This window comes from Anabrus simplex, chromosome X (genome assembly GCF_040414725.1).
Source record: "Anabrus simplex isolate iqAnaSimp1 chromosome X, ASM4041472v1, whole genome shotgun sequence".
NCBI classification, from domain to species: Eukaryota; Metazoa; Arthropoda; class Insecta; order Orthoptera; family Tettigoniidae; genus Anabrus; species Anabrus simplex.
Window position 1 is genome coordinate 117,889,406 of NC_090279.1, and position 72,089 is coordinate 117,961,494.

Below are 72,089 nucleotides of genomic sequence, written 5' to 3' on the forward strand. Positions count from 1 at the left end.
TAATAGCATGTCGGAGGCCATGTAGATTGAGTCGATGGTCACGACGGGGGAGCGGGCTACGGGGGCCCCCCGTAAAAAAAAAAAAAAAAACTTTCCGGGTGTAAGGAGCAGCTGACTGTCGTAGCGAGAGGTCGTACGTGCCTGTCGCTCCACTTTGTCTCTCCTTGCCAGGCGCTCAGTACTTTCAAGTGCTAACCAGGCAGCTGTACTTATTAGTACGACTTCGAAAGAGCTTTTGTCTGAGCTGAGCACTTCTCAGTGCTCGCTTATTCTTATTCTCTTTCAGGAGGACCAGGATGAAGAAGACGGACGTGTGGCGATCGCCGGACTACTGCTGGGCAGCGGAGGACAACGAGTCGCCTGCACCCGAGCCGGAGCCGCAGCAGGGGGAGCCGGATATCGAGGTGGAGACGGAGCCGTACAGGGACGGGTGCGACCCCCCTGATGGCTTTTTCTTCTCCGAAGGCCACACCGATCCGGAGTACGAGGCGCTGCTCGTATACTACAGGCCGGGGCGCCCTGTAACTTCTGAACGGGGCCTCGTCCTGGACAGAATGCGGCGCCCTCGCCGAGGAGGCAGGATCATCTCGACAACCATGGCCGTCGAGAGCTTCCTACCAGGAGGCCTCATTATCAGGCATCACGACCAGGAGCGGATGCGCGACGCAGAGAAGGAGCTTTCTACTCTGTTCCAGGTCATCCGTCTACCAAGGAGGGACGGCGTGCCAGGGAAGAACACCGGCGCAGTCAGGGCCGCGACGGAGACCAGGGAGACGCCGAGGAGGCTAAGGAATAGGGCGGTTAACACCGACCTAGTCCTGGCCACCCACCCGGCGACCAGCGACGCCATCACGGAGGTGGGGCATGACGCCCCCTGGCGTCTCGACTGTGCAACTTCTGTGGAGGAGGACGCCCCCTGGCGTTCTGAGGCTGCTGTCCAGGTCCAGCCTGCCAGCAATTCTGTCGAGCTGCAGACCTCGATGTGCGCCCCACAGGGCAGGGAACGCACTCAGGCGTTAGCACCGACGGACGCCGCCGCCGCCGCCAGCCAGGAGAATGAAGAAGACGGCGACGCAGCGGAGCCATCAGCTACCCTGGGGTCACCAGGCCGGGAGGAGGGCCACCAGGACGAGGCCTCTTCCCCCGCCGAGAAGCAACCCCCGGGACCGACCGACGCCGCCGCTGCCGCCAGCCAGGCGAAAGAAGAAGATGGCGACGCAGCGGAGCCACCAGCTACCCTGGGGTCACCAGGCCGGGAGGAGGGCCACCAGGACGAGGCCTCTTCCCCCGCCGAGAAGCAACCCCCGGGAAGAAGAAGAAGACGACGCGGCACCAGGAAGCAGAAGGCGTCGCTGGCTCACCAGGAGAGGACCGCCAAGCCGCAACCCAGGACTGCTCCCAGGACAGCAGTCAACCGAGGAGCCAATCAGGAGAGGACCTCAGCGGGTAGCGGCAGTCAGGTGAGAGTAAAACGTCCCCCTCAGCAGCTCTTGCAGTGTTTCCGCTGCCTGAGGTGAGGCCACCGTCAGGTCAGCTGTGGGCTCGAGGTGAGGTGCAACCGTTGTGGTGGTGATCACCACTACACGGCCTGCGCAGCACTTAGAGACGCGCCGGTGTGCGCCAACTGCTCGGGGGGCCACCCGGCCTCCCATCGCAGTTGCCCTGTCTACCGGGCCATGGCGCGGGCAGAGAGGAAGGAGGCCCGGCGCCATGACCCACCCCCTTCCAGGAGGTCCCCGCCTCGGCGGGCTTGGCCTCACTCTCCGGGATCGGAGACTGGGTACGAGGTACCCCAAGGAGGTGGAGTCGTGCGACAGGCCCTAGTGGTACTTGACGCAGGGCTCCGCAGCCGGCAAGGATCGTGCTAGTCACAGCAGTGCCCAGACGGACTGATCCCCAGACGATGGAATGGCAAGGAATTGGTTTATGTTTTGTGCATGTTACCTCTTCCTAACTAACACAACTTCTGGTCTTTTCCCAGCCCACATCCTTGCATGTGCTATCAAAAGATGTCAGGTTTTACATGTAGGCTCTTTCTTCTTTCTGCCTATGTGGTTTTTCCCTGACCCTTCAATACCAAACTTCAACACCATATACCTAATACAATATCGCCTGGTAGCGTGTCTGACATGGAAACAGGCAGATACTCCTTGTATCACTTCCCACTCTTCCCTGCTATCTCTTTCTTCTTCTTAGAAATAATAGCATGTCGGAGGCCATGTAGATTGAGTCGTTGGTCACGCGGGGGGAGCGGGCTTCGGGGGCCCCCCCGAAAAAATGAAAAACAACAACTTTCTGGGTGTAAACAGACGGGAATACAAAAATTCGACGTCTGTTGCTTCGCAGCAGAAAAAGAATATGACAGCAGGTCCATAAGTCGTAACGTATGTGCACAGCCTGAAGGAGAGATCAACTGACTGAACTTTAGGATACAATTTTTCGTTTACCGGTACTAATGGAAATAAAATCGTAGGCAGTTTTTTTATATATTCATACATTAACATTATACACAGTTATGCCTTTCAGCGTTTAATCTGCAAGCTTCTGTGAACTTTCTAAACGTCGCCACAATCCTCTTTTTGCAACTAGTGCTGTAGCCTCATTTAGTTCTCTACCTTTTATCTTTAAATCGCCTCGGTCTCCCTCTACTCATCTTATTCTCCATAACAGACACCATTATTCTCCTAGGCAACCTATCGTCACACATGACCCCACCACCGAAGCCGGGTTATGCGTACAGCTTCAACCATCGAGTTCATTCCTAACTTAGCCTTTAACTCCTCGTTCAAAGATTCCACCTGCCATAGTTCCCACCTGTTTAAAAAAGCAATCATTTCTCGCTACTTTCATGTCTGTTACGGTACTTCTAACTTATGAATAAGATATTCTGAGTCTACCCAGCTTTCGCTCCCATAAAGCAAAATTGGTCTGAAACACAACGATGTAAAGATAGTTTCATCTGGAACCTGACGTCTTTCTTACAGAACACTTGAACGCAACTGCGAGCTCACTGCATTAGCTTTACCACACATTGATTCAGTCTCACTTACTATATTACCATCCTGGGAGTACACACAACCTAAATACTTAAAACTGTCGACCTTTTCCAGCTTTGTATCACCAATCTGACATTCAATTCTGTTGACTATATTACCTACTGACATGAATGTAGACTTCGAGAGGCTAATTTATTATACAATACTCATTACACCAATTTTCAAGTTCCAAGATATTAGACTGCGGGCTTTCGGCACAATCCGCCATTAAGACGAAGTCGTCAGCAGAGGCCAGACTGCTTACTACATTTCCCTGCCACTTTCTACCTTTCAGCTGATGATCTATGGAAACTACGAACAGCATAGGTGTCTGACCCCTGTAAGTACCCTGAACCAAGAACTCATTCTACCATCAATTCTCCCTGCAGCAAAATTGTCAATATAAATGTCTTTGACTGTTTTTAATAATCGACCCCTAACTCCATAGTCCCCCAGTATGGCGAACATCTTTTCCCTCTGTACCCTGCCATATGCTTTCTCTAGGTCTGTAACCACACTAGTTTTCATCCAACTTCCTCTCAACCGCTGATCGCACCCTCCCTTCAAAGATGCCAGTGAATAGTTTGCCTAGTATAGTAATCAGTGAGATACCTCGATAGTTGTTACAATCCTTGCCGTTCCCTTGCTTATAGACAGGTGCAACCTGCTTTTGTCCAACCTGAAGGTACCTACCTTACCAACACTCCAAGCTACTCCATGAAGCCATTTCATCCCTGCCTTCCCACTATACTTCACCATTTCAGGTGAAATGTCATCTATTTCTGCTGCGTTATGACAATGGAGCTTATATACCACTTCCCTTTCCACTTCCTCAAGCGTAATTTCACCAAAATCATTATGTTCATCCCCATGAGCTTGGTTGTTCGCCACACCACCAGGAAGATTTCTTTTTACGTTGAGAAGATTTTCAAAATATTCCCTCCACCTGTCAAGTGATTCCCTGGGATCTATAATGAGTTCACCTGAATTACCCAAAACATTCTTCATATCCCTTTTCCTTCCAACCTAAGATTCTTTCTTACTGTCCAGAAAGATGTCCCTGCTGCTTGACATAGCCTTTCCAAATTTGTTACCGACGTCTTCCCACGACTTCTTTTTGGATTCAACAACTATTTGTTTCGGTGTGTTTCTTTCATCTACGTAAAATGCACTGTCTGCATCATGCTTTGTTTGGTTCCATTTCTCATAAGCCTCCTTTTTAGGTTTACAAGCTGCTCTCACTTCATCATTTCACCGAGATGTTAGATTTGTCCACCTTTACACACAGCCGTTCATAGGCACTCTTTTGCTGCTTCTATATCCTCAACGTGCTTAGTCTCCACTGTTCGAAAATTCTCACTAAGCTTAATCATATCCATGGTCTCCGAAGACCTTAAAAAGTTGTTAGTGGGACGTAATGCAAATAACATTATTATTAATCATATCCATGCACTTCTGTCTAATTTCCTCGTCCTGGATGTTTGCTATCCTTATTCAATCTAAGGCAGATTTTAGTTTCTCCATCCGAGGCCTAGAAATACTATACTTAGTTCACTACAGATCAAATAGTGGTATATATCATCAAAAATCCCCGAAAACTCGTATATTCCTAACAGATTTCCTGAATTGGAGGTAGGTTAAGAAATAGTCTATTGTGGATCTTGTAGATACCCCTAGCCTCCATTGTGTAGTGCTGAGTAGCTTTACGCTTGAAGAATGTATTCGTAACTTCTAAACACATACTAGCACAGACGTCCAGCAAACGCTTCCCAATCCCATTAGCTTCCCTGTGTTCCCCACACTTACCAATCATCCTTTCGTATCCTTCAGTTCTATTTCCATCTCTCGCATTGAAATTGTCTATTAGCACTATCCTATCCTTGCTGTTGACCCTGACTACGATGTTACTCAATGCTTCATAAAACTTGTCAACTTCATCCACATCTGCGCCCTCACATGGTAAATACACTGAGACAACTCTCGTCCTAATTCCTCCAACTGCCCAATCCACCCATATCATTCACACATTTACGTGCCTAACTGAAACTATGTTGCGTACAAAGGTATTCCTGATGAACATCTCTTGCCCCAAACTATGCTTTTTCCTTTTAAACAGCCGTCCAGTACACTTTATGATCTCTTCCTCGTTATCCAACCTTACACTATTATCACTTACTCCTAGTATATCGAGATGCATCCTCTTTGCTACTCAGCCAGTTCTACTTTATTTCTTCCATAAGCCCCATTAATAATGATAGCTCCCCATCGAATTCCATTCTGTTCGCCAAGTTATTTAAAATGAGACCCTCGTCTGTCAAATGAGAGTGGGACTCCAATACTCCCATAGGTCCGAGGCTTACTTAAAACGTTCTGAGCTCGGTAAATTCATGAAGCAGGATGCTACCCTACTTACACATAGTCCAAGTGAGGATCTCTCCTCTGATGGACTAGGGACCACCGGTGGATGATTAGTCCTAGCCGCTAGGGCACAAGATGTGCCAATACTAAGAATATGTCTGAGATCCCATTTCCGTTCTATAGCAACCGGTATCCCGACCTTTAGGACGACCTACTAGGCCACTCAGCCGTTTCCCAGGGTTCACGAACTAGGACGTGACTACAGTAACCTACACCTTGAACCATCGCTTTGTATTATTATTGTACCGGGATGTACACCTCCACGCCGCTAATTCAAACCTTGCGCCAGTTGAAACTCCTCTGCTGGAGGAAGTCTGAACTTTTTCTAATGTGTTAATTTTCAAGTTTCTCAGAAGATGTCACTACTTGGAAATTTATTAGTTTCTGATCTGGGTCGTTGTCGACGTATTTTTATTTTGCCTGTAGTAAGAAGTGTGAACATTCTCTTCCAGAGGACACTACTGAAGAACTACAATGGTGCACCCTAGTGCGAAGTGAAAGAACTGGTTTTTGGAGAAAGTTTTATTTCAAAAGTTTGTTCCTTGTTAAATTTCTTTCTGTCAAGGTTTAAGTTGGCGATATTAACCCCTTCTTTCCCCTTGTTCTGAATTTAGCCAATCCCGAATTTCTTTAGTTAATTTATGACCAATCTGGTGTGTCTTCCCCAAAGGGGATATCTTGCTTAACCCTAGCCAATATAGTTTTGTGGGAGGGTGTCCTCATTCCTGAAACGCCTCGAACTTTCTGCGAGAGTATATAAACGGCTGATTTTCGGGTCTCCGGGCCACTCCAGTAACATCTTTTGGTGTGTAAAGTACATAGCAGGGGGCGGGAAGCGCCTCTTTCTTCGGGCAACAGTTCAACAACAAGGTAATGGCCGTTTAATAACTTCTTTTCTTGCTAGCTCAGCAGTTTAACTCTCGGGGCAGGTCCGAAGCCTTTCGCCATGTAACTTTCCTCTAAAATGTAAAGACACTTAGTTTCTATTCCATCGTTTTAAACTTAAAACTGGGATAGAGAGTGCTTAACCCTCTCGAGCTCCCAATCATATTGCATTGAGGTGAACTTACTTTCACAACCGTTTCTTCCTTAAAGTGATGTAAATTTGTCTTCTCATATAAGTCACCTCTTTAGTATGGGATTAGCCCTTGCATTAACGGCCTAGTGCCAAGTAGGTTTTGAACAAAATGTATTAGGAGTGCAGATCGCCTCCTCTCAAATTGGTATTTTAGAGGCCATGTAATAAACTTTTCTCACTCAATAGGCCTCAGTAGGTTGGGTATTTTACCCCTGTGTTTATGTCCTTAGAGGACAACTTGAAGGTGGAGTTTGGTGTGGCCTTTTTAGGCTTGAACGTTGAAAGCGGTTTGCTCTTTTTGAAATTTGGTTCTGCGTGCCTCGAGGAGGCTTTACTGTGTAATTTGGAGCAAGTGCTCCTGGGCATGAATGGGGTTTTCTGCCCCTCTGTTGAAACTTGTTTTGGGGTAAAGTTGGGCTAGTTGCCCAAGAATTGCGATTTCGGGGCTCGAAGCCCAAATCCTGTAAATACTGCAATTGTACTTTTGTTGCCTTGCTACTCTGTACCTGCCATGCTTGTTATTTCTTGATTTTGAAAAGAAAATATAACCTTGTTAAATTTTATCTTAACTTTAATTTCGTATTTTGAGGCCCGTTCACCCCCGCACCTTCTTTCACCTCTGCTGTTCCACAGATACCCCGGAACAATTATTATTATTATTATTATTATTATTATTATTATTATTATTATTATTATTATTATTATTATTCCGGAAATATCGTGGATCACAGAGGTGTAAGAATGTGCTGCGCGGAACAGGTGGACAGGGAATTGACAAGAGCATAATTTAGTTTACTAAATTTTGAAAATACACTGACTGACAATGACAATGCAACACCAAGGAGGAGTGGTTCGAAAGGGATGAAAGTTGGGGAAAAAACAGAGACGGAACGGATGAATAATTGATGTTTATTTCAAACCGATATGCAGGTTACACAATGCGCACGGCATCGACTCTGTAGGATTTAGGACCACCGCGAGCGGCGATGCACGCAGAAACACGTCGAGGTACAGAGTCAATAAGAGTGCGGATGGTGTCCTGAGGGATGGTTCTCCATTCTCTGTCAACCATTTGCCACAGTTGGTCGTCCGTACGAGGCTGGGGCAGAGTTTGCAAACGGCGTCCAATGAGATCCCACACGTGTTCGATTGGTGAGAGATCCGGAGAGTACGCTGGCCACGGAAGCATCTGTACACCTCGTAGAGCCTGTTGGGAGATGCGAGCAGTGTGTGGGCGGGCATTATCCTGCTGAAACAGAGCATTGGGCAGCCCCTGAAGGTACGGGAGTGCCACCGGCCGCAGCACATGCTGTCCGTAGCGGTGGGCATTTAACGTGCCTTGAATACGCACTAGAGGTGACATGGAATCATACGCAATAGCGCCCCAAACCATGATGCCGCGTTGTCTAGCGGTAGGGCGCTCCACAGTTACTGCCGGATTTGACCTTTCTCCACCCCGACGCCACACTCGTCTGCGGTGACTATCACTGACAGAACAGAAGCGTGACTCATCGGAGAACACGACGTTCTGCCATTCCCTCATCCAAGTCGCTCTAGCACGGCACCATGCCAGGCGTGCACGTCTATGCTGTGGACTCAATGGTAGTCTTCTGAGCGGACGCCGGGAGTGCAGGCCTCCTTCAACCAATCGACGGGAAATTGTTCTGGTCGATATTGGAACAGCCAGGGTGTCTTGCACATGCTGAAGAATGGCGGTTGACGTGGCGTGCGGGCTGCCACCGCTTGGTGGCGGATGCGCCGATCCTCGCGTGCTGACGTCACTCGGGCTGCGCCTGGACCCCTCGCACGTGCCACATGTCCCTGCGCCAACCATCTTCGCCACAGGCACTGCACCGTGGACACATCCCTATGGGTATCGGCTGCGATTTGACGAAGCGACCAACCTGCCCTTCTCAGCCCGATCACCATACCCCTCGTAAAGTCGTCTGTCTGCTGGAAATGCCTCCGTTGACGGCGGCCTGGCATTCTTAGCTATACACGTGTCCTGTGGCACACGACAACACGTTCTACAATGACTGTCGGCTGAGAAATCACGGTACGAAGTTAGCCATTCGCCAACGCCGTGTCCCATTTATCGTTCGCTACGTGCGCAGAACAGCGGCGCATTTCACATCATGAGCATACCTCAGTGACGTCAGTCTACCCTGCAATTGGCATAAAGTTCTGACCACTCCTTCTTGGTGTTGCATTTGCTCTGTCAGTCAGTGTATATTCCTTCCTTCTTGTTTCTCTTATTTAAAATTTGGTAAATACTAGATCTGAACAAACAATAACAATATAATAGTGAACTCGTTAGCCCCAACAACAACTACATAAAGTCCAAAATCGGGTACAAAAGTAGAGAGAATTATCAGCATGATAATAGAGGGATGAGTATTATAGTTCTCAAACAGGTACACGTTTTTATAAGAGTAGGTTTCCTCCACTAACTTCCATAGCCTAAGAGTCTGAGCTCCAAAACGTAATACAGTCCAGCCTCTCAGATGCATACATTTCTTATAGCGCACAAGGTTATACATTGACAATCCACAAGTGAGATATTTAGAGCCTCTTTTGCTCAATTAATTTAATTTTTTGTTCCAGAAACATAAACAGGGGCAATGAGTGCCCATACTAAATTGCCAAAATGTCAAAAGAGAAAGGTTGATAATGATCGGCAAAAAAAAAAAAAAAAATTCAGGAAGCGATAAACCTGCACTCCTTCTAGAAAACTCCAAACACTAAGTGGGCTTATGGTCCATAGATACAGAGGCTAAGCCTATTCTGCGCCGGGGCGACTAAATGATAAGCATTACATACCAAAAAGTGTTACTAATTTTAAAGGTTAAGAAACTTTAGCCACCCCATACCGAGCTGAATGGGAGTCAACAGAGGGTAATCAAATCAAATCAAATCAAATCAAATCAAATCAAATCAAATCAAATCAAATCAAATCAAATCAAATCAAATCAAATCAAATCAAATCAAATCAAATCAAATCAAATCAAATCAAATCAAATCAAATCAAATCAAATCGAATCGAATCGAATCGAATCGAATCGAATCGAATCGAATCGAATCGAATCGAATCAAATCAAATCAAATCAAATCATATCAAATCAAATCAAATCAAATCAAATCAAATCAAATCAAATCAAATCAAATCAAATCAAATCAAATCAAATCAAATCAAATCAAAATCTCTTTATTTGCAAATGAGGTGTCTACCTCGGTGGCAAATGGTACACTAAAATACAGTATTGTCAAGCACTATTAAATTAACAAGAGAAGAACATTTTCCTATAATACAATATTATACAATTTATGCTAACAATTTCTTCTTCTATTAAACACACAGCTCATCCTTAATAAATTTATACTGTTTACAAATTTCTACTTATAATATCTCCTGTACTACTTACAAATATAGTCAACTGATATACAGTATGTGGAATTACTTCAAATAATACTATACAACTGGTATAAGATTAAAATTTACATTGCATTTATTTACTTTTTTTAAAACCTAAGTAGCATAACGACCTGCTGCGTCTTAACCAGAGCCCCTTTTGCCACCACTTTTCAGAGTTCTTGTCCCATTACATTACATATTTCCCAGTAGGGAATAAAACAGAGCACTTAGATTGGCGAAAAATTTTACATTTAAACCACCGGGTTTAGAAATGTACATGAAATAAAAGAGCTTTGAAACCTTCCCCGGAGCTATCACATGTTAAGGAAATTCTGCCATTACCTTGTGTTGCTGGGCCATGCGACCCCTGCCACTTTAGTATACGCCGCACACAATAAACTGGAGCCATGGCAATGACAACACGGCCTTGAAGCGCAGAGCTTTTATAGTATCTCGAAGGGAATTTCCTGAATTCGTTACAGACAGGCTTGATGTTAGTACACACCATAAATTTTATTTGGCTAGAGAAAATATTCACAAAATTTCCAATTGGTTGATAGATGCAGGGACTGAGGGTGTGGTGATTGGGCATAAGTGTTGATAACCTTGACACACGAACAAAACAATGTTCAAAACTAAGATTAGCTACCTCCGAAAATTAGCTCTCCCTTAGGAATTAATTGTCCTTAATCCCGCCAGAGGGTGCAATTGAGCCGATGTTAGAGACATCTAATGGTTGAAAATCCAAGTGTCTTGCATAACATTATTTCAATTTCAATTACATAGATGGCCTTACAGAAGGCACGCAGTTTAACTGGACGGAGAAGTGCACCCCTAGTACAGACTGCCACCCCCTAAGCTTTCACCACGGTATGAACAGCTTTGAAATCTTGAATCTTGCCGTACATAATGTTTGAGAAAATATATATATAGGTTGTAGTATCATTTGATAAAGAGTCCTTTCTTGTTTATCCTTTGAAGTAAAGTAGTTTAGATAGTGTTTGAGAAGTAGTACACGTTCGGGCTCTTGCGCCCATACTCGATTGCAAGAGCGACCGCCGCTGACGATGTCTGGATGAGGTCACACCCAAGGTACCCTCAGATACCATCCTCCCGTGTATTGTGGGGAGCAACCAAGGCGATGGACACAAAGTACCAAATAACATTGTGCGGGCCAAGGATAGAGTGCGCGGTTGGAGTCCTTCTTCCAAGCCACTCCCAAGGATGATAGTCAAACAGGAGGCAGTTTAGACGAAGTCTCGGCCGAGACGAAGCGGCCCATATCCCGCCGGCATCTCTTGCATGTTGTCACGACGTAGCCTCAGGTGAAAGTAGGGCACTGTAACATTGAACTTCGGGGCAACGGTAACTGACTCACAAACGTGTTACAAGTGGTGCTGGTAAGTTTGACACGAAGTGGCCTTAGGGCACGGTGACATTGAACTTTGGGGCAACAGTAACGGACTCACAGACAGTGTTACATATGGCGCAGGTAAGGTTGACACGACGTCATCTGAGGTGAAAGTAGGGCACTGTAACATTCAATTTTGGGGCAACAGTAACTGACTCACAGACAGTGTTACATATGGCGCAGGTAAGGTTGACACGACGTCATCTGAAGTGAAAATAGGGCACTGTAACATTCAATTTTGGGGCAACAGTCACTGACTCACGGACATTGTTACATGTATTGCAGATAAGGTTGACACGATGTGGCCTCAGGTGAAAGTAGGGCACTGTAACATTCAATTTTGGGGCAACAGTAACGGACTCACAGAGAGTGTTACATATGGCGCAGGTAAGGTCGACACGACGTCATCTGAAGTGAAAATAGGGCACTGTAACATTCAATTTTGGGGCAACAGTCACTGACTCACAGACATTGTTACATGTGTTGCAGGTAAGTTTGACACGATGTGGCCTCAGGTGAAAGTAGGGCACTGTAACACTGAACATTGGGGCAAAATTAAGGGACCCACAAACAGTGTTACATGCGGCGCAGGTAAGGTTGACTCGACGTGGCCTCAGGGCACTGTAACATTGAACATTGGGGCAACAGTAACTACTCACAGACAGTGTTACAAGTGGCACAAGTAAGGAGGGAGAGTGCACGGAGTTTCTGACACGCGTTTGGAGGCAGGGTCCTTAATGGCAGAATAGTAATGAAATCATTGAAAGGAAGGTTTTCAAAAAAAATTTAAGATAACTTAGGATAAAACTTCAATTCATGCAAAATTTCACAACTCACAGGGGCATAAGGCCTCATTATTCTAACTTGGTTATGTAAATTATAATTTAATAAGATGCTAAAGATAGAGATATAATTAAATCAGCAACATCATCACTTGGTGGCATATAATGAAAAAGCCTAGGCCTTCACACAGGACTTATTTGACACAGGTGGACCCTTAAAATCCTTTCGTTTCTCGGGTTACTCACCAAGAGGATGACCAGGAGTAAGGAAATCAAATATAATGCAAGGTCCATGAAATATGGATGCAAGATTGACCGCGGGAACAGAACTTTTAACCATAAACTGATCTCCAGTTTTTTTAAATTGGTGTGTCTTTTTCCATGGTCATACCCCATTCTTACTCTCTGATGAGAGGATTTAAGGTTATTTGTAGCTTTTCTCCATAAATCCCAGATATTCTCTGGATCTATTGTCTCTGGCAAAAGCTCATTGATCGACTACAAATTTGACAGAGGAATATTTGGTTCAAACTTAAGAGAAATTGGAAAAAAACTTGTCGGATTCATGAATGGCCGAGTTAAAGGCTAATGATAACCAGTGTACGAAAGGGTCCCAACGAGAATGATCTTCGTGGTGGAAAGCAATGAGGGCAGATCGAGCATTATGATTAACCCGCTCAGCTAGAGATGGTTGTGGGTGACACGCAGACGTCGTGACATGCGAGAAAGTGAGATTCGAACAGAACTTACGAAATAAATTAGAGGGGAACCCCTTAGCGTTATCAGAAGGAATATATTGACAGAGTCCAAGAGGTGGAAAAAAAAAAGTGTTGAAACAAAAATAGCTGACTGAGCTGTGGCAATCCTAGCCGGAAACAGCCATGAGAAACGTGTAAAACCATCTACACACACAGGAATTAATTTATTCCCATTCCCATTAGATAGAGGGAAGGGCCCGACGTAATCAATGTACAATCGCCAATCAAACGAGACTTACATGTTATAACCAGTTCCCTAATCTCGCCGTCCATACTCTTCCAGATAAACATTTCCCTTATCTTTTCTCTAGTTTTGAAGATGCCTAGATGTCCCCCTAATGCGGTTTCATGGTAAAACATGAAAATTATGGGCACTAGAACAGGTGGAAACACAGTTTTAATTTCTGATCGTTCCCCGAAGGGCAACACAGAACCACATTCACCAAAACATAAGTGAAAACATGTTTCCCAGAAGAAAGGTTTTCCATAACAGGAGCCAGCACCGGATCATCACGTTGGTATATCGCTTTATCATGAAATAACAAAGGGGCATCAGTTAGAATAACACTTACAGTAGGAGGTGTGGAAATAGATGTCTCAACGGGCTTTCCTTCCTGTCAACAACATCAGAATCGCCGGAAAACATTCGGCTTAATCCATCCGCGACCACATTTTCAGATCAGCGAATGTCTCGTACGTCAAACTGAAACGCTCAAATCCGAATCGCCCAACGGCGATTTTCCCGGTACGTCGGGGCCTTGGCAGAACCCAGCTCAGAGCCTGATTGTCGGTCTATAATTGAATTTAACTTGCTCAAGGTAAGGACGGAGATTTTCTAAGGGAAATAGGACGGCCAGTCCTTCCAATTCTTATGTAGAGTACTTGGCGTCAAGACGTGAGAAGGTTCTACACGCATAGGCGATTGGCCGCCTTCCTAGTTCAGATTCCTGTAGAAGAATCTTAGTGACCGCGCATGAAGAGGCGTCTGTGTGTACAATTAACTTCTTGGAGAAATCTGGCATAGCCAATACCTGGGCGTTACACAGAGCCAATCACAGTTCCTCTAACGCTGCTTACTGCAACGGCTCCCATTCAAACTTGATAGCTCTCCTGCGCCCTATTACCGAAGTTGGGGATGATTTTCTCAAAAATATCTAGCAACCCCTTTAACATCCTTAGAAGGCCTGAATTTACGGATTGCGTGCTTTCTGGAATTATCGACTGAAACTCCATCTGGTGACACAATATGTCCCAAGTAGGACAGAGATTGTTTAGCAAAAGGTACCTTTTACAACTTGACCGTCAGTCCAGCTTTACGAAGGCGTTTCAGAGCTTCCTTCAGATGAGCTGAGTGTCCTTCGAAGGTCTCAGAAAAAATAACTGCATGATCTAGATAATGGTACAGTTATTCAAATTTAATATCGCAGAAGACCCTATCTAGCAGCCTAGTAAGAACCGCCGTGCCCGTGGGGAGCACGAAAGGCACACGGTTGTATTCATTGAGATTCCAGTCGGGAGCGAAAGCAGTCAGATGTTTTAATTCTTCCACCAGACGTATCTGATTATAAGTTTGGTTGAGAAACAAGGAAAACATGAATGCAATGGGGTACTGATTGTAGAACAATCTTACGATTTTACTTCATGTAATCAATTACTGGCCTGAAGCCACCTTGAGGTTTCGACACCAGGTCGATAATTTCGTTTAGGGCCTTCATTTTTAGCGGAGATAACCTGTAGGGAGGAAATCTTATGGGGATCGAATCCGTAACCTCAATCTTGTACTCACTTAAGTCAGTTACACCTAGATTTTCCGAAAACACGTCGTGAAATGACTGACATAATTTACGGATGAAACTAGTTTGTTCCTCAGGTAGATGCCTAAGGTCAAATGACATCTCACTCTGGGGAGGCGAAATAATAGGAGATGCTACAGAATAATATTTCAAAAGAGGGTGGTGCCATATATTGTAATTACTTCTAAACTTGAATGTGCAACATTTGCTTTGAAAATCGAGCACGATAGAGGAATCTGACAGGAAATCTGCTAATATCACAGGGCATGGCAAATTTTTAGCAACAAATAACTTAGATTTACACGTAAATTTGGAAACATGAATTTCTAGGGGAGAAGCGTTAGCGGAAACACATTTTACAGAAGAAGAAACATATTCAGGTAATTTAAACGGTACTGCAGCTTGGAATACCATTCTACCGAAATGATGGACACAATACTTCCTGAATATGAAAGGGCCGTGACCAGTTCGTTATCTGAATTTTAAGGAAGGGCATGAATCTGGAGTACCGGAAGAAATTTTGAGACATACTTTAAGACCTTTGAAGATGGTTTCTTTCTTGATTATGTGTCATAGTACTCTCGGGTACTGAGCCTTCAGATGCAGATAGGGGTGAAGACGCAGCCAGACATCCTAGTTACAGTAATCACCACTGGATACACTAAAAGGTAAATGACGCCGGCCGATTTTCTTTTCTTAAGGCTTATCACTGCTGCCCACATGACTAGTTACATATTAATATTACCAGACATAAGAATAACATACCAACCTCAATGTAAGCATCGACAATGGACTTCTCTTACAGCAGTAGATGATAACATTTAAGATAAAATAAATCAAGATATCCATAATTGATCCGGTTCCACGCTCAATGAGGAATTAAGGAAGAAACCACACTTTCTCATTTTTACTCAAATTAATGTTAAATATTTCTGCCTTTATTTTGATATACGCCTTTCTACAACCACATTCTTGAAAAGAGGGGTGTTTTAAACGATGCAATTTGTTTAATAAGTCTTCTCAGTGTGATTTTTGAAAGCTCCAGAAATTACTTATTGCCTTTCCTTTCTTTTGCTCGAAATTCAATCAATCAAACAAACAATCAATCAATCAATCAATCAATCAATCAATCAATCAATCAATCAATCAATCAATCAATCAATCAATCAATCAATCAATCAATCAATCAATCAATCAATCAATCTTCCTCCCTCCTTATCAGGATAGCGACGAAGTGTTGTGACTGCACGTATGGAATGTGGTATCGGATTGGACGGGAATTTGAGTACGTTAAAGTAAATGGTTTAAATTCCCTTGCATTACATTCAATAGCTTAGGCACTTAAATGGCACTCATGCAATACACAAAAATGGAATGACAGGTAACTTGTCCTCTTACAGGGTCCACCTGCAGACAGAGCGACAACTCAAACAGCTTGGATCCGACTTATTACTTCCTGAGCCACTGAAAACAAACATTGTCGTACATCACTCCTGTGTGACACACGTCAGGTTCCGTATGTTCCCAGATGAAATCGAAAGGGTTCGGATCCGGGTTTCTCGCCGACCACCCAACGGGCCTTCAACGCCCATTCCACCTCTGCAGATAGGTGGCGCTGGTGCTGGTGTTGTGGGAAACTGCGGGTAGGACACACCAACATTCCTGTCACACTTTGGGAACTGTTCCCCTCCCACACAGCCGTCTTACGGAGACCTCGTTTCTGAACAAGATACAATCTCTCTCAATACTTGTTCAACAGGCTGCAGTGTCCTGCCATAGGATGTCCGTCAGCAAGTTCTGTTGCACGAAGAGAGCGCCTACAATGAGCATGCACACCACCATTCAGAGCAGCTGTCATCCCTCCACTGAGCCCATCGTGTAGGGCACTTGGCAGCGTTGCCACATGTTCTGAGGTGATTGCCGTAATATTTCTGTACTAATCTACGACTAAATACTTCGAGGAACAGTCATGCGTCTCGTGTTCCGAGCTATTAACGAGTTGGATATCCGCCAACACTTGAGAATAATTTATACTCCTGCGTGGCGGTACAAGCTACAGGGATGTATGAACATCTGCCATCCATTCTGAATGGTTATAAGCGAAAAAAATGCATTTATATTTCAGAGGAGGTGCCTCTAGATTACCCCACATTTATACCTTAGGCCCGGAAAGCTATTCAATAGAGTCCGCTTCGAAACATTGTGCCGACGCAATAAACACATCAACGTTCCCCTGTTGCGAAGCAGTGAGATTACTTCATGTCTCGTGAACAGGAACGCACACACATCAGCTACATCGATACTCCGGAACAGGAAAGCATTGAAACAATGACGGTGCTATGCTTATCGCCTCGCCTCACTCCGCGTGACATTGCCCTGAAGAATTCGCTCCTCATATTGAGAATCGCGAGTCAAGTTATTAACATAACAATGTACTCCAAAATGTAAGGTCTTTCACACGAAAAAGGGACATTATCGTTCTCAAAGCAGGGTCATATTATAACAGAAAGTTGCTTCCGTTTTTCAAGTGCAAACGTTTCTAAAATTATGCTTCAAAATTTCAATTTGAAGTAAATTTTTAAACTTGAATATGTCAAGTCTGTTACTGTACACATAATACCGATCATGGGCTCTTCTGAGATTTAATCACTCATTTTATAATTATTCCAGTTAGTACACTTACATAGACTACTAGGTACCGCAAGGTTTTTAAACTGGCTTAGGTATACGTAGAACACCTATTTTAAATTGCTTTTAAATTTCGTTAATCAAATTAGTTACTGTCTTAGCGTGCATTTAACGGCAAAATTGATTCTTTTAGTACCACTGTATAAGCGCGTAGTAGCAGTAGGGCAAAGCGGATTCAGAAACATAGCATCAGACTTTTTTTGCTGAGTCAGCACTCGAGGTCTAGTAGTGTAGCATGCGGGTTCTGACTCGAAGTCATTGACCCCTAGTACTGTTGGTGCACAATGTCAATTTGCGGATTTGAATAAGAGAGCGAGCCTAACCTCACAGTCGCCATCTAGAGGGACTAAACTTGAATTTAACGGCGAATTGCCCTTCCCGACGCCGAAAAGAATGAGCCTAACCTCACATCCGCTATCTTGAGGGCTTACCATTAGTTTGACGGCAGGATGCCCTTCCCGACGCAAATTGCACAACATGGCGGCTATACACAGCTCCTTATGAGACGACCTAGAGGCGCCTGAGACAGATGGCGGCTATACATAGGCTCGTATGGGACGGCCGAATGGCGATTGCGCAAGATGGCGGCTATAAAGACAGCCCAAAGGCGCTTGCGCAAGATGGCGGCTATACATAGGCTCTTATGAAACGGCCTAGGAGTGCCTGCACAAGATGGCGGCTGCTCTTATGAGAAGCCCTATGGGCTCTTGTGTAAGATGGCGGCTTCTCTTATGAGACTGCTCAAGGGCGCTTGCGCAAGATGGCGCCAGCTCTTATGAGGCGGCTTACGTGGCGCCTGCGTAAGATGACGGCTATACAAAGACGGCCTAGGGGCGCTTGCGCAAGATGACGGCTATACAAAGACGGCCTAGGGGCGCTTGCGCAACATGGCGGCTGTACATAGCCTCTTATGAGACGGCCCAAGGGCTACTGCGCAAGATGGCGCCAGCTCTTATGAGGCGGCTTACGTGGCGCCTGCGTAAGATGATGGCTATACAAAGACGGCCTAAGAGCGCTTGTGCAAGATGGTGGCTATACGCAGACTCTTATAAGACGGCCTAAGAGCGCTTGTGCAAGATGGCGGCTATACACAGTCTCTTATGTCCTCCTCTGACCGGACACAGCCGCCCTCCTCCTCCTCTTCCTCTGATGGGGCGTTGGAAGTTAGCTTATAGCTTTACTTTATGTTTCTATCCGACAAGTCTAAACATGCATAACCAATGACGACGCGATCTTTTGCTTAAGGCTTTGCGCATTACAGGTGTGAGCACATGTTATTATTCTGTTTTTAACTTGCAGTGATGACGTTATCATGTTTAGACTTGTCCTTTATGAAGGTTGCTTATCCAAGCCTCTATAGATGGTATGAGTAGGTGTAAGGAGGCAAAGGAATGCAATGAGTACACCATTTTGAATTCAGTGGAATATTATTTACAAAATTAATACAATCTACTACAACAGTCTAGGTTTTGCTGTAGGCAAGGTTGCTCTGCTCCTTAACAGCTTTCTGCGAAGAGGTAGCATGCTTCCAAAATTGTAACGTCTCCTGCAACATTCAAATTAAACAAAACATTTAGTTACAAGATATTAGAATCATTGCGTATTGCCGGTTTTCACTTTACAAAGGTGACAGAATGAGTGTATCCCCCTAATTCAATACATGATATATTCCATCATTAAACAGAGTAATCAAATTCAAACATGTTTCGGCTCGTTTGAACCATCTTCAGGGAAAAGGGGGGGAATTTTGAAGTAATTTACATAATATAAGCTAAAAAATGCCGAAAAACTTAATGAAGGAACAAATGAAAACACAAAAGAGAGCCTAGACGGAAACAAAATTAACACAATGTACAATATCTACATCATCATGTGCAGCAAAAAGCAACTCACTGCGGCAAAATTTAGTGAAACAGGGGTTAACACAAAACATAATTGAAACTAAAAACTGTGTTAACCTAAGAAGAAAAGAAATGAAAACAAATGATACAGAAGGAAATGAACAATAAGTGCAAGTATTGAGCTTGCGGACCTCTTAGTTTACAAAATATGCACTAAAATGGCAAAGTAGGCACTAAAAACCAACCCGAATATACCATCTGCTCATCATTTAAAATTACTCAGTATACGTGAATCATGCCACTTCGTTCTCAGCTAAACGGTTTACGCCAAGGAACAAGAAAGGTAAAAGTAATAATGATTATAATTATTTATTATAAATATTATTAATACAATTGAAGACACTTATCTCTTACAGACAATAATTATGTGAACAAGACACTTCAAACGAATCTTAGCACATGTTACAGTGGACAACCAGACATTGTTCCAAATTTTTCACATTAAATCTTTACCTGCTGTCAGTTAATATAGTTTTAAATTGTGAAAATGACCATTCCACTTCACGTGAGGTCAGGAGACAGTATGTAAAAGCAGCTAGCTCTGCTGGTAGTGATGGTGCTGCAAGAACAGCAGTGATGGCCAAAGCATCCTTCCAGCCGGGATTCCTCTGCATTATGCTACGAAATGTGGCACTGATCTTAGCTCCTATCCGTCCATTAAGGTTAACCGTTGTACCTCGACCACAAGAACAGTCCTACGGCCTTCCAGCTGCTTTATTATGGAAGGTAGCTGTTCCAAATTTGAAGAAATGTATGTGAGAACGTTGAAAATCTTCGGATTGGCCAGTGCAGCCTTAGTTCCTATAATGCTTACTCCATCTTCATCAAAACTGTCCACTACCTGCACAAAGTAATAAAATTTCACTTACCTAATTTATACAGTGTTATATGTGTTACACTTCATAAAATAACTGCATTAATACACCTAGGATTAACCATTAAATATAAAAGAAGAAGAATATTCCTAGAAAAACTGCTGAAAAATGGTTTGATAACCTGAAGCATGAAAGTAATTTTAAGACCGTTAATTCTACATACCTCTCCAATCTTATTGACATTCTCGGCATAGTACAGGGCAGCACACATCCATGTGCCCAACAGGTCAGAACAGGCCGAGGTGGAACGGAGACGTCAGGGAGTGCATTCTTAAAAGGTGATATCCGGGAAGGAGCCTTCAGAAACACATTCTTCACGCTCGAGATAACTGAATTTACCTCTCGGAACGTGGCTCTCACTTCCTCGGCAAGTCTATGAAGTGCATGAGCCAGGCATGTAAAATGTATCACCTTCGAAAAAAAAAACCACTTGTAATGCCTTTCCGGATTTCAGCATATATGAAGCACTGTCAATGAGTTTCTGGTCATTATCCTTTCCTAGCCACAAAACTCCTGCAAGAGTAAATAGAGAAACTGAATAAAACATACATCACAGTTTATATACGTTACGCATTTTTAAATTAGAACTGTATTTTACTATTTATTAAATGATTTGGGTGTGAAGAATTACCTACGCAAAGAGTCTATATAAATAAAATTGTTTCTGTTTGTCTGTTTGTCTGTCTGTTTGTCTGTTCCACCATCACGTCGAAACGGCTGGATAGATCTCAACCAAACTTCATATTTAGAGTATACTGACCCCGGGGAAGGTTTCGATATGCATATCATTTTAAAATCTTTGAAAAGACGGGGGTTTTATAGGAAAAACGGTTTTCCTCCATTTTCTCTTATACTATTATAGGCAAAATATCGAATTTGTCGTATAAGGACGAGACAAAGCTCAATTTAATCCTCTTGACGCAAAGAACAAAACTCGGTAAGCCCTACGGGCCCGAAAACCATGTTTTAAGGCCCTAAAACCAACCGTTACGGAGATATTGGCACCACACTACCCCTGCTCTAGGAATCGGATAAAGAAATGAACTGCCGTAACCATGGCAACGTCAGCTCCAGGATTCTAGGGCAGTGAGATTATGCATGTACGTTTGGGCATAGCTGTCAACCAAAATAGGTACAAATAAGACTTAATATCTGGGAAAAAAATATACTGTTGTATAAGGCACTCATAGGACTCCTTTGGGCGGGGATGGAAAGGGGGTGAAGAACGAGTGTAAAAATCTATATAAATAAAATTGTTTCTGTTTGTCTGTCTGTTTGTCTGTTCCACCATCACGTCGAAACGGCTGGATAGATCTCAACCAAACTTCATATTTAGGGTATACTCATCCCGGAGAAGGTTTTGATATGCATATCATTTTAAAATCCTTGAATAGACAGGGGGTTTATAGGAAAACCAGAATGGTTTTTCCACCATCACGTCGAAACGGCTGGATAGATCTCAACCAAACTTCATATTTAGAGGATACTCATCGCGGGGAAGTTTTCCATATGCATATAATTTTAAAATATTTGAATATATGGGGGGTTTATAGGAAAATCAGAATGGTTTTTCCACCATCACGTCGAAACGGCTGGATGGATCTCAACCAAACATTGTATTTAGAGTATACTAATCCCGGGGAAGGTTTAGATATGCATATCATTTTAAAATCCTTGAATAGACGGGGGGTTTATAGGAAAACCAGAGTGGTTTTCCCACCATCACGTCGAAACGGCTGGATAGATCTCAGCCAAACTTCATATTTAGAGTATACTCATCCCAGGAAAGGTTCCGATATGCATATAATTTTAAAATCTTTGAATAGACGGGGTGTTTATAGGAAAACCACAGTGGTTTTCCTCTATTTTCTCTTATACTATTGATTTTCTGTAAACTTCGTTTACCGTACGTGAAACGTCTCTTCATTATAAACAACTTTCGTTATGTTCATAATTTACCTTACTCTTCACATGACGGAGAAATTTACAATTTTCTGCTGGTATCATGCTCTGCATTTAGTGACCGACAGACCGACAACGAACCTACAGGTTACCATGGCAACGTCTCTGACTGCATGCCAGTAGGGAAGTAACGTATTGCCATTTTCCTCATCATGCTTTTAAATTCGTGGTTGTTCCTTGGGTAGATGGCAAGAGAGGCATCAATCGGCTCATCTGCGGGATATTGGCGGAATATCGTTGGAGGTTATAACCGCCCTCGAATAGATTAAGTAATAACACCATTAGTCATCTTCATATTTGTTTACCTAAGAATCACTGAACCTAAATTTCTCCTCTGTTAGCGCTTTATTATATCCATAACTCACGGCATTTATTTATTTGTCGTTATCCGGCTGTCCTCAGTTATAATCCATTTTCTATTAGTTTCAACATTCTTAACTGTATTATTTTCTTCCTTAATTACGCCGTATGTACGTGAATGCTAGAAACTACTGGATGCATTTCCACCAAGATTCGTATTTAGAATACACCTGTCCTTGATAGGTTTCAGGGCAAATATTGTTTCTAAATCCCTGAACTAACTGGGGGTTTATACGAAACCGAAACAGTGATTTTGCACTTCCAAAAAATATACACAACAAAAGTTTATGGAAGTCTACCTACCTTGGTAGAAATTAATGTCTAAACCTTTTTTTCTCATGTGCATCATTTCGATACGAGGATCAATAAGGGAGATATCATTAAAGGACCGTTTTTCTGTACAAGTCCCATCGGACTTAACTCACGAGCGGGTGCGTGTAAAGCGTATTCCTTACAACTTGAAAACTACTGAAGACATTCGAAACAAAATTTATATTTAGCATCCACCTGTCCAAAGGTAGGTTTTAAACGTAAATAACATTTCATGTTCCGGAATGGACTGGCGGTTTATAAGGAACCGAAATGGTGATTTTACTCTTCCACAATATATACAGAACAAGACCAACCTGACTGGAAATCGACCAAACCTGATGGAATTCCACCTCTAAACCTTTTTTTTCATGTGCATTTTTTCGTCAGGAGGATTAATAAGGGAGATATCATGAATGGTCACTTTTGCAGGTTAAGTCCAGCGGACATAGCCCAAAAGGTGTTTTACATGGAGCAGATTCCTTATCTATATAAATCAAATCGTAACAACTGTGTACCTCTACACTGACTATTTTGGCGAAATTTTCGTACAGCTTTCCGTTTAAGGGGTAATAATAACAATCTCCATAATTTTTGATTTCCTGAAAGTCCTAATTTTTACCCGCCTCGCCCAAAATCCACATTGTGGCATAATCTGCCAGAAGAATAAGAAGATAATTGAAATTTGACAAAATTATACGTTTTAGCGTGTAACGAATGAAAAATCCTATATCATTAAATTTTTCATTTTTTATCCCCGAAGAATATCGAAATATGCAGGCAATTTTAATGATGGTGCAGACCTTCGGAAATTCCTATCACGTAACGGATTGCACAATCTCCGTTCAATTTGGAATGATCTACAACCTTGGTCTTATGACTTTATGCCGTATCTGTATCCCTTTTACGTTTGATTTTTCTCTATTAATCGATGTTAAGTCAATTTGGAATTTTCACATGCATTATTCATACTTTCAATTACTTATATGAAATACAGAATCATCAAACTCTTCACGAAAATTGGCCCACTCAGTAGCCATATGTGAGCCAAATGCTACGTATGTAGCTGTCACATTATTATCCGAAAAGTAATGTAATGTGAGATGATCTTACAAAACCTTTACCCTGTTCCACGTTTCTAAATCTGACCCAAGAATAGATGACATATCATTGGACCAGCCATTTAGGCCACTAAATCCGGCGTGTCTTATGGTATAATCCTTTGTCGATATGACGTACGTTTAGTAGCAGTTAATCTGTAAATGAAGGTCTTCAATATTGTAAACACGCATATACTTTCGTATGTCGATCTATATATATTCACTGATGTCGATTTAGCGATCGAGAAAGGGTCGGTCTGCTATTGTAATCAGTACTCCCCACACCGACTTTGACTGGCAGTAGGAAAGGGTTCGAATACAATGTAGAATACCGTAGCGAAGCACGGGTACATTCGCTAGTCTCTAATAATGCTAGCTATCGTGGCAGGATTAGAGGCCTCAATTTACTTTGCAAGGACCAAGTGAGGTCTCCCAGGCTGGCTGGACGTCAGTTTACCAATGACTATATTGGCGATCATTCGACCGCAGCTGTCTGTGGTTTCGTCAACCGAGCCAAAAGGGGGAGTCAGCCACGTAATCCCTTATGTTTTGTAGCACCTAAAACCCAGCATTTATTAAACTTAGTTGTCATAAACCTAATAATCTACATGTAAATTTTACTGAAAAACAAACAATACTGAACACCCAGAGTTAAAATAATATTTAAACTTGCAGAATGATAAGCTGGCTCCAGATAGTTTTTTTCTGAGAGCCGACGGGTCGGGAATAATTCTCTTTGTATGTTTTTTCAAGAAACCCCTGAACTCCTAGATGTCCAGCTTCCTCCCTGGGATATTCGCTGCGACCAGTGCACGGCAGTGCTCTGTATTGATGATTTTCTGAGAATTGTCCTCCATTTGTTGGAAAAATGGCTGCAGGCCTGTTGCTTGTTTTCTTGTCTTCAACATATGTGTAGCAGTATTCTTGTGCTTGTCCAGACAGTATTCCTTTACACATTTTATCTGGTGGAATTGCGTTAGTAGTTGCCAATATTTCGCCGAAAACTGAGCGCGGCATTCTCAGAAATCCGCTCTGTATGAAGGTCCGTAGTGTACTGAAGGTGTGGAAGAGTAACCCGAAGAGGCAAGAAATTTGTCGGACAGTAAACGTAAAACACTTTGTTGGTGCAGCTCTGAAGATGCAGCAGAATGAAACTGCCGTGAAAGTAGGAACCTGGCAACGCTTGTGGCCGTCGAGGGGAATGGACGTGTTCCTGTATGCTGTGGCAGTAGTATAATAGGCGGATTCGGCGGCCTCCTCCTCCTCTGGCTCCCTCCCAGGGCCTCCTCCTCCTCCTCCGGCTCCTAGGGGCTTCCTCCTCCTCCTCCGGCTCCCAGGGGCCACCTCCTCCTCCTCCCGGGGGCCTTCCCAGGGGCCTCCTCCGCCTCCTCCCGAGGGGCCTTCCCAGAGGCCTCATCCTCCTCCTCCTCCTCCCGAGGGGCCTTCCCAGGGGCCCACTCCTCCTCCTCCTCCTCCCAGGAGCCTTCCCAAAGGCCTGCTCCTCCTCCCGCGGGAAATTTGAATTGGTAAACAAAGCCACGTGCTTTTTGACAGCTCTCATCGACAACAACGCATCGCTAACCTCACTGCTGCCATCTCGACGGGCCTAAACCTCAGTGGAACCAACTTAACCTAACTAGCGCGAGATTTGAATTTGTAAACAAATCCACGTGATTTTTGACAGCCACGTGCTTTTTGACAGACAACAACGCATCGCTAACCTCACTGCTGCCATCTTGTCGGGCCTAAATCTCAGTAGTACCAACATAACCTCAAAAGCGCGAGATTTGAATTTGTAAACAAATCCACGTGCTTTTTGACAGCTGTCATCCGCCATCTTTAAACTACAGAGCACCGTGCTGCCCTCTTTATCGCAGTAGCTGCAAATTCGTCACCTGTCAACCGCAGTGCTGCCATCTTAACGGGCCTAAATTTAGTGCTACCAACTTAACCTCACTAGCGCGAGATAAACAAAGCCACGTGATTTTTTGACAGCTGTGTTCCGCCATCTTTAATCAAGAGAGCACAGCGCTGTACTCTATGTGGTGGCGGCAAAGTCGAAGTGCTTTACAAATCTACGTGCTTTTGCTATCCGCCATCTTTAATCCAGAGAGGACCGTGCTGCCCTCTTTGTGGCGGTAGCAAATTCCACGTGCTCTTGTTTGGAAACACACGCACGTGCTTTTTTCTGACAGCTGTCATCCGCCATCTTTAATCAAGAGAGCACCGTGCTGCTATCATGCGGGCAATTTCGTCAGCTGTCATCCGCCATCTTTAATCTACAGAGCACAGTGCTGCAATCTTTAGCTGAAATGTGGTGGCGGTAAATTCTACATGCTTTACAAAGCCACGTGCAGCTGTCATCTGTCATGAGAGCACCGTGCTGAACACTGCATTGTATGACTAGAATCGAGCACTGTTTAGAAAGAAAAAAAATCTTCTCAACATACTTACTAAGCTGCTCTTCCTCCTGTATCAAGGTACATCTCTATCGAACATGCATTGCAAAAGCAAGAGTGTGCAAGTTTAGACTTGAACACATACTACCATTTATAGTTCGATGTTGTTGAACATTGCATTGCAAGACTAGAATTAACACTGTTTAAAAAAAGAAAAAAATTATCTTCTCAACATGAGCTAGACAATAACATACTTACGAGTCTGCTCATCACCTTCTTTCTTGTCTTTCTTCTTTGAGTAATAAACGAAACTCTATCTTGCAAATAAGGAGCGGGAGGAAGGTAATACCTAACCTAAAATAAAAGAATATGCCAATTCTACATTATTTATTTACATCTTGTATGTGCAAGTTTTATCTCGAATCATTTCACCCTAGTGATGTTTGCGTACTTCTCCCATTCTCGACACAATTTTTGTATGTACAAGTTTAAACTTGCCGTACTACGCTCTCAGCGTACCTCTCCCTATCTTTATACAATATGTACAGTGAATTGTGATGTAAGACAGCTTAACGTATATATTACAAAGTACACACATCTAGCATAATGTTTACACACATCTGCTTTATGTAAAGTAGTACCTATCAATACTACTATGCCCCCAGGCTAGAGTGTTGGTAGAATTTGGAATGACAAACCGTTTGCAGTCATCATTATTACGGGCTACCTTACTAATTAAATGAGTGTACAACTGATGCTTCTTGCTTCTAATGACAGACATTTGCTTATGCAAAACAGGTGGATTACTTTTAATGCAATTGTTAAGCCCCTTCAATCTCTTTATTTGTAGTTCATTTAAGAGTTTTATGCAATATGACTTGGATTTAGTACCTACAAATGAATCGATAATATTCCCAGCACATTCATCTTTCATTTTACCTAGAACCTTTTTGTTCACTAGCGGTAGATGATATTGATTATTTGCAGGATAGTTACTTGTATCAAACCTACCCAAGTCTGGCTTTATATCATTGTAATAGTCATCAGTTTTGATTTGATAAATAAACGAATTGGTATCTGTGTAGAGCAATTGCGCATTACACGCGTACTTCTTCATCATATAATCGTAATGGAATTCATACATGAGTGTTTTAGCCAATTCAAGTACTGCAAAGCCGACGTAGGTAGGTTTGTCATACTTAACCTTAACACGATTCATCTGTATAATAACTAAATTCTCATGTATGATAGTGCAGCTGTGGAAATTTGGTTTACTTATTAAATAGTTAGCACCATATCTTTTCTTAATATTTTCCCAGTTTGTAATCAATTTTACATCAACGCGTTTGTCAACATTTTCCATAGTCTTACCAAACACACTGTTATTCATGAGCTTGTAGAAATCTTTTTCAAACTCGTTAACCGCATTCGTTGTTAAATTATTGTTCAGATCGATATATGGCTTTAGCCACGGTGACTGATTAAATTCTAGTACGCGATGAATTTTGGATAACTTCAAACCATGCTGCAAACACTGTTTTAAATTTCGGTAATGAATGATATACTTAGATTTATCACACAAATTAGCATTTTCGTCGTTGATGCGATGTACGGAAGCTTCATATTTTCAGGGCAGAACGGTAAGTCATTATGAGAAGTGTGTAACTCTTTAGGATACTGTAAGTAAACTTCGAGGAAATAGCCTTTATCAGCTTCATCGCCTAGGGCGTGCAGCTGTAAAGCATCAATTTCGCACTGCGTTAGCCAGCGGAAACCACTCACCGGTAGATGCTGACTCATTGCCCACCCATACTGATTGTTAGCATCGAGATAAACAATATACTGAGATTCCTGACTAGAATCGAAACTCGGCACGTACTTATTATTTGCCTTGGAATACCGCCCACTACACTGACTTAGACCGCCTCGAATAGATGATTTTATAAAATGCACCATATCAATATCGGTTAGCAGTTCCAAATTCACCTGTGTGTATTTTAACATGGCATCCCAACTTAACCCAGGCGCTGTAAAATACTGACATGGGTCAAGGCTGTAGGTTTTCTTGCAAACACAGCGAAAATTTTCAAAAACATCAGCTAACAAAAGTACATCCGTCTTTAAATATAAGTCGGAGTATTCACCCAGCGTTTGAATGTGGAACTGCTCCCAGACATGTTGTGCATGTAAATAGTCATCATCAATAATATCCGCTGATTTCAGCGAGCTGTAAAAGGATTGTTTCGATGGTAAAGCACGTTCTTCGAGGCGTTCTAAGCAGTCAAGATATTCATAACAAAAAACACCCTTACGCCAAAGTAAATTAAACTGCGCTTCTTCAGGAAAAACGCATCGAAATTCCGTACATTGTTCTGACTGCAAATGACTAGAAATTTCATCGAGGCTACTCGCCATAAAGCGAAACGAGTCAAGGAATCTCAGTTTTATAGAATGCTCCGCATCTACTTTTACAGACTTAGCAAACGCAATGTACCGCTCTTTATTCTGAGGGATTATATCTACTTTTTCATCTGAAGCTCCAAATTGTGAAATGATGAAATGTGAGTCGTAACCAGATAAGTTATGAAAAATTACAGGGATAAATTTAGGAACTCTGTACTTAAGATTACAGCTATAATGAGCGGCACATCTGTAGAAACCAGTTAAATGATCATGATCAAAGACTTTAGGGTCATTTTGGGAAAATTCCCCATCACAAATGCTACACTTTGTAGCACGTTCATGATCATTTAACTGAATTTTGGTGAGTGGCTTCATAGGAATATTACTAATTAGAATACGACCAAGACGTACTGCATCACTTTCAAGTCTTTCTAAAAATACTTTAGCAGCATCAGGTCCTCGATACAGCTCTAACTTGTTAAGCGTACTATCATAACCACACTTGATGTAATACGCGAAGCTATACGGGACATGCATGTGTGTAGTATTAGTGAAAGAGTTGTCAGGATTAGGTGAGCATGTGCTGCATGGCTTGAGGATGGCTTCAAAGTCTGCATAAATCACGAAAGGTACCCACATCTGCTAGTGAAAATTTGTAAATTTTAAAACATTATTGCCTGTAGTAGGTATCTCTGTACGTACATGATTGCAGTCATTCTTAGAATGCTTCGTTAACTGATCTTCAGTTTTGAAATACTGCAAACATCCATCACATAGCCACTTTTTACACCTATCTTTTGACAACTGACTACCAACAAGTCTACTCAGATTTTTAATCCAGCAAAAGTGGCTATTTTCACTGTTTTCGATATAGAGTAAGTTAACATGAGTACTCTTCTTATGACATGTATAATACAGAGGGCCTACTACAGACTTTTTCTCTACACCATACACATTAATGCTAATGTTATTTAGTTCTTCAAAGCGCTTAATATCTTTTAACTGCACAGGAAATTCTATACTATCGATATTTAGCTGCGTTGAATAGTGTGGATACGATGATATTCTCTTAGCTACGTCTGATTTCGCAGGATTTAAAGCGGACATCACCGCCCATGCAAAACATGCCTCGTCATTGTTTTGGATGTTTACAACAGCTTCTTTTCGCTGAATCCATGTCGGCAGCTCGATGTACGATGAACCTCGCATGGGATTGTACTTATTGATGTTAACTTCTAGATACAAAATTTCATCTAAAGCCCACCCTGATTCCTTTTCCTGAAATTCCTCGCTCTTAGTTGAAATAATGTTAGAGACATCCCTAAGTACATCACCAAAATTAGTCGACTGACTTATGACAAAATTCTTCGTATTAAATGATTTAATGTCCGTTATTTCCGATTCATCCGTGCTTTTAATGTGCAAGGCGAAAAGTTCAAAATTAACTTTGAATAAATTATGATCGGACAAAGATTTAGCAAGAAGCTGTTGTATATCCGGTTGAACACAATTTAAAAAGTGTTCAGTACTCTGAAACTTTTGACTAACACGAATTCTGTAACTAGAAATCCTACTTTAAAATGCAGTATTAATTTCCTCGATGTTTGTGTTACTACCACTTCTACACGCATTATTTTTATGCGCATTACTCCGTAAGTGAACCTGAAAATGTGAAGATGGTACATCAGTGTTACAGTGCTCGCAGTAAATAGTTTGAAGTTCATGATTTTTTCTAGGTTTTTTACTACTAGTACTTTCTACAGCTACATCGGTTTTTTACGCTTTTCTCCTATTACCTGAGGGTTATAGTTGCAAGTAGATACCTGATGCGCTTCTACTAAGTGAGCCTCGTATCGCTCTACGTTAGCGAAATACACACTACAAACTTTACATAAAGCAGATGTTATGCTAGGGTGTTTTGATTTCATATGGCGCATGAAGTTATCTCGCCTTGTAAACGTTACATTGCATTCCTCACAGCAGGGGAACATCTGAAAAGAGAACAACCAATAGTGATTAGGCGAAAGTTACGATGTTTGAAAGAAACCAAGTTTCAACCTATAGAAGTCAGACATGGCTGAAAGTTTGAAATTATAAGATTAACCTCTTCTACAGCATGCTGATTGAAGAGAACAACCATTTATCAATAGACTAAAGTTGCAATGCTCGGAAGAAACCAAGTTTCAACCTATAGAGGACAGACATTGATGTGAGTTTGAAATTATAAGATTAACCTCTTCTACAGCATGCTGATTGAAGAGAATAACTATTTATGATTAGACTAAAGTTGTGATGTTCGGAAGAAACCAAGTTTCAACCTATAGAGGTCGGACATGGCTGTGAGTTTGAAATTATAAGATTAGCCTCTTCTACAGCATGAGGATTGAAGAGAACAACTATTTATCATTAGACTAAAGTTGTGATGTTTGGAAGAGACCAAGTTTCAACCTATAGAGGTCGGACATGGCTGTGAGTTTGAAATTATAAGATTAACCTCTTCTACAGCATGAGGATTGAAGAGAACAACTATTTATGATCAGACTAAAGTTACGATGTTCGGAAGAAACCAAGTTTCAACGTATAGAGGTCGGACATTGCTGAGAGTTTGAAATTATAAGATTAACCTCTTCCATAGCATGAGGATTGAAGAGAACAACTATTTATGATTAGACTAAAGTTACGATGTTCGGAAGTAACCAAGTTTCAACCTATTGAGGTCGGACATCGCTGAAAGTTTGAAATTATAAGATTAACCTCTTCTACAGCATGCTGATTGAAGAGAACAACCATTTATCAATAGACTAAAGTTGCAATGCTCGGAAGAAACCAAGTTTCAACCTATAGAGGACAGACATTGATGTGAGTTTGAAATTATAAGATTAACCTCTTCTACAGCATGCTGATTGAAGAGAATGACTATTTATGATTAGACTAAAGTAACGATGTTCGGAAGAAACCAAGTTTCAACCTATAGAGGTTAGACATTGCTGTAAGTTTGAAATTATAAGATTAACCTCTTCTACAGCATGTCTATTAAAGAGAACAACTATTTATCAATAGACTAAAGTTGCGATGTTCGGAAGAAACCAAGTTTCAACGTATAGAGGTCGGACATGGCTGTGAGTCAGAAATTATAAGATTAACCTCTTCTATAGCACGTGGATTAAAGCAAACAACTATTTATCAATAGAGATTATCTTAAAGTTACAATGTTCGGAAGAAACCAAGTTTCAACCTATAGAGGTCAGACATACCTTAAAATCTTCACGCTGCAAACTGTTACTCAGATGAATAAAATGCGTGCGTTCAAGCCTGAAACTCGAGCGATAATATTCTGGTCGTACCTAAAAAGAACAAACATATATGAATGTAGTGTAGGGTACATCAGCTAGCCTAGCTATCTTTACAACTCAAATTTCGAAACATACCTTAAAATGTTCGCGCTGCAAACTGTTACTCGGATGAATAAAATGCGTACTTTCAAGCCTGTAACTCGAATGATAATATTCTAATTGTACCTAAAAAGAAAAGAAAATATATGAATGTAGATGTTTATTACCTAGCGTAGAAATTGCTTTGCAAACAGTAACTAACAGTTCAGGCTTACCTTAAGTTGAAGGCTGAAGAATAATATTCAAAGCAGACAGTACATAGACGGGGGATGTGCACGTAATAAACACACACAAAGAACTGTGAGCGCTTCACGCAGACTGCAGCGAGTAAATATGCTGCTTGTTACCAAACGGATGTGAAAGTCGCTAACAACAGCAGTACAGTTGGAATGAAATGTTTATGCAACAAGAGCTCTCCTGAGTGCCTTACGCTGAGTTCTGCAGGCTGACGTATTTAAGCCGGGATCGAACCTGATGCTGATGCCGAGGTGTCAGAATTTAAGAGTTCTGCAGCGGATCGAGCGATCCTCGACCTCTGGACTTAAACGGGAGGGTACTAAGCTACATCCGCGGTATTCCTTACCTGTAGACACTTAAAGGTATTGAGCTAAGACCGCATCCGGCTAGATCATGTAATTACACGTTATGACGATCGCGCAGGTCCCTCGCCTAGCATTTGCTTTTTTACAGCTTCCGACAGTAGGGGTTCGAACCCGCTATCTCCCAGTAGCGAGAATGATTGCGGGTACAAGAGTGTTGAGGGTGATTCATTTGTCGGATGGAGGCGAACCTACTGTTGCATATTACATTCTCAGGTAGTTTCGAATAACCAGAGGGCGTGCAAAAAGCCAGCATTAAGTTAGGGCATATAACGCTGTTGTTGGGGGCGTTAAACCTTGTGCAGACCCCTTCGAAAATGATTGTGAGTATAAGATGTTGATGGCGATTCATCTGTCGGATGGAGGCGATAAGCTGTGTGCAGGCTTCTTCGGTAGGAGTAGGCTACGTACCGGCACTGGGTTTTACCCTCTCCCTACTGTAGTATATTACATTCTTAGGCAGTTTCGAATAACCAGAGGGTGTGCAAAAAGCCAACATTAAGTAAGGACTGTTGATGGGGACGTTAAACCTTGTGCAGGCTTCCCAGAAACTGATTGCGGGTACAAGATGTTGATGGTGATTCATCTGTCGGATGGAGGCGATAAGCGTTGTGCAGGCTCTTTCGGCAGGAGTAGGCTATGTACCGGCACCGGGTTTTACCCTCTAACCTACTGTAGTATATTACATTGTTAGGCAGTTTCGAATAACCAGAGGGTGTGCAAAAAGCCAGCATTAAGTAAGGGCTGTTGATGGGGACGTTAAACCTTGTGCAGGCTTCCCCGAAACTGATTGCGGGTACAAGATGTTGATGGTGATTCATCTGTCAGATGGAGGCGTTAAGCCTTGTTCGGCTCTTTCAGCAGGAGTAGGCTATGTGCCGGCACCGGGTTTTACCTTCTCCCTACTGTAGTATATTACATTCTTAGGCAGTTTCGAATAACCAGAGGGTGTGCAAAAAGCCAACATTAAGTAAGGGCTGTTGATGGGGGCGTTAAACCTCGTGCAGACTCCTTCAACAGGAATAGCCTATGTGCCGGCGCCGTGTAAGCTCTTTCGATAGGAGTAGGCTATGTGCTGGCACTGTGTTTTAACCTCTCCGCACAATCATAATATTTTATGTTAGGAACTTACACTAGAAGGAATTACCTACACGATTAAAAAAATGTTCCTTGAGTTACAGGTAGCTTATCAGTACGCAGTGTCCTCGTTCAAGGTTAGTACAGCCGGAAGACGAGTGTACAATTTCAGGCAACGCATGCATTCCGCACCTCGCTCTAACTACACAGGTGCAACTTCGAAGATAGTGTTCTAAGCGGTGGAACAATAAATGTAACCCATAGCCTGTTCCTAAAGCTTAACTCTCTTTTACAGCTAGATGCGGTTCCTAACGTAACAGGACCGGGATTAAATATATATTTTACAGCCGAGTGCCCCTTCCTAACATGACATTTTAAATCACAAGAATCTGTTTTACGGCCGGTTGCCCTTCCTGGCGCTGAAAGACCAGGATTTAGCCAGTTACCCTTCCTGATTAAACAAGACTAGGATTTAATTTTAGACTGCACTTAGCTAGAAATAGCTACACGAAATTATTATATAGAAAGAGAATTGCCGGCTCCTACAGTTTGGTTTAGTGTGCTTGCCTCTCACCCGGCAGTCTCGGGTTCGATTCTCTTGGGATTAAAATATGTTTTACAGCCGAGTGCCCCCTCCTGACGCAAGAGTTTAAATCGCAAGAATCTGTTTTACAGCCGATTGCCCTTCCTGACGCTGAAAGACCAGGATTTAGCCAGTTACCCTTCCTGATGTAACAAGACTAGGATTTATTTTTAGACTGCACTTGGCTAGAAATAGCCACACGAAATTATATAGAAAGAGAATTGCCGGCTCCTACGGTTTGATTTAGTGTGCTTGCCTCTCACCCGGCAGTCTCGGGTTCGATTCTCTTAGAACGAAGGTGCACCCCAAACACAACATTCAATGTTCTGATCATATGTTGTATCGAGTACAGTGTTCGATTATATTCTTAATCACTTCTTTTGTAATATAATCTTCAAGTATTCGATAAGGCTATGCCTTAACAGAGCAGGGAATAGGAGGTTAACACAATCGCTATCTTAGGCAAGCCGTTCAGAACTGTAGTCTTTTCTTCTCCTAGAACAAGGGTATTCCTTGACATGTTCTTTTTAAATTGTCCGCTACTACGATCAAGAGCGCAGCACGGTGCTCTCAGATGGCGGATGACAGCTGACGGAATTGCCCGCAAGAGTGCGGCACGGTGCTCTGTAGTTTAAAGATGGCGGATGACAGCTAACGAAATTACCCGCATGATAGCAGCACAGTGCTCTGTTGGTTAAAGATGGCGGATGACAGCTGTCAGAAAAAAGCACGTGGCTTTGTTTCCAAACAAGAGCACGTGGAATTTGCCGCCACCACATTTCAAAGGTATCTAGCTAAAGAGTGCAGCACTAAGGTTTGTGATGCAAGATGGCGGATGACAGCTGTCAGAAAAAAGCACGTGAGTTTGTAGAGCACGTGGAATTTGCCGCCACCAAAAATAGGGCAGCACTGTGCTCAAAGATGGCTGCTGTCATGTAGAATTGTCTGCCACCACAGGTATCTAGCTAAAGAGGGCAGCACTGTGCTCTCTTGATTAAAGATGGCGGATGACAGCTGTCAGAAGAAAAGCACGTGAGTTTGTTTCCCAAACAAGAGCACGTGGAATTTGCCAGCGCCACAAAGAGGGCAGCACGGTGCTCTCTGCATTAAAGATGGCGGATGACAAAAGCACGTGAGTTTGTAAAGCACTTCGACTTTGCCGCCACCACATAGAGTGCAGCACGGCGCTCTCTTGATTAAAGATGGCGGGTGACAGCTCTCAAAAAATTCACGTGGCTTTGTTTATCTCGCAATAGTGAGGTTAAGTTGGTAGCACTGGAGTTTAGGCGCGTTAAGATGGCAGCACTGCGGATGACAGGTGACGAATTTGCAGCTACTGCGATAAAGAGGGCATCACGGTGCTCTGTAGTTTAAAGATGGCGGATGACGGCTGTCAAAAAGCACGTGGATTTGTTTACAAATTCAAATCTCGCGCTTGTAAGGTTAGGTACTACTGAGGTTTAGGCCCGTCAAGATGGCAGCAGTGAGGTTAGCGATGCGTTGTTGTCTGTCAAAAAGCACGTGGCTGTCAAAAACACGAGGATTTGTTTACAAATTCAAATCTCGCACTAGTTACGTTAAGTTGGTACCACTGAGGTTTAGGCCCGTCAAGATGGCAGCAGTGAGGTTAGCGATGCGTTGTTGTCGATGGCAGCTGTCAAAAAGAACGTGGCTTTGTTTACCAATTCAAATTTCCCGCGGGAGGAGGAGCAGGCCTTTGGGAAGGCTCCCGGGAGGAGGAGGAGGAGGAGTGGGCCCCTGGGAAGGCCCCTCGGGAGGAGGAGGAGGTGGCCTCTGGGAAGGCCCCTCGGGAGGAGGAGGAGGCCCCTAGGAAGGCCCCCGGGAGGAGGAGAAGGAGGAGGAGGAGGAGGAGGAGGTGGCCCCTGGGAGCCGGAGGAGGAGGAGGAGGTGGCCCCTGGGAGCCGGAGGAGGAGGAGGAGGAGGTGGCCCCTGGGAGCCGGAGGAGGAGGAGGCCCTGGGAGGGAGCCAGAGGAGGAGGAGGCCGCCGAATGCGCCTATTATACTACTTGTGGCTCTGCTTACGTCGCCTGTCCGTTACGTACAACGGAGGAAAAGCTGTTTACTACTCGATCATGTGTAGATATTTCCAACTGCACTCAACATACAACAGCCACACCCAGAAATCTCCTGAGGTGTATAGTTTCATGACGAAACTACGTGTGTAACAATTACAAAATTCTACTTCATGGTGTAATTATGATGATGATGATTGTTGTTTAAAAGGCCTAGCATCTAGCTCCTCGGCCCCTAATGGTACGAAATGTAATAATAATTTAAAAGTCCAAAATTTCAACCTCTGCCCAGAATTCAAATCTTGATTGTAAATAATGAGTGGACGAATACGAATGTAGGATAATGAGCGGATCCAACTCACAAAATAAAAATTAAAAATAATTCCTAAATCAGTCCTCCGACTTGAATTCAAAAACACGACGATGAGCAATTATTATAAAATTATAACATTCAGCGGATCCGGTCCGCAATGGACCACCTTCCCTGAAGCAAACTTATAACAATGGTATATACTGACCAAGAGGCTGCTTCTAAAGCTAATCCCTGAATCGATGTTGCTTTTTTGTCTAAACTGATCCAAAATCCAGGTCAGGGGGCCCTTAGAAATCTACGTAACGCCAGTAAAGCAGAACCACGGTACTCCTTATATAGCGGTACAAATAATAACCATAATAATAATAATAATAATAATAATAATAATAATAATAATAATAATAATAATAATAATAATAATAATAATAATAATAATAATTGTACCTCCAAGCCGCTAATTCAAATATTGCGCCAGTGAAAACTCCTCTACAGGAGAAAGCCTGAACTTTAACAAACTGTACCAACTCAAAGGTTTCTCGGAAGATGTCACTATTGTAAATTTGGTAATTTTAAAGAGTTCTGAACTGTGTCTATTTCGATTTGTGTTTGTTTATTCCGTATCAAGAAGTGTGGACATTCTCTTCTAGATGTCTCTACAGAGAAAAGACTACGATTGTGCACTCTGGTGCGAAGTGATGGAACTGTTTTTTGAAGAAACCTTGTATCCATAAGTTTATTCTTTGTTAAATTTCTTTCTTTCAAATTTTGGGTTGGCAATATTGATCTCTGTTTCCGCCACTTTTGAATTCAGCCAATCCCGAATTTTCTAAATTAATTTTCCTCCAATCCTAGGTTTCTTATTCATGTTGTGTGTAACTTTTGATGTTAGCCAATAAAACGAAATGGTGTGTCTACTCATTCCTGAAAGGTCTCGAATGTTCCACGAGGGTATATAAACTGCTGATTTTCTTGTCTCGGGGCCACTTCTATAACATCTTTCTTAGTGTGTGGATATGTAGCAGGGGGCGGGAAGCGCCTCTTTCTCCAAGCAGCAGTTCATCTACCAGGTAATGGCCTGTTAACATCTTCATTTCTTGCTAGCTCAGCAGTTTAACTCTCGGGGAGGGTTCGAAACCTTTAGTATGTAACCTACCCTTTTAAAATGTAAATTCTTTTCTGTCAATTTACAAATTACAAATCTGTAAAGCGGGTATAGAGAGTGCTTCACCCTCTCGAACTCCCCTTCATTTTGAATTTGAGGTGACTATGTTTTCGTAACAGTTTTTCTCTTCCTTCTTAAAGTCTTAAACTTATTTGCCGACTAGTCACCTCCATAGATTGGGATTAGGCCCTGTATCATCGGCCTAGCGAAACATAGGTTTTTAGACAAAAACTTGGTGTAGGAGTGCAAGTTATCGCCTCCATTCATTTTGTATATTTTGGGCCATTTTTTTAACCTGTTTGTTTTCTTCATGCGAAGGCCCCGTACGTTGCGTATTAATTACCCATGTTTCCTTGTGTGCCTTAAGGGCAGATAGAAATGAAGTTTGTTGTAGCCTTTGATAGGCTTGTAAACTCGAGAGCGGGGACAGCTCTTTATAGTGTTGTGGTGAAAGTGCCTTAGAGAGGCTTGAGATGTAAAATTGGGAGCTAATGCTCCATGTAATTAAGGGTGTTCTGCCCTTTGGTATCTTGTTATTGTGAGCTGAGAGCTCAGAAATTATTTTTGGGCCTCGAAGCCCGGATATTGTAATAACCCCCTAAATCTTATGATTTCTGTGTATCTAATTTTTTCTTGTTGTTGACGTGTTAAGTTTACAAATTCTATGTCATCATTGTTAAGTTTTGAAAATATAACCTTTGTTAAAGTCTTAAAATAACATTAATTTTGTAGTTGAGACCTATTCCCGCCCGCACTTTCTTTCACCTCTAACTACCACGGATAACTCCGTAACAATAATAATAATAATTGTACCGGGCGGTACACCTCCACGCCGCGAATTCAAATATTGCGCCAGTTGAAAACTCTCTACAGGAGAAACGCAGAACTTTAACAATTGTATTAACTCAATGGTTCCTCGGAAGATGTCACTACTGTAAATTTGGTTATCTTGAAGTGTTCTGAACTGTATCTATTTTGATTTGTGTTTGTTTGCTCCGTATCAAGAAGTCAGAACATTCTCTAACAGATGTCGCTACCCAAAACTATGGTAACACACTCTGGTGCAATGGAATGAACTTTCCTGAAGAAATATTGTATTCCTAAGTTTTATTTTTACTAAATTTTGTTCTGTGGTTTGTGGGTTGGCAATATAATCCTTTCCTTCCGCCAGTTTTGAAATTAGCCAATCATAAATTTCTGTAATTAATTTTCCACCAATAAGGTGTTTCTTCATCGTCTTGTGTATCAGTTTTTGCTGTCGGCCAACAAAAGTTTGTGGGTGGGTTGTTATCATTCATGAAAGGTCTCGAATGTTCCACGAGGGTATATAAACTGCTGATTTTCTTGTCTCGGGGCCACTTCAGTGACATATTTCGCAGTGTGTGAACATATATAGCAGGGGGCGGGAAGCGCCTCTTTCTTCAAGCAGCAGTTCTTCTACAAGGTAATGGCCTGTTAACATCTTTATTTCTTGCTAGCTCAGCAGATTTAATCCGCGGGGGAAGGTTCGAATCCTTTTTAATGCAAACCTTACTGTATTCATGTAAAGTAGCTGCAATTTGGGATAGAGAGTGCTTAACCCTCTCGAACTCCCCTTCATTTTGAATTTGAGGTGACTATGTTTTCGTAACCGTTTTTCTCTTCCTTCTTAAAGTCTTAAACTTATTTGCCAACTAGTCACCTCCCTGGTATGGGATTAGCCCCTGTATAACTGGCCGAGTGCCACGTAGGTTTTAAGAAGTTTCATGTAGGAGTGCAAGCTACGTCTCCAGTCAATTTGTTTTTTTGGGCCATTATTTAACCAAGAGTTTGTTTTCTTCATGTCAAGGCCCGGTAGGTTGGGTACAAGATACCCCTGTTTCTCTGTATGTGCGCCTTAAGGGCAGTTAGGAAAGAAGTTTGTTGTAGCCTGTGATAGGCTTGTAAAATTGAGAGTGGGTCTGCTCTTTCCCTCTTAATATTGTAATTAGGAGCAAGCGCTTCTTGTACTTAGGGGTTTTCTGCCCTGTAACTATTGTGGTGGTGAGCTGAGAGCTCATAAATTAATCTTGGGGATCGAAGCCCAAATCTTGTAACAATTGTTATTTCTTAAATTGTTTTCTGCTACTTGGTACCTGTTACTCTGTTGTTGTTATCTGTTGATTTTGAAAAGAAAATATGACCTTTGTTAAAGTTTTAAATTAACTTTAATTTCGTAAGTTGAGACCTATTCCAGCCAGCACCTTCTTTCACCTCTAACTACCACGGATAACTCCGTAACAATAATAATACTATTGTTATTTGTTTTACGTCCCACTAACTTAAGGTCTTCGGAGACGCCGAGGTGCCGGAATTTAGTCTCGCAGGAGTTCTTTTACGTGCCAGTAAATCCACCGACACGGGGGTGTCGCATTTGAGCACCTTCAAATACCACCGGACTGAGACAGGATCGAACCTGCCAAGTTGGGGTTAGAAGGCCAGCGCCTCAACCGTCTGAACCACTCAGCCCGGCATATATAGCAGTAACAACCACAAGTAACGTAGACTCACGGTGTTCCACACATAAGGGCGCCACCCATAGCCAACACAAACCCTTGGTGTTCCTCACAGAGTGGGTACTAATCTCAGGGACCCGTACTATCCCGTGGTGTTCCTCACACAGTGGGTATAAATCTCAGGGACCCGTACTATCCCGTGGTGTTCCTCACAGAGCGGGTATTAATTTCAGGGACCCGTACTATCCCGTGGTGTTCCTCACATAGTGGATACTAATTACAGTTACCCGTACTATCCCGCGGTGTTCCTCACATAGTGAATACTAATTACAGTGACCCGTACTATCCCGCGGTGTTCCTCACATTGTGGGTACAAATCACAGTGACCCGTACTATCCCGTGATATTCCTCACATAGTGGGTACTAATTGTACCGGAGGTACACTCACGCCGTACGCTTGGAGAATGCTATCTGTAATATAAAACTTGCAACAACTTGCGCAAGAAGTTTAAACTTTTCTTAACAGATGTCTCTACTATAAACTTAAAGTATGCTCTCTGTTGTGAAGATGAACTATTAAAATTGTAGAGTAACTTGTATGTTAAGGTTTACTAAACTGAATTGTTTATTCTTTGTCTTCAGCGTGTTAAAGTTTACAACACTGCCATCTCTTCCCGCCAACTGAAGATGTGGGTGAATGAAACATTTTGTACATTTATTTTTCTACTGATCAGAGATTTTCTGGTATTTATTTGATTATCCAGTAAGAATTCGGGGTGTGTAGGGCCTTAATCAAGAGTTTTCTGGAACTTTCTCCTCGGGCATAAATGCTGGTATATTTTCGACCAGGTTGTCCTATTCATCGCTCCAGTCTGGAGTGTGTGTTGATAAAGGAGGCGAGGGTGCGAGAGGTCCACCAGCAGTTCATGCTTTACTATGTGATTGTCTTTGAAAGTCAGCTCGAGGGGAAGGTTTCCAATCTTTAGTAATGTAACTTTTATTTTCTAAAATGTAGACTTCAAACTTAAATGTACATTTCAAACAAGCCAAAAGAACTTAGATGAAATCAGGAAATAGAGAGTGAGGTACTCTCTCGTGTTCCCTCTCAACTTGATCTTGAGGTGACTGTAATTTTGTAACCTTTAAAATCTACCTTGTAATCTCGGTAACTTAATATTTTTCTCCATCAAGTCACCTCCGTAGTAAAGGCTTAGCCTCTGTAACGTACAGCCATAAGCCCAAGTAGGGCATTTAATATAAATTCTAAGGAGTGCAAGATTTCGCCTCCTAACCGTTTGCTTTTTTGGGCCAGTAACCTTAAACTTATGTTTATATCCAAAGGTCTCGTAGTATGGGTACGTGTTACCTTTGTTGAACTTAGTTATTTTCATATTAAAGATATTAGACTGTTGAGCTTTTACGACAGTGAATACTGTGGGATTTTGTTACATGTAGGTTGTGCCATTGATAGGCCTGGAAGATGTGAAATATCGGAAATAGATTCCTAAGGCTAAATTTGATGAGAAAGAATGCTCTCCCTTCTGATGTAAAAATTGGGAAATCCGTCGCCTTGATTGTTTGCTGATGTAAAACTTGTACATAAGGAGCTTCTGGCTCATGATGTACGCAAGCTCTCTATCTATTGTTAATTACTTGGCAAATTATAAAGTTTTTAAAAAAGAAATAAAACTACAAAATTTTAAGTGGCATTCCTCACAGAGTGGGTACTAGTCTCAGGGACCCGTACTAGCCAGTGGTGTTCCTCACAAAGTGGGTACTAATCTCAGGGACCCGTACTATATCGTGGTGTTCCTCACAGAGTGGGTACCAATCTCAGGGACCCGTACTATATCGTGGTGTTCCTCACACAGTGGGTACCAATCTCAGAGACCCGTACTACTCCGTGGTGTTCCTCACAAAGTGGGTACCAATCTCAGGGACCCGTACTATATCGTGGTGTTCCTCACACAGTGGGTACTAATCTCAGGGACCCGTACTATATCGTGGTGTTCCTCACACAGTGGGTACCAATCTCAGGGACCCGTACTATATCGTGGTGTTCCTCACAGAGTGGGTACCAATCTCAGGGACCCGTACTATATCGTGGTGTTCCTCACACAGTGGGTACTAATCTCAGGGACCCGTACTACTCCGTGGTGTTCCTCACATAGTGGGTACCAATCTCAGAGACCCGTACTACTCCGTGGTGTTCCTCACACAGTGGGTACTAATCTCAGGGACCCGTACTATATCGTGGTGTTCCTCACAAAGTGGGTACCAATCTCAGGGACCCGTACTACTCCGTGGTGTTCCTCACACAGTGGGTACTAATCTCAGAGACCCGTACTACTCCGTGGTGTTCCTCACACAGTGGGTACTAATCTCAGGGACCCGTACTACTCCGTGGTGTTCCTCACACAGTGGGTACCAATCTCAGGGACCCGTACTACTCCGTGGTGTTCCTCACAAAGTGGGTACTAATCTCAGAGACCCGTACTACTCCGTGGTGTTCCTCACAGAGTGGGTACTAATCTCAGAGACCCGTACTACTCCGTGGTGTTCCTCACACAGTGGGTACTAATCTCAGGGACCCGTACTATATCGTGGTGTTCCTCACACAGTGGGTACTAATCTCAGAGACCCGTACTACTCCGTGGTGTTCCTCACAAAGTGGGTACCAATCTCAGGGACCCGTACTATATCGTGGTGTTCCTCACACAGTGGGTACTAATCTCAGGGACCCGTACTATATCGTGGTGTTCCTCACACAGTGGGTACTAATCTCAGGGACCCGTACTATCCCGTGGTGTTCCTCACACAGTGGGTACTAATCTCAGAGACCCGTACTACTCCGTGGTGTTCCTCACACAGTGGGTACTAATCTCAGGGACCCGTACTATATCGTGGTGTTCCTCACAAAGTGGGTACTAATCTCAGAGACCCGTACTACTCCGTGGTGTTCCTCACACAGTGCGTACTAATCTCAGGGAACCGCACTATCCCGTGGTGTTCCTCACAGAGTGGGTACTAATCTCACGGACCCGTACTACCCCATGGTGTTCCTCCCACAGTGGATACTAATCTCAGGAACCCGTACTATCCCATGGTGTTCCTCCCACAGTGGATACTAATCTCAGGAACCCGTACTATCCCATGGTGTTCCTCACACAGTGCGTACTAAACTCAGTGACCCGTACTATCCCGTGGTGTTCCTCACACGGTGGGTACTAATCTCAGGGACCAGTACTATTCCGTGGTATTCCTCACAGAGTGGGTATAAATCTCAGGGACCCGTACTATATCGAGGTGTTCCTCACAGAGTGGGTACCAATCTCAGAGACCCGTACTACTCCGTGGTGTTCCTCACACATTGGGTACTAATCTCAGGGACCAGTACTATTCCGTGGTATTCCTCACAGAGTGGGTATAAATCTCAGGGACCCGTACTATCCCGTGGTGTTCCTCACAGAGTGGGTACTAATCTCACGGACCCCTACTATATCGTGGTGTTCCTCACAGAGTGGGTACTAATCTCAGGGACCCGTACTATCCCGTGGTGTTCCTCACAGAGTGGGTACTAATCTCACGGACCCGTACTACCCCATGGTGTTCCTCCCACAGTGGATACTAATCTCAGGAACCCGTACTATCCCATGGTGTTCCTCACACAGTGCGTACTAAACTCAGTGACCCGTACTATCCCGTGGTGTTCCTCACACGGTGGGTACTAATCTCAGGGACCCGTACTATCCTGTGGTGTTCCTCAAACAGTGGGTACTAATCTCAGGGCCCGCACTATGCCGCGGTGTTCCTCACATGGTGGGTACTAATCACAGGGACTGGTACTATCCAGTGGTATTCCTCGGAACGCAAGCCCATGGTATTCCTCTCATAGTTGTACAAATCTCATGGCCCCGTATTATCCAGTAGTATGCCTCGGAACGCAGACCTATGATGTCCACAACCAGATGCTGAAACACCCGAGCGAGGTTAGCCTCTTTGTTTCTCCCTAGGATCCTCCAAGCGAATCGGGGCAAAGATTTAGCCTCTGTTATAGTGGTGGGTACTGTAAACACATTGCGATCCTCCAACAGACACACTGTATTCCTCAGTTTGTAGCACTAATCACAAGGATAATGGAACTAAACACATGCAATTTGTTTCAAATTCAGTATCCCTTGGCCTCGTCCCCCAGCCACAGAGGATTGTGTGATTGGTCCGCGAGAGCTATTTTATTTCACTCATGTCGGCCGGCAAATCTGGTAGAACCCACCTACCCCCCCACCTGGGAAGCAGCACATGGGAGTAACACCTCTCCCTCTGCTACGACAGCGTAGTTGGTTCGTGGTTAATCTGTTGTAATCTGATGTCGTCTATCCCTCCTGGCTTACCGCTCTTCAACAGTCAATTGCTGCCATGCAGAAGAGCCGCATAAGATGACTAGACTCTAATTCTTCTGACTGTAAAAATTTGAAGTCTGAATACAAGGTTTACCATTTTCCACGAGCTGGCGGGCAATCTGTTCAGCTGTTACATTCGCATGACCCTCTCTAGCTGTAGGGTCATAACTCAGACGGTTAAGAAACCTCCAGCCTTGCTAGCTACACTTCCTTAGATCAGTCTCCCCAATCGTTCTGTTTTTAGATATTGCTTTTAAGATATCTTCGCCAGCTTTGATGGCATTGGAGCTCAAAGAATCGTTGTCAAAGAGATTACGGTAGTTTCACAATATTTCCCTACTTTCTGTACATTGTGTGCAGCCTCGGGGAATTCAGATACGAGAACAATGCTTCACGATATTTACATAATCATATTATGATTCAGGAAAAGGCTCTATATTCAGAGAGTTCTTGTCAAGTGAAGCGGTACATTTCTCACAATCAGCTTTCTTAAAATAATACCTTATTCGAATAGGAACTCAGATTTTAACGATTTAAGGATAAGACGTATAGAACTAAGACGAGGCCACAGAACTAGTTGCAAATAGAAGATTGTGGTGGTGTTTAGTAAATTCCCAGTGGGCCGCACACTGAACGCTGAAAGGAATAACAGTCTCTAATGAGGATATATGAAAAGTAACTCTCTCCGGTCAGATTGTAGCATATATCTGGCATATAGCAGGACGATGCGGGACTGCTTGTCCCACTGATTTCGCTGGTCACTGAGGCATGTGTTTGCTTACGCAGATACTGTAAGTTAATATCTGGATTATATGCATGCCTCCATCTCGCACTGTTGAATGATGCTGGAAGTTTTTTATCATACTGTAGAATTAGATCACACGTATCTGCCCATTCTACCCCAGCCTCTCCGCTTTTGTCGCTACTGGGTAGCCCCATGGTGTATTATGATTGTTGAAATCACCAACCACACACATCAGATATTGATGCTGGAAGGCTCCACTAGTCTAAATACAGTACCTGGTAACTAATTAATTGAGATCTACTGTGAGAGTTTCAATGTCATCACGGGAGAGGGTTTCGATGTTGGATAGCACTGATGATGTTCAACCACTAAAAGGATGCCCTTGATTTTTGGACAGCAAAGATTCTAGTTTCGGTGAGTTTCCTGAATGCATATTATTAGCGCGTGGAGAAAATTGCGAAGGTATATATTTTTGTTGTCCTTCAGATTCTTAGAATTAAGTCAATAATAGAAGTAAACAAAATGCAAAATATTATTACGCAAACTTGCGTAAAATAAACCAATAAAACCATACATACAGAGGACGACACTGAGCAGAAAATGGGTGCTGATAAGAGCTTAAGAAGTCTGCGTATTCCAGTAACTTCTACAACGTATTCCGGTGTATTTTGCTATGTGTAGGGCTGATTTGACCTTGTATGATTTTAGGGGAAGTGTATCACAGTTTCAACTATTAATTTTTGTGCTGAAATGATACGAGGCGAAATCAGTTGTGTATGCAAATTGGAGAGTTTTGGTCAACTTGTAATATGTAAATGTCAATAATTATAATAGTTATTATTTATTTATTTGGCACATGGCTACATCACTAAAGACAATTAATATTTACAATAATTATCTCATACCGATAACAATAACAATAATAATTGATTCCATATGGCTAGTAAGTTGAGGACAGGGGAGAATATGATTTTAATTTATCTCAGCAGTATAACTAAGGTATTTAGCATTAGAGGTTGCCTCAAGACTTTTTCTGGCATGCTAGTTAATCATAAAATTCATACCAAATAATTGGCCTTCACAGACAGTCTAGTTATTTTATCCAACAATAGGAAAGAATGAATTCAGTCCCTGGAAAACATAATCCTATTATGATTCAGGAAAAGGCTCTATATTCAGAAGGTTCACGTCAAGTGAAGCGGTACATTTCTCGCAATCAGCCATCTTAAAAGGATATCTTATTCGAATAGGAATAAGATTGGATCTAAAACGAATTCATATCTCATACAAGATAACCTGATACATGGAAAGATCCCCCTCGATATTTACACAGACAAAATCTTGTAACTCAGTTTGGTAAAAGTACTCAGGTAAATAATTTTAAATACATGGGGAAATCATCTAACCATCTGTATTAAATCATGAGGCAAACAGGGAAAGATATCTATATTACAAGTAGGCCATAGAATCACATGGAAAATGTACAACAAAAAGTCAATATCCTGGAATGCTAAATTAAAAATTCATAACACCATAATTAAGCCTGAAGCATTACAAACATCAGAAACTTTCATCAATGGAGAAAGATAACTATCTAAAATTATTCAAAAAGAAGAAAGAGGAGTCCTCAGGGAAGTTTTTGACCCTGCTGCATAGAAGGAGCGTGGGCGAATAGGAGGTCTCCGGAATTATACCAACATACTGAGAAAATATCAAATACAATTGGAAAGAGGCGATTGAAATTTGATGGCCATGTTCATGGAATGGACGATGAAAGACTCACTACAAAAGATATTTAATAATGCCTCCTCAATAATAGTCGAGGATAACTGGATAATCAAAATATAGGAAAGACCTTTCAAGATATCAGCATACCAGATGTAATTATATGGGGGCACCCCTATCTCTAGAATGTCGGTGAACAAACATCATTTTGCTAAAAAGCCAAGATGAGAACAGCACTGCATGGACTGAAGAACAGATGAAAAACACAGCAAGGAAAGTAACTCCACTCCTGTGCAAAATAAGTAGAGTCATGCTCCTTAGTTAGGCACATTTGGAAATAATAATAATATTAAGCAATGGAATGAGTAATAGTTACTATCAGCGTGGTATGCTTTCTTTCGCAAAAAGTCAGTCCGCGATAAATTTGACAGGAGGTGATAACACGTGGTTCGGTCTAATGAGGTTTGAGGTCGATGTCTGGAGTCTGGAATACTGTATTTCCAAGTGAAGTGAGATACTTCGTAACTGTCTATAACTGTCGGTGGTAGATACGTTCCATTTTTCCATGTAGTTATGAAACCATGTGATTCAGTTAGTGAGATATGTTCCTAGTAGATATTGCAGAGTTAACAGTGAAGAATGCGCGAGGGAAAATCATCAGGACAGAATGTTCTGAAATATGGTAAAGTCCATGGTTTGAACACTGAATTGGATCCTATATCCAGAGAGATCATTTGTTCATCTAATAACACTATGAATATTGCAACTGATTGGCTTCACGCCTCTATGGGTACGCAATATGATCGGTAGGACTGCCTTTCGTTGTGAATGATTTGCCACAGGCATTGCACCTGTAACGCTTCTCGCCTGTATAGGTTCGCATATGAACGGACAGACTGGCTTTCTTTGTGAATGACTTGCCACAGACATTGCGGCTGTATGGCTTCTCGCCTGTATGAGTCGCTTATGACTGGTTAGAACGCCTTTCTGTATGAATGATTTGCTACACACATTGCAGATGTAAGGCTTCTCGCCTGTATGGGTCCGCATATGACCGGTTAGACTGCCTTTCTGTATGAATGACTTGCTACAGACATTGCAGCTCTATGGCTTCTCGCCTGTATGGGTCCGCATATGTTCGGTTAGTTCACCTCCCTGTATGAATGATTTGCCACAGTCATTACACCTGTAAGGCTTCTCGCCTGCATGGGTACGCATATGAACGGACAGATTGCCTTTGTTTCTGAATGATTTGCCACAGACATTGCAGCTGTATGGCTTCTCGCCTGTATGGGTCCGCATATGACCGATTAGAATGTCTTTTCGTATGAATGATTTGCTACACACATTGCACCTGTAAGGCTCCTCGCCTGTATGGGTCTGCATATGACTGGTCAGATTGCCTTTCGTTGCGAATGATTTGCCACAGACATTGCAGTTATAAGGCTTCTCGCCTGTATGGGTCCGACTATGTTCGGTTAGTTTACCTCTCTGTATGAATGACTTGCCGCAGACATTGCACCTGTAAGGCTTCTCGCCTGTATGGGTCCGCATATGTTCGGTTAGGTAACCCCTCTTAATGAATGATTTGCCACAGACATTGCAGCTGTATACCATCGTGCCTGTATGCCTCCGCACATGTTCGGTTAATCTACCTCTCTGTATGAATGATTTGCCACAGACATTGCAGCTGTATGGCTTCACGCCTGCATGGGTCCGCATATGAACGGACAGATTGCCTTTGTTTGAGAATGATTTGCCACACACATTGCAGCTATATGGCTTCTCGCCCGTATGGGTCCGCATATGACCGTTTAGAATATCTTTCCGTACAAATGATTTGCTACACACATTGCAACTGTAAGGCTTCTCGCCTGTATGGGTCCGCATATGTTCAATTAGTTTACCTCTCTGTATGAATGATTTGCCACAGACATTGCAACTGTATGGCTTGTCGCCTGCATGGGTACACATATGACCGGTTAAACTGCCTTTCTGTATGAATGACTTGCCACAGACATTGCACCTGTAAGGCTTCTCGCCTGTATGGGTCCGCATATGAACGGACAGATTGCCTTTGTTTGAGAATGATTTGCCACACACATTACAACTGTTTGGCTTCTCGCCTGTATGGGTCCGCATATGTTCGGTTAGTTTACTTCTCTGTATGAAGGATTTGCCACAGACATTGCACCTGTGTGGCTTCTCGCCTGCGTGGGTCCGCATATGAACGGACATATTGCTTTTGTTTGTGAATGATTCGCCACATAAACTGCATCTAAATGGCTTCTCGCCTGCATTGGTCCGCATATGACCGGTAAGTGTGCCTTTCTGTATGAATGACTTGCTACAGACATTGCAACTGTGTGGCTTCTCTCCTGTTTGAGTCAGCTTGTGGGAAGATAAACTGCTTTTCTTGACAAATGATTTGCAACATACAGTGCACAAGTTAGGCTTGTTGCCTGTGTTAATACCCATATGACCTGCTGGTTTTTTCCAGCTGAAGGATTTTCTACAGACGTTGTGGCAGTATCGGTTCTCGCCCGTGTGAGACCGCATAACGTCCGGCCTTTTCCTGAAATTTTTATGAGATACTGAACATTCGTTTATAATCCCACCTTTATGCAATCGCGTGTCACCAGTCAGCATTTTCCTCTTTGTAAAGCAATTATCAGAAAGTCCGCACACTTGGAGCGGGTGGATCCTGAGGTGTTTCGACAAGCTGCTTCGGCTACATAACACCTTTCCGCAGTGATCGCACTTGAAGGGTCGATCTTCCTTGTGTCTCTTCAGATGTCGCAAGAGGTCCAACTTCCTAGCCAGGACTTCACTGCACACAGTACACCTAAAACTAGATGATCCGCCGTCCGGAGGTTGATAATCTCTATAGCTCACCTCGGGTCTCGATCTACAGTGACAAATTAAAACCATGTGACCAATACTTCAACAGACAAATCCACTACAACTCTCACACAGGGGATTTGCTACTGGACATTCCAAACACTGATATCCAGTGCAGAGAGCTCGTTACTCATAAACATTACATTCCTGAGAGTAAACATCATCTGAGGTTAAATTTCAACAGCTCTCACTTGTTACGAGAATATGTTGCGTCTTTTCTTAATCACGATATCAGGCGCAAGAAACTTGTCACGGTTTAGAAATGTACGAATTAATAGACAAACTCATCTGAAGAAAGCATGAGAAGTGGTCCAGACTAAAAGGGTAAATACTCATACAAGCTCTTTAATCCAGCACATATTATTCTATCGAAATCCGTAGTCTGTTCTCCTACATAAAGAACGGCATATGCTTTGGAGTTTTGATCTTGTTGAAGCACTCTGCGCTTTGTTGCAGGGAAGTAATAATTTTTGTAAAGGACCTTGTTCTTGAGGTTGTTTGAGAGAATTTCTGTGCTGTAGATATTAATAAAGTTGAGAACGTTTGCCGACATTCAGCAAGATCTCTTGAATTACGGCTAATCTTTTATGAATGTTATTCTGTCACACAAATATACATATTGTATTTGTACATTGTTATATCACTATAGCATTTTATTATGTCACTGTGTCGCTTTTCCGAAATATGTATCTTTGATGTGCAATCAAACATAGCCAACCTATATATAGGACGGTAGGTTTATACAAGGACGTTCATACTTACTACCATGTACTACATCAGTCTACGTCTTAATTCCTGTATTTAACATGGTAGCCACTAATCCTGATGAAATCCTGGCAAAGCTGAAATATAACAAGTATACGACGGCTCTCTCGCTAGCATTGATACTGTCTTTTCTCCTCAAGACACTGCTGTTAAAGACATTATGAAGGCAACACAGAATATGGCTTTGGTGGTAGCGTTTTATTACAATGTCCTAATATCCTAATTTTGAAACCGAACGCAACCTATCATGCCCTTGAATAAACTTACAACTATTACTTTAACAATACGGATAGAAGGAGCATGAAAATCAAGGCTTGAGCCAAAATTCGAGATGACAAGACGTTGAATTGCACCGTAGTGGATATTGCTGCTATGTAAAAGAAGGAATATTATTCTATTTATTTCAAAAGATCACTGGCAACGTGATTATTTTTAGTGGATTCATAACATAGTTGGATAGCATTCAATTCTGAGCCTGTCTCCCCACCACAGAGTAGTTCTACATATTCTACGGAAGAAGGGCGGGAAATGCAAATTTCTTTGTTAAAGGTGAGATCCGCTTACAACTGCGACATGGGAAAATCGATCACGCAGGGTAAACTATATCGTAACATGGACTGGTACATTCCAATTTATGCTGTATGAACTGAATTCACATGGCCCAGTCGAATGCATGACTGGCTCACAAGCAAAGTAATGGGAGGCTCGACCATGTATTGTTACTGCACTCTTTGGAGAAAATAAGTGGACAAATGAAAGGGGGACATTGATTCCAGATATGACAGACTAAATCTCTTGATCATCAAACAAGATATTGATGTTGACACCACTGGATGGTATGTCATGCGTTCTGCGGCATATCACACCAAGCAAAGGTGCAAAAGTCTGTAACCCTTCTTCTTTACGCGAATACTTGATTCCTGTGACATGTAATTTATCAGGTTCACAATTAGTTTTCAGTAAAATAATGTTTCATTTAGCATTGATAAATATTCTACACCAACCAGCTATATTGCTGTAACACGTGGCGCTTCCTAGGTGACGGATACGGGTTCCCCGCTGGCCTGCCGATGAACTTGAGCAAAATATAAAAGCTCTCGCGTACCAAACATGTACAAAGTCTTTAATGGCAACTTTGGCGGAGATGGAGACGTTCACTAGGGACCAGAAGGCGGAAGAGGTACACTAAATTTCTGGAAGTTAATGCAGAAAAGAGGGTAGCGTTTCTTCTCTAGAGGAGTGGCTGCAAAAGGCATCTGTTCTCCATGTCCGCAGCTGCGTTACTACCTTCCGTCATGAGCACTTAAATGCTTCAAGACAAGCCGGCCGTAAAATAATGCCGTTACATCATTACAGAAATATGTCTCATGGTATCGGAGCCAAGGTTAGTGCAGCCCCTGGAAGGGACGCGCATTGGCAGGGCCCAGTCAGCATGAAAACTATGCTAGGGTTACCGTCGCACGGGCTGTGACGGCTAACCATGCAAGTACCCCCATTTTGTATCCCATCATTGAATTATGCCTGGGTGAAGTAGCGAATACGCCACTGCACTTGAGAGAAGGCTTGTAGGCATCTGAGAGGTGCGGAAAAAAGATGGAATGGAGAAAAGTCATGTGAAAAGAGGTGTGGTTACTAACTGGTGTACAACAGAAACCGAAGAACAGCTCATGGTGTTGACATTGTCATATCAGCTAAATTTGACGGTTCAGTCTCCGAGGTGCAAAAGTTTGACAATCGCTTGATGTAACTCGTCCGCATGGGAGAGAGAAGGAAATTCCAATTATTCAGCGCAACGCTCCACAAACTGACGTGCGCATGGAAACCAAAGATGCGTTCTGGGCACTGCCTGACAAGAAGACCGCTGACTATCTTATCGCTGCCGCTGATCTGAATGGACGTGTCGGACCTAGGAAAGAAGAACAAACAGTCCATGGCGTTCATGGATATGGAGAAAAGAACGACGATGCCCAACAAATTCGCGATTATGCAGAAACTGATCACCGCAAACACACGGTTCAAAAAGAGTGATATTCATCTACTCTGTACTACAGTGGCTCCCATGCAAATCGCATTGAATACATCCTTGTGAGAGGGTGAAATCTCGAAGATGTTCTAGAGATAACAGTTGTCCCTTATTAAATCCTTGCGATGCAACAACGACCAGTCATCTAAGCTGTGGATAAAGTCACCAAGAGCCCAATACTTCACAGGAAATAGACAAATTGGGATCAAATGGTTGCCCCTGAAGGAGACTAACGTCGTTGCAAAAGTTACTGAGTCACAAATCACCATAGTTGAAGTGAGCCGGACTAAACTGAAAGACGCCTTTCGCTCTATTCCTGGAACAATTAAGTCAGGGCGACGACAACGAAGGATTAAACATGATATATGGCCAAGGAATGAAGATGTTAAATATGCAGTACGGTTGAAGAAGCAGCTGTACCACGAGTTTCTTGCTCGTTGGAATGCCTACAAGGCAGCCACTCGTAAAATGAAGGAGGTATTTACCGTAACAAAATCAAACCGGTAGGCAGGTCTATATGTGAAAATTGACATGCGCGAATTCGAGCGGAATTTTTAACGGCTAGTCCAATCGAGCCATCGAAAACGTCAGAAGTCCAACGTTTTTACGGCAATGAGGAAACAGACGATTTGCTACTGGACAGGCGGGAAGCGCGAGTACACTGGTGGAACTATTTTGACAACATTTCAATTATGGAATTTCCGTATCTACCAATCCTAATCGCCTCCGCTGTTGAAGATCCAACGTAGGAAAATGACGTCACTAAAGTCCAGACTATGCTGAAGGAAATGAAACCAGGGAAAGCCATCTGTCCCGATTATCTTCCAGCAGAGTTTTGTTTCTCTCAATGGGGGGATGCAGCAGTGTGGCTAAAGCAAGCTTTTCAACTATATCATCAAAGAAGGTCAAAAACAAACAGACTAGCGACGGATTATCAATTCAGAAATAAGGGAAGCCCTGCCAATTTTTCTAATCACGGCCCGAACATACTTCTGAGCCTCGCAATGAGAGACTTAGAACAAATCTTCGACAAAAGGATTAGCGATTTAGACAAACATACAACAAGCCAAGCTGGATTTGTGTAAAATTGCGGCGCAATAGGAGAAACCCATGCTGGCGGACTATTACTTGAGAAACACTGTGAAAAGAATAAGAGGCTTCATCACAAATTTCTGGACCCTTAGAAGCCCTTCCATCGGGTACTTCATGACCTAATCAGTCAGCCCTACAAGTACATGGCATTCCAGAGCACCTTGCTGAGAGGGTATAATTGCTCTACAAAGAACAAATGAGTTGTGTTCAAGCTGCCGCAGGAGCGTCTGATGACTTCCGCATAACTGTAGGAGTCCATCAAGGCCCCGGTTTATCACCACTGCAGCTTATTCTTCTGATGGACATAATTACCACAAACCTGCGCAGTCCAATACCATGGACACTTCTCTAAGCAAATGATATCATTTGGCTGAAGAGAATAAGCTAGACCTGCAGCGTCAAACAGAAGACTGGAACAATCGACTAGCGCAATAAGCCCCGCGCCCCAGCAAGAAAAAGACAGAATACATTGCATTACATCGTCGAGAAGTTGGAACCATGCATGTTGACGTTGAAGATATTGCACGAGTAGAGATATTTAAGTATATTGGCTCCACAATCTATGATGATGGCCGACTTACTGATGAAATCAACTTAAGGATATACAAAGCCTGACTGAAGTGGAGAATGACAACAGGCGCCCTTCCGAACTTTGGACGAAGGGCCATCTCTAAACTAAGTTCTACCGAACTGATATCTGTCCTATCGATATCCACCCTGTCGTTTTCTACGGCAACGAATGCTGACCAGCTCTAGAGGTAAAATGCCAACTAAGCATCATGGATACGAAGTTGCTTAGGTGGAAGGCTGGCATAATTAGACTATATCACATTTCAAATGACGTTATTAGAAAACGTTTTGGTATTGCAGCGATCCAGAAGAAAATTGGGGAAAGGCGTGTGCGCTGGTTTGGTCATGTGTTGCGTGTAGAGGACGATACATTGGGAAAGTCAGAGTATTACACAGAAAGTCGGTGAAAAGAGGCGCTAGGGACGAACCGGACAGCATAGACTGCTAAAGTGCACAGCGGCCTGAAAGTTGGAAGACTACAAGCAGACATGGCCCGAGACCGAACTAACTGGAGTCAATGAACCACAACACCGGACCCTGCCACCAGATGCAGACTGATGAATATTCTGATACAAAAATGGAGTGCAAAGGATATTTTACACATCCTAACATTCAAATTAGTTTATTGTATGTTCAAATTTTCTCCCCTAATGCCTATGTCCAATATCTATAAAAAGTTATTTTCACAAAATAGTGTTTGAATGTCTGAACGCTTCTGGATTTCGTGTTTAAGTGACTCCTATAAATGTATTGTGAAGAAAAACTTATAACTCAAAAAAATAAAAAATGGGTATATCTGTGTTAAATGGGAAGGACAGTTTGAATATCCGGTGAAATTCTACGAGTACCTACAATAGGGGAGTCCGTCAGTGTATTCTAGCCTGAATAGCATTATGCAATTCATATTTCTGCTTACATACGTCATAGACAGCAGACGACCATATTAATCAGTTTGTTATTTTCACTCCGATCACGCCTATAAATATGAAGACCATGGAGGAGTGGCATAAAGTGGTCAGCTCAGGGCCATGTGACACTCAACGCTCTAAAGCTGGAAGGAAGCCACATAACTAGGTGGTTAGTTCAGGACCATGTGTCTCTACACAAACGGAAGTAAGCCTCATCACTATTTAGCTCAGGACGGTGTGTATCTCCACAAATGGAAGGTAATCTCATCACTAATTGGTAATCTCAGAAATACGTTTATTTCCACAAGTCAGCAATTAGGAAATTTTATGAATCTTAAAATCTTTTCTTATGTAATTCAATACCCAACTGGCATGGCAAATAGTTTAGACATTTTAAAGGAAGTCATTTAAGTTGCGGCATGATATTTGTAGACTGCTGAAATGAGAGTGAGGAAACAATAGCGCCTGAGGTGAGATATAAAACAAAGTGGGAAGTAGCAGATAAGATCCGGTCGACTGAATCCTTCAGAAGCATCTAAAATCTATGATGTAAAATGGACTAAGCTACGTAGACAATGGACTGACCTCTGACATATATGCCAAGAAAAAAGAAGACACATAAAATGCATGTCGCTTTGTTGGTCTCTGCACAAAATATGTTTAGAACGTAGAAAGCTAATTTAGACTCCATCAAAAATAGAAATATGGTTTTGTGTGTGAAAAGGATTCATAAGCAACATTTTTACTGGTGGTCATAATACAAGATTGTTCTCTAACGTAGCCTATTGTGTCCTGTTGCACATAAATTACAAAGAAACAGAGAGTGTGAGCTGGTACTGGGTAGTTCTGAGGACCAACATGAATATTTCTTGCCACTAGTTGTGAAAGTACAGTAGGAACAAGTCAGTGCATCACATAAGAGCCGAGAAGACTCTAACCACTCACAAAATCAAATAAACCATTCAGAATTCATAGTTTCCATCACAAATCTGGTTTGAAGTCAAACCTTAGGCTATGACTAGCCATCGCATGACCTGCTGATACAAGGGCTTTGTTAAGAGCACCAAACCGAGACTATACAATCATTTCCCACTGATTATCAAAGATCATTTCACACAGTAACCAACAAAGGTGTGACAGCAAAAAATTAATTAGCAATGTCACAATTACAGTTCAAAAACACTACTGCATTAAATGTTTTAAAACAGGACATACACTTGTGGTACATCGTAACGTCAGTGTCAATACTTACACTTTTGAAGGAATATTATATCACTACGTTATTTACCTATTATTATTATTATTATTATTATTATTATTATTAGTATAGGGCAACAAGTTAGATACATATATACAAATATATAGTATTTACAAATGTACACAGACAAGAAACATGTTTTATAGCGGAATGTCGAGTTGAGTGATCCTCTGTATGGCTTCCTCTGTTGGTTCCAAAAAGTCACTCGGGCTACCTGTGTAGGAACGTCGTGTACATTCACTTACAATATGGGGATCATCTGCCGAGATGCACCACAGTCGCACTCTGGTGATGAGATATATTTCCACTTATAAAGGGCATCCCTGCGTCGTCCATGATTTGTTCTCACCCAATTCAGAGTGGTCCAAATCTTACGCGGTAGATGATGTTCACCAGAAAAGATGTTGTGTAAGGAACTGTCTGTGGCAACTTTCCAGCGACTTCTCCATTCTTCTAAAGGGTGAAAATTCCCATCAGCCAATGCGACAGCATCATGCAAAGATGGATGTCGTAACTCCAACCTCGTTACCTTGAGAACAGGAATATCATCCAAAACAGGCAGTTGAGGCTTCATTTCTATCTTCTTGAACTCTCGGATGGGAGCATTTTATCTTTTTAAAACAGGTGGCATTATACCTGACAGAATTGGGAGCCAATAAAGGGATGTGGACTGGATAGTACCAGATATTAACCGCAAGCTAACATTCAGTTGAGTACCAATTAGTCTTGTATATGGGCTATCCAGCCAAACTGGTGCACAGTACTCACCACACGAGAATACCAGTCCCAAAGCAGATCATAAAGTCTTTGCTGATGAACCCCAACTTGAGCCATACAATTTCTGAAGGATAATATTACGTGTTTTGAGCTTTTTTGACAGATTCATAAGATGTTGTTTGTAAGATAGTGTGCGATCAAGTGTAATCCACAAATATTTGGGATAGCTACTATGCCGAAGTTCTTGGTGACAAAAACGTATGTGAAGTTTAATGCCAGCTTGGCGATTATTCAGGTGAAAACATGACACTTCCGTTTTGTTAGAGTTAGAGCACAGTTGCCATTTCTTGAAGTACGTTTCAAGTGAAATCAGGTCTCTTTGTAGCACTTCTTCTGTCACACTAAGGTATCGATTTTGAGTGGCTATTGTTATGATATCAGCATAACAAAATGTTTGCGATGATGTTTCTGGAAGATCGGAGGTATACAAATTGAACAGTAGGGGAGACAGTACCGATCCTTGAGGTAATCCATTTTTGAGCTTCCATTCTCTACTCATACTATTTCCCATACACACTCGAAATCTTCTGTCATTGAGCATATTGCTTATAACCTGCACGATGGTCCTACGAGGTGCAATTCGGAGAAGCTTGTAAATTAATCCTTTCCTCCAGACTGCGTCAAATGCTGCTGTAAGATCAATGAATACAGCTGAGGTCTTGAGTTGTTTCTGGAAACCTGCTTCCATGTGGAATGTCAGTGAAAGCACTTGTTCGCAGCAGCTGCGAATTGGCCTGAATCCAACTTGATCAACTGTAATACGCTGAAAAATAGTTGCGATGATTCTGTTGTGGGATAGCCTCTCAAAAAGAAGGGCAACTGGTCTATAACTGCTTGGGTCATTGGCAGGCTTACCTGGTTTCAAGATGGAAATCACTTTCGTTCGTTTGAATTCTGCCGGGAGTTGTCTGTTCTGTAGAAGGTCGGTAAAAAACCTTAACAGCCAACTTCTTGCATTCTTCCCTAAATGAATGCGAAATTCTAGATGAATGCCGTCAAAATCTGGAGCTGTACTTGGTTTAACGTCTTTGAGAGCAGCATTGATGTCTTGCAGCGTAAGCGGTTGTGAATACCTTGATGTGCATGGTGTTCTTGATTCCAGAGTTTGGAGCTGGCGCCGTATGTATTTGGTATGTTTCTTATCTGATGGAGTTTGGGAAGTTGTGATGATGTGAGATGCTACTTCATCCGGAGTAACTCCAGGCTGTTGCTTCACCAAAGGTGTCCTTCCTCCAAGTTTTCTGCGGTGCCCCCAAGATCTTCTACTGGAATGAGTTAGGTCGATATTCTCCACTGTCTCAATCCACCGTTCTCTCCGGGTAGTATCCATGCTGGAAAGAAGTTCATCAGCTATGTCTTCATCAACAGTATGCCGATATTCGTTATAGAGTGCATCAGTCTCTACATTCCAACCAGGGATGTATTCTTTTCTATGGCATACTCTTCTTAGCCGCCATCATAACTGCATCTACGAAACGCTTGTAATTGTGCTTGGGAGCAATCCACCGAACACATTTATCCAGTTCGGTGGTGAATGTTGATGAATTTGCTTTTCTGAAGTTCCTCCGAGCATGTGGTATTGACCGTACAACAGGAATTTTGATGCCAATGTCCACTATAATGGGGCCATGTTGACTGTGGGGAAAATGTCTGAACACTTTACGACTGGTATGTAAGGGCTGTCCTGCATCATTGCAGCTAACAAATCACAAGTCAGGATTGAAATCCCTATTTCATGCAGCTGACTGGAAAGTACCAAGATCTTTTGGGTAAAAAATCAGATGGAGATTGTTCATTTCTGTCTATTCTACGAGTTTCCTTCCACATTCATTGTCATCCGAGTACTTCCATAGTTCGTGATGGCTGTTGAAGTCGCCTATATAAACTGCAGGGTGTTGAGCAGTCGGGAGTATGGTACCTGACCACTGTGCGTTTGGGGGTTTATAAATGTTAAAAATAGTAACATGTTCCACTCGCACAGCAACACAATGGATGTCTTCGTCTTCGTTTTGAAAGAGCAGTGAGGCATCTTGGATATTATTACGAAATAAGTAGCTATACCATGTGCACTGTGAAATGTTGCACCAAGAGCTGTGAAACCATTAATGAGGCCCCTTTTCGGAAACTCTTCTTCATTGGCTGTATGGATTTCATGTATACCCACAACATCTATATTATTATTCAGGATAACTTTGGATAGCTAGTCACATTTTGCTCTGCTGATGCTTTCTACGTTAAGCTCGAAAACAGGGATGAAAGGTCCGATGTTTCTTTTTTCTTTGCTAGGGGCTTTACGTCGCACCGACACAGATAGGTCTTTTGGAGACGATGGGATAGGGAAGGCCCAGGAGTTGGAAGGAAGCGGCCGTGGCCTTAATTAAGGTACAGCCCCAGAATTTGCCTGGTGTGAAAATGGGAAACCACGGAAAACCATCCTCAGGACTGCCGATAGTGGGATTCGAACCTACTATCTCCCGGATGCAAGCTCACAGCCGCGCGCCTCTACACGCACGGCGATGTTTCTTGTCTGGTAGCTCTGAGAAGAGCCATTTCCATGAAATATTTCTGCCATTGCTGGAGGATCTTTAAAAAGATAGGTCCAGCAGCCACAGTTATTGCTTTCTTGGCACCACCCGGAGGTCACGTGTAGGGCACTTTGAGGTTAAACCTACGGACGGAAGCAATAATGTACCGCCTATTTATCTACTTTTATGAGATAATACATTCACTTACTTGAAAAATTCTGAATTTTTTTAGGCAACCTGCACAAATTTAAAACTCCACTTGTACCTGTCCATTTTATTAGTTAATACTAATTAAGTATGTTTGCAATCAACACACTAGAAGCATCTGACTGACAATGAACACTAAAATGAAATAGAAAGTGTGACCACATCACTGGAATGAACATAAATTCAATAGCACAATTTTTTTATGCTTACAACAATGCACAAGTTTTATTTGAAAACTATGATACCGAAGATGTAGCATAACTGACCTCAAAGTTTCATTTCTACAACACATTATCTGCTTTGGCGTCCACAAATGGAGGAATCTGACTTAACACATAAGAGAACAGAAATGATCAGAAAAAAGGAATCTAACCAAATAATTTCAAAATGACAATATTCAAGTCATCACATTATTGAACTCAGCCATCATTATATTGATTAATGAAACTGATTATGTTAGTTTTAAATATTTATTGTTTACAATGTACATAAAACTTAACAATTTCGAATTTGTAGATTTAATTTTTAATCTACAAATATCGCTTTTTCTGTGTGTCACTGTTGGCATGAACGTATAAAAATATTACTCAGATTATCTGGAAGCAAGAGTTTCATATAGCATTTCAGACGAATGTGATGAACAAATGATGCAGGGAAAGTGAAAGAAAGAACACTTTTTCATGGTTGCTTAAAGGTATTGTAAACAAATACACTTCAAAAATATCTAGCTTTACCAGAGATTCTTTTTGTAGATATATATTGAATAAAACTACGAGTACATGATGGAACATTAAAAATTATCTTAAAGTTCCTGAATATTTTAGATAATTTTAACCAATAGAATTTCCACATATTAGTGTTTAAATGTAACCTTGTAGAGACAGGATTGAACTGATGAAAATGGCCACTTTTGGAGATAAACCAACCACTACTGAACACAACAGTATATAGGTACAACATATTCCATATTGTATAGGACTTGTAGTATACGTACTTTGTTTCCTCTTTGATGTATGGCAACAGCTGATCATCAGTTTGTTCCTCTATGAATATTTCCTCCTTAGTATCTTCGGAAGGCTGTCAGTAAGAAATAAGAAAAGTAGAATAAAGAATTAAGGAAATAAAAATATATAGGCCTAAAATAGAAACAGCTGAGAAAATAAATTTCATAGTGGCACAAGAAGAGTATAATTAATTTATCTCCCATTTAAAAAATATATAATGGAAAGGAACAATCAAATGAAAATCCCATTAAATGCAAGAGAGGTGTCTACCTTGGTGGCAAATGGTACCCAAAAATACATTATTATCAAGCACTAAATTTTAAAAGAACAGAGAAGAAGACAATTTCCTAAAAACAGTATTATACAATTTTTGCTATTTTCTTCTATTAAGCACACAGCTCATCATTAATAAATGTATAGAATTTCCAAACTCTTACTCATAATATTTTCTGTTTCACAAACATAGACAACACACATACCACTTGTGCAACTACTTCCAATAATACTATACAAATTCTATTAGGTGAAAATTTACATTGCATTTACTTATTTATTTTATTTTTTACCCTTTTTGGAACCTAACGTGCACAATGACCTGCTGTGTTTTAACCTGAGTCCCTTTTGCCAATGCTTTTCAAACAATTGATGAGATATAAGAACATGAAAAGGAACACACTGATGGACAGCAGTAGACACAGTAGCATAGAAAGGGAGGAACATTGCAAATTTGTAAATTTATATAATCACCTACATATTTGTGAATATTCAGCAGAGTATATGTACACATACGTGTATGTGAACATGTACAATTTTAGGAAAATAAATAATAGTAAGCAGTATCTCCAAATCATTACCCAATACCATTCCTTGCTTCTGTTTCTCTTTCTGTTGATCTATAATTCCAAAATGACTAGCCATTTTCTTCATCCTCTTATATTCATATTCCCCTGTTCCCATCTTCCTACATATGACTTGACTTGTCACCTCTTTGTTCATTTCCATGTTCCTATATACTTTCTTTCCAAAAACACTTCACTGTAATATCACATAATCCCACAGTACTCCCACCACTTTCCCAACAAGTGGACAATGCTTATATCAGAAGCATAGACATATCAATCATCCCCCTCTGTACATCACATTAAGACCAAAAGCATAAATCAGTTAATGTCCCAATCAATGAATGAATCAATCAATGAATCAATCAAACCACAGCAATTAGGGCTGTTGGTTGTTTAAATAGAAACAGATTGTGGAAATATATGAAACAAATTATTTCAATCACTAAATCATCTTCCTATAAGTGAACATTTGCCAAAATTTGTTCCCTTGAATTCAAACTTATCTTCATGTTGCGACCTTTCCTAAACTTAAAGAACATGATTTATATGTATTCATCAACTAATGTCATTCCAAGACATCTCTCCAATGACATCTCAGAATATACTGCTTAATCAAACAACTTGTCTCCTTTCTCCAAGTCTCCCCAGCTGAAACTTTGCATCTCTGTAACACAACTCTTTTGTTAGAAATCACCCGCAAGAAATGGAGCTATTTCTGTGGATCATTTCCTGTTCTCTACTCAAGTAATACTGGTGATGGTCTCACACACTCATTGTGGCTTTGCTGGAGATTTATATGCCCTCTCCTTTACAACCCATAAAAAACTCATAATCATATTAAAAGATCTGTAAATTTTATTTTCAATATGTTTAAATGATTACCATAATGAAGCTATATCCTTATTATGAATAGCTAGGTACTTACAGAGATCCCCATGAAGAAATTTCACCCATCAATACAATAATAAAACCGGAGAGGACTCTTTCTATTTGTGAAACAAAGAAACTGACTTTTCACCACGTTTACAAATATAGCATTGCCCGATGTCCATCTTACAATATTGTCAAGGTCTTTTTCAGTTACTCATAATCCTGAAACTTATTTATTACAAAGAGCCTCATCACTTATTTCAGTTCATTATTCATATTGTTTATATATATCAGAGAATGAAGGTCTCATAATAATGCCCTGTGGGACCCAATCCCATAATTAATACAGGATGAAATAAAGCTTCACCTACACTTATGCTCTGAGTTCTATTTTGTAGAAATACACTAGACCTGGCCAAATTTTAATGGTAAAAGGTATATTTCTACCTTTATGTAAACTACCGACTTTTATAGCCTAATCCTTGAACTTGTTTGGAGGCAAAGTTTCCACTTGGGATATCCTGGTCAACACTATTGTATTTTTTCATACAGTGGCTACAGTGAAAACCACAATGTAATTTCGTTATTCACATGGTTTTGTGTCATTTTTGTTGGTGAGCATTTTCTGTTGTTTATCTTTATTAACTGCATATTGTTGCTGTTTGGATGTAAATAATGTGACCTATTTTTAAGACTGTGCATTCTGTAAATTACATGTATTATTGATACTATTCAGGAGTTCAGTTGTATTTCTTAAGAGTGGTTCTAAAGAACTGTCAAATTTTGAGGTTATGGGAAGATGAAGAGACCTTTCGCCAAGAAAGGCACTGTCAGAGAGCTACTTCTTGAGAAACGTCATTCACATCAAGAAATAGATTCTAGCTTGCAAATACCACAGCAATCTGTAAGTAGAATTTTAAAATGTGAAGATAACGGGAAGACAAAATGTGATGATGATGATGATGATGATTGTTGTTTTAACGGGCCTAACATCGAAGGTCATCGGCCCAAGACAAAATGTCAACATGTTGGAAACTGTGGGCAAAAGAAGAAACCAACCCAAAAAGGAAGCAAAACTGATTAATTTGTCAGTAAACCACCGCAAGGTTACTAGTTTGGATTTACGTAAGAAATTAGAAGAGTATGGGTCATTTGTATTAGCCAGGACTCTGAGGCGAGAGCTATTTAATGCTGGAATGAAAGCAAGATGACCTCAAGGCAAAGCGAAGTTTACCCCTGCTATGGCTGCAAAGAGGTTCCAGTGTGCCAAGACTCTCAAGAATTGGTCATCTGATGAATGGAAACAGGCAAGACCATGACAATTACTGTAATTCCTAAATTATCATTCGTTATTCCATTATAACCCAATCTAAGTGATGTAACCGTACTGAGCCGTATCCTACCGGCCCATAATAATAATTGGAATATTATTTGACCAAACATGTGAAATTTATTCAGAAAAGTTACAGTCTAATATGAGAAAGCATCGTATCCTAAGATAGTTGATACCGGATGTTGAGCAAGACAGTGGGTCGCTGGATGTTGCTTCATATTTCCGTATGACCGTGAGAAAGGATAGCGTACCCAAGCGTTGGCAAGGATCGACACGTGTATTAGATGCTGACCAAGCAAGATATTTCAGCCAATGGGAACTTAGGGATTTGGCAAACCTGGAGGCTACACCGCGCCAAATATTAATTCCAGGATGACCAACGTGCTCTGTGGATAAAGTCAGTTTCTGTAAGAGATCGGTTTTCCACAGTTTCTGAAGTCAGATATATTTGGAAATGTATTATAGAAATTGGTGGAAGAGATTTGCTAGTGTTTGAGCTGTGTTTTGTAAATATATCACAATAAGTATTATGTCATCATACATGACGAACTCTCTGATTGGTGGTTGGTTCAGACACCCGGGAACCCCAACATTATTGGCGTCACCGAAGCCTCCTCAGTAACCCTTAGCTCTGGAGAGCGTCATTCCGTAGTTGAAATTTGAGCAGTACGGATGTACCAACTCTGTATCTCCGTGGTAAAGATTTGCACAGTGCGGATGTATTAACTCTGTGGCTGGTGATCGTGATTAACGTGATATCATTCCTGTAACAGTAACTGAGTTTCATTGATACTTCAAATTGTGCAGTCGCGATATTTAGATAGATAGATAATGCCTTTATTGGTGGCGAAGTTAGGGCTCAAGGCCCTCTCTTACACTCAACCACTAGACGAGTATACATGTACATAACTTATACAGTACTTACAAATAAAAATAAAACAAATAATATTAATAGCAGAAACAATAGTAATAATATTGAAAATGACAACAAAAGAATCCTTAATTTTAAAATACACAAAGTAAAATCCACTGCAATAATCCGTTCATTCATCCCATTCATTCTTTCATTCACTCAACAATTATCCAGCAAGTCAGCAGGATCTACTCAACAAATACTCGCGGCACGCCACTTTAAACTTGCGATGAGAGGGATTGTCCCTAATGTTCGCAGGTAGCAAATTCCATGCCCTGGACGCAGAGATTATAAAGGAGCGGTTGTAAGCAGCAGTGCGGTTTACAGGTATGGTAAGAGAGGAGCCAGATCTCGTATTGTGGTCATGATATGAAGAGAGGTAAGAAAAAGGTGAAGAAAGATAGTTGGGAGTATTAGTAGAAAGTATTTTGTGCAGAAGTGATAACATGTGAAATTCACGGCGCTGGTGCACTCGAAGCCACGACAATTCCTTATAATATGGTGATATGTGAGCATCATATCGCAGATTAAATATATATCTTACGCAGCTACTGAGGCTCCGGTCGAGTTTCTTGTTACTGTCGCAGGTAATTTCAGTCAACACAGTGTCACAATAGTCAAGTATAGGTAGTATAAGAGAGTGAATTAGTTGTACTTTAAGTCGAACCGAGAATGCATTGCAGAATCGCTTCAGTGGATATAAGCATTTGTGTACATTATTACATGTGCTTATCACCTGTTGAGTCCAATTTAGGGTCTGTGCTTGAGCAAATGAAATAGTATAATTTTGGCAGAGTTTACTTTCAATTGATAAAGACGGTATTTAGTGACCGCTGAGTAACAAGTGTAGTGGAAACGTGCTATTGTTTCACTATTTCGTGACGGGCGCGTATCCGCGTGGAACTTCCGTACCGAACCGTGGGCTGCTTTAAAAACTGTGTTTTTACCCTTTAAGTGAAGTGTGTTATATATATGTGAATCAGTGTGTTAGCTGATCTGGTAAAAGAAAGGGTATCTCGGCTCGCAGCATTAAGCAGTGAAGAGGTTATCAAAAATAGTCTTCTGTGTTCCAGTGAATTATTTTCCAGATGATGGATACGCCTGTAGAGGAAGGAAGTGCATTCCCACATGTTAATGCTGTGATTAACATGGAGTAGGCCCATAGGTAGTGGGGATGTGAGCTGCTATCCTGGTTTCCCGAGAGTCATGTAGAATGTAAAGTAAGACGCATGTATTATTTACGGCATGATATGTAAGTTATGTTAAGGTACTAGGGCAGTGTAGATAGAATTTTTATTTTCATTTAAAGTAAGCCTGACGGCATGTATTTGTTTAACTTTGTTACTATGATAGATTCGGATACGAGAATAATGCATGTTTATTTTATTTTCATTTTGATTTATGAGAAGATGTTTGGGAAAATGAGGGATTGATAGGATCAGTTATTGTTGTAAATATAGTACTTAGCGTAGGGTATTCCGAGTTTTCCTTAAATATATGCTAGAAGGGCTAGATCGACAGGTTCATTTTTATATTACGTCAAACACGTATCAATTCATTTTATTTCGGTTATTCAGAGAGACAGGTATAGCTATTTTGCATGATGCATGGTTTTACAGAAGCTGCCAGAAGGAGCTGCAGAACGTCGTCGTTAAATTAAGATCTTTGAAGTTAAGTTGGATTCGGTTTGCCTGATGGTCTGCCAAGGACTCGAACTGCGTCTCGTTATGTGGAAAGGCCAGTGGGATTCATGAGGAATGATGAGATAATAATTGCATGCTGAATTATAATGTATTGGTGCAGGCTGATGGCAAGCCTGACAAGATAGAGTATTGTGCAGATGTGTGTGCGCCTGCCTAGTGTCTTCTGAGTGTATATTGTGATCAGAATGGACAGTGTTAATTCCAGACTATTGAGTCTGATGTTGTTAAATGGCCCAAGCATGTCAAGAAGGAATAAATACACGGGAGTTTCCGTGTAGCTGATGATAGGCGTTATCTCATGGCAAGCTGATTCCTGGCCTGTGTTATCGGCACGTGTGAAAGAGACAGTATTTCCTTGTGGCGGCCTCGGGAGATAAAATCCAATCTTTAGCGTAGTGGAGTTCAATAATTCTTTACAGCTCGTAATCTACCCGGAAGTACATGACGGATGACCGCGCTGGTGAGCGCTTAAACGCAGCAGAAGGAGGCAATGTTGCCCATTGCTTTCTTCATGATATCAAGGATTATTTATATGTTTTTCCCTTACAGGATGGTTTTACATTATTATTTATGATTGTATAACTTGTCTCGTTGATTTTTAAAGGGAACAGCCCGAGTGCTGAAGTATCGTTGGTTTATCTAGTTCTGTCTAGATCTTTTGTAGTGAACCGGGATTCACATTAGAAGCAGTGTAGCATTTAAGACTTTACTCGATATCCGATGTATATATATGTTTAGTTTGATTATTTGAATTGCTGTAAATATAGTGTAGGATTTGCCCCTAGTATTTTGCATACCTTACATAGCGTCCGGTGTGTCTTAATTATTTTTCTTTCCGTCGTAATTTTTCTTATTATGTAACTCTTATTTTACGGAAATAGTTTGACGACTCTCGGGAGTAATTTAATTTGAAACCGTATCGTTGGGATGCGATAGTGTGAAACTCCATACGGAAATACCACATGGCAGTGTTGCGTACACTTGTTGCCATACAACATAAACATTGGACTATAAGAAGAAGCTCAATCTTGATTTATATTAATGTTCTTTGTTGAACTTGTTTTTCTTTTTAATGTCAAATTTGTACAATTATTCAATTAACGTTTCTGATTTCAAATTATTTCTATACTTTGAGTTCATTTTTTTACAAGTTATTTTTTTATTTTTTTATTTTCGTGTGATTTGATCGGGGATATTTGTTAATAAATCCATCTTACCCCCTATGATTGTTTCTCATTCGTGTTATACCTCCATTTCCTGTCATTGATTGCTATTTTAGTGTACAACTTCGACTTTTATCCTGACCCGATCGACAACCAACCCACACTCTGCCCAACCCTGAGTTAGTCGGATGTTCATACAGGAATGGAGGCACCGTCCTAGAGGGTATTTACCCCTGGGTACGGTACATATATATGTGGCGCCGCAACTAAGGGCAAATAGACACTTTGGCGTATGTTCGTATCCCGCTGGGAGTATTTTTGTGTTACCTAAAGATGTCTAGGTTGTTCTTACAAACTTGGGCAGGTCAAATTGAGATTTGCGAGAGTGAATGTGATTTGACAAGCTATTCCGAAGGCTAGATAGGATTAGGATCATGGTTCGAAAGCTGGAAGAGACCAATAATTGGTATCCAGATAATTATTAAATTTAAGAAAGGTAGATTGGTAATTTCGAACCATAGGCGCAACTTAGGAATCTGGCAACCTAACGTTCAGACAACTTAAGTCTAGAGTCCCATGTTCAGTGCTACGAATGATAGTAGGTGGACATGAATGGGCAAGATTTCATCGGAAATCGTGTGTTTAGAAAATAGAGTAAAATCTAAATGCATTACGTTAGGGATATCGGCAAAAAGTTTGATTTAAATCATGTTAGGAAGAATGAGAAACATATGGCCGATAAGTAAGGCGTGTCGTAGTAATAAAGGAACTCTATTTGAGTCAGAGAGCTATAAAAAGATTTCTCTAATGAGGTAAAGTGGTCGATGACGTGTCCTTCAGACATGTGTTGATTTTGACATAGCCTGGAATTTGTGTGCAGATCAAATTCCAATTGCCAGTAATGATAATTTTATTTGATTTAGAGTAAGGCTAGGAACTTAAGAGCGCCTCAGTCTTAAGAAAATGGTGGTGATATTTGCAATGAATGCTGATGATTCAAGACTGGTAAACCTATGCTGGAATATTAGTCTGGAGTCGGAGGTATTTATCGTAAATATGGTCCAGTACTGTTGTCTAGTACTTAGATTAGAGCCCAAAAGACAGGAATATTAATAATGTTTGGATTAAAAGAATTTGGGGCTACTATATTTGTAACTTCTTTTTAAAGTTATGATAACGCGTTTGATTGTTATGCGCGGTAGAAAATAAATATCCCAAATCATAGGAAGCTTCTATATGGCGAATTTTGAGGCCATGTTTTCTTGGTATATGATTAACGTAAATCATAGAAGCTTTTCAGTAAAATAAATGGTTTTCGTATGGAGTACACAAGATACGGTATAGGATACTAGGTAGTGGCGAGCATACCTGCGTTTTCTCGAATACGTATTTGGTATGGCGATGACGATAGAGGAGTTGTTGGCGGAGATGGACAGAAGGGAACAGGAGCGTATGGCGGAGATGGACAGAAGGGAGCAGGATCGTATGAATGAACTTTCGAGTAAGTTGGAGGAGCAATTTAAACAAGCGGCGGATAGGTCAATGGAAGAAACTAGGGAACAATTTAAACAAGCTGCAGATAGGACTGATGAACAATTTAAACAAGCTGCAGACAGGACTGACGAACAGTTAAAACAGGCCGCGGAAAAAAGCGAAGAACAGTCCAGAGAGACTAGACAGTTACTTAAGCAAGCTGCAGATAGGACTGAAGAACAATTAACACAGGTGGCGGAGAAAACTGAGGAGCAATTTAAGGTGGCGACCAATGAGTTAGAGGGGAAAGTAGTATAATGGGACAGTTCGGCGGCCTCCGCCTCCGCCGCCGAGCTCCCAGTGGCACCCTCCGCCTCCGCCTCACGGGTGGCCCTCCCAGTGGCCCCCTCCGCCTCCGCCTCACGGGTGGCCCTCCCAGAGGCCTCCTCCGCCTCCCGCGGGAAATTTGAATTGGTAAACAAAGCCACGTGCTTTTTGACAGACAACAACGCATCGCTAACCTCAGTACTGCCATCTTGACGGGCCTAAACCTCAGTAGTGCCAACTTAACCTAACTAGCGCGAGGTAAACTAAGCCACGTGCTTTTTGACAGCCACGTGCTTTTTTGACAGCTGTCATCCGCCATCTTTAAACCACAAAGCATTGTGCTGCCCTCTATATCGCAGTAGCTGCAAAATTCGTCACCTGTCATCGGCAGTGCTGCCATCTTGACGGGTCTAAACCTTAGTGCTACCAACTTAACCTAACTAGCGCGAGGTAAACAAAGCCACGTGCAGCTGTCATCCGCCATCTTTAATCTATAGAGCACAGTGCTGCCCACTTTAGCTACTTACCTTTGAAATGTGGTGGCGGATAATTTGAAAAATGCTTTTTGACAGCAGCCATCTTGCATCGCAAACCTCAGTGCTGCCCTCTTTAGCTAGATACCTGTGGTGGCAGACAATTCCACGTGACAGCAGCCATCTTTAATCAAGAGAGCACCGTGCTGCCCTCTATGTGGTGGCGGCAAATTGAAAAATTCTACGTGCTCTTGTTTGGAAACAAACTCACGTGCTTTTTTTTCTGACAGCTCCCATCCGCCATCTTTAATCTATAGAGCACAGTGCTGCCTTCTTTAGTTTGAAATGTGGTGGCGGCAAATTCCACGTGCTCTTGTTTGGAAACAAAGCCACGTGCAGCTGTCATCCGCCATCTTTAATCAACAGAGCACCGTGCTGCTATCATGCGAGCAATTTCATCACCTGTCATCCGCCATCTTTAATCCACAGAACACCGTGCTGCCCTCTTTATGGCTACTACCATAAGCACGTAGTAGCGGGTAATTTGAAAAGTTCTGTTAGCTATCATCCGCCATCTTTAATCAAGAGAGCACCGTGCTACCATCTTTAGCTATATACCTTTGAAATGTGGTGGCGGCAAATTGAAAAATTCCACATGCTCTTGTTTGGAAACAAACTCACGTGCTTTTTTGACAGCTACCATCCACCATCTTTAATCAACAGAGCATAGTGCTGCCCTCTTTAGTTTGAAATGTGGTGGCGGCAAATTCCACATGCTCTTGTTTGGTAAACATAGCCACGTGCAGCTGTCATCCGCCATCTTTAATCCAGAGAGCACCGTGCTGCCCTCTTTATCGTAGTAGATGTAAATTCGTCACCTGTCATCCGCAGTGCTGCCATCTTTAGCTAGATACCTTAAGCACGTAGTAGCGGGCAATTTGAAAAGTTCTGTTAGCTATCATCCGCCATCTTTAATCCAGAGAGCACCGTGCTGCCCTCTTTATCGTAGTAGATGTAAATTCGTCACCTGTCATCCGCAGTGCTGCCATCTTTAGCTAGATACCTTTGAAATGTGGTGGTGGATAATTTAAAAAGAAAAATTCTACAGCAGCCCTCTCTCGGCACTAATTGCATAATATGACGGCTATACATGACTCCTTAAGGGTGCTTACGCAAGATGGCTGCTATACACAGGTTCTTATGAGCCTCCCTTGGGATGCTTGCTCAAGATGGTTGTTATACATGGCTCCTTATGAGATGTCCTAGGGATGCTTGCTCAAGATAGCGACTGCTCTTATGGGACGGCTTAAGGGTCCTTGCACAAGATGGCTAGAGACGCCCTAAGGATGCTTGCGCAAGATGGCGGACACAAGATGGCGGCTATACACAACTCCTTATGAGACGCTTTAAGGGTGCTTGCGCAAGATGGCTGCTGCTCTTAGCTTAGAGGCTAACGTGTCGTGCTAGTTCGATTCATTAAATTTGGGGCTTAAATGCATAATGTTAAATATCTCGAAAACGGTGCACCGTAGAGCAAAACGGACAAAATTTTTCTACCAATACCTCGGTTCGCAGTATGGGGAACAAGTAAAACATAGTCTAATGATGAGATCAACGGTTCGGTTCCTACTTAGGCCCTTTGGCATTTGCTCTGTTTTAGCTTGTATTGAAGCGAGTCTTCGTAACATGATCAGGTTTAGGTATGGTAGAGAGTATAACGTACCGTGCAGGTTCGATTCATTAAATTTGGAGGCTTAAATGCAAAATGTTAAATA

The 72,089-nt window shown here is 41.9% G+C and overlaps 1 protein-coding gene across 1 annotated transcript; it reads right to left on the reverse strand.

The window, feature by feature from the left end:
• Positions 1-18,837: 18,837 nt before the first annotated feature.
• On the reverse strand, positions 18,838-49,746 carry LOC137503333 (zinc finger protein 248-like). Its single transcript, XM_068230888.1, has 3 exons — positions 49,123-49,746; positions 19,953-20,117; positions 18,838-18,921 (listed from the first exon to the last, which is right to left on the reverse strand). Exons 1-3 carry the CDS (start codon positions 49,744-49,746, stop codon positions 18,838-18,840), a joined length of 873 nt encoding a protein of 290 aa, XP_068086989.1.
• Positions 49,747-72,089: the final 22,343 nt, after the last annotated feature.

What these genes read in the sequence shown, in the direction of transcription:
- LOC137503333 (XM_068230888.1), bottom strand. Translation starts at nt 49,746, where the DNA reads ATGCGGTCTCACACGGGCGAGAACCGATACTGCCACAACGTCTGTAGA. An exon ending in ACAAGCCATACAGTTGCAAT is followed by an intron (nt 20,118 to 49,122) that starts GTCTGTGGCAAA and finishes TACTTTGTGCAG; the next exon opens with GTAGTGGACAGTTTTGATGA. An exon ending in GGACTGTTCTTGTGGTCGAG is followed by an intron (nt 18,922 to 19,952) that starts GTACAACGGTTA and finishes TGAATGTTGCAG; the next exon opens with GAGACGTTACAATTTTGGAA.